We start from the raw sequence: 72,089 nt of genomic DNA, 5'->3' as shown, positions 1-72,089 counted from the left end.
AGATTCAACCAGTAATTTTGAGTAGACTGAAAATAAAAAATAAATACGTTTTAGGATGATGAGCAGCAGCATGGTCAGCAACGTATTTCAGTTAAAAGTGGGTATCGATCGACGGAGACCTTGATGGTGTATCATCCCCGTGTTCTCTTCTGCCATACACTGAAAGAACTTTTACACTCAAAGCACGTACTCGGGGGCAAGGACCGCCGCAAGCTCCTCTCCTTTTCCCCGTGCGTCTTTTGGAGGAGCTTTGCACCAAGTCTCTCATCCAGTTTCCTTCGCTTCCCTTTGAGCTGATCCGCTACTTTGCCCTTATTCTTAAACTTTTATTTCTTCCTTTCTTTCTTATTCTTTCTCTTCTTTCAGTACTCTGCCTATTGTATATTACCAAGCCACTCTGCTATCTATTTCTTCAAAGCTCTTACCTACTAACAAAATTTGTTTTGAAAAAATTTTTTCATTATTATTTCAGAAAAAAAAAGAAAACAACAAAACAACAACCGTCATCATCATCATCATCATAATGCTTGAGTGCATGCGCCAGGAAAATTGCATCCTGCTCAATCACAATTCCAAAGTAACCTACCAGTCAATGCCTGAATAAGTGCGTCGACGTGATTTCATATATAACGTCTAGCATTGTAAGCGTGGTTGAGTCGCGATGGCAGTGTCAAGCGGAAGTTATCGACAGTCAGACAATGAGCCAAATCTATGCAAGGAACAATGCTCATTCTCTTATTGCTTATTGCTTCTCCAACACATCATCAAGGTGAACCGATTATGGCGAACAATTGTCGAGAATCAAGGCCATGTCAAAACACATTTGTCTACCGCATTTGGTTTGTCATGAATTCCAAGGTAAATTTTCGAGACCAAGACATTCAACGTGATCCGTTGTTGTTGATGTTGATTCTACCATTGACTTATCCCGAATTCCGAGTCCTGGAATGTCTTGAAATACCAGAATAATCACTGAAATCCAACAATGGAAACTGAAAATCGAATTAGCCGTTAATCATTGGCCAATAGCCAATAACTGTTCCATAACCAAAATTATTTTCCTTTCTTATTATTTTATTTTTCCTCCTTTTGCGCCTCATAAATTGGTCCCTATTCTCACGGGACAAAGTTAAATCTATCACCAATAAAAATAATAATAGTAGTAGTAATAATAATAATAGGGCAATATCGCGAAGGAAAAAATTACCCGTGCATTAGCTTAAGGGCCACGGGGGTCGCTGGTGTTTCCGGGTGGGTCATAACTATCAGCAGCAAGTAGATTGTAGCTTGTAGGAAATATGATGGCGTATATAGTCCAACTAGTTAGTGTATCTGCGTGTGAGTGTGTGTTTCTGCGTGTGTGGGCTAACCAGCGGTCCCTGTTGGGCAATAATGCCCTTCTTCGTAACATAGTAGCACAATATCGTCGGTTCTTTATGCGAGTACAGGGCAAATAGATCACATTGCCGACTAATAAGCCGTTTGGTGTGTGCCGGCCAACCCCTCTTTCATACGCGCCCCAAAATATATATACTTTGTCTCTCGGTGTTTTCTTCCAAGCCAGTTTTACTGACTTATCTGGACTTTTTTTGCCACCCCTCGCACAAATGTATACAGATATATATGATTTTTTTTATAGGTATGTTGTCGCAGTCACACTCACACTTCGAGCCGCGTCCCGTCGAGTCACGTTTCCCGTTTTCCTACGAAATTCCAGTCGTCCATCAATTGTGTTAGGCATAGCGCGTCGTCGTCGAGGGGCGTCCAGCATTGTCATGGTAATACGTGTAGCAATCGATCCGCCTCATTATGTCACCCAAAGAGACCCCGAAGTCACACGAAACCTCGTGCCGGATTTTTCTTTTTACCATTTTTTCATGGGAAACTATAGGATATAATAAGTAGTATATATACATATATGAAGCACATTGTTGGCTGATCATTCAATCCCGTTCAATGAAAAGAATAAAAATTTAAGTGGATTCATTTTTTGCAAGCCAATTGACTGGATTATTATTGTAACTTGAACCTCTTTGTTACTAACTTGCCAAATAAAAAATTCACTAAAAAGTCGTTGGTAGTTTATTATAAAAAAAAACAAACGGATACATGTTTTCCAGCAGTTCTTGAGTTTCTGTCGGGTAATTTTGGCTGTAACAAAGATAATACCTTGAAAATGTTGAACTAGCTCGATTACCCGTTTAATTATTTAGTGGTACGATAGGCTAACTTCATCTCGTTTAGACAAAGTCTGCGGTTCTCGTCTCATCCGATGTGCCGTCTACTCTTCTCTACTTCGGCAACCCTATAGACGGTCATTGTTACCTCGTTACCGTACCCTTCAACACGATCTTCCGAGTTAAATAGAAAGAGCGATAGAATGAGAGAGAAAGAGAAAGTGGGTGTAAGTGTGAGTATTGCTGGCAAGTGTCTCTGTTGGTATCGTGGATGTCGACCCTCAACTACTTCGATCAATTCAATAAATGTCGAAGAAAGCCAAGATTGCTTTTCTCCTCAAGCTTCAGCAAAATTGGAATAAACTAGGTGTAAGATAAAATCAGTTCTTCGCCAGCCAAATATTATTAGTATCATATATATATCTTGTTATAAATTAAATAAATAACTCCAGTATTTACTGAATCATCAAATTTTTGTTCGAAACATTGTTTTATTATCAGTATTGGCAGTGATTTTTTTATCCAAGCAGATCATTGATCAATAAATGTTTCGTGAAAAATGGGACGAAGAATATTCTCAGTAATAGCATTCGAAATCGGAAGTAGGTGTTTCAAAGATATGTGTGTGAATAAGACAATAGGGTGGAGATGGTCGACAAGCTTAGCTAGGCAGGCTTGCAATCAATACTGTTTCGGTATTACGATGGAAACACTCTCGCTCATGCTCTCTCTCTGTCCCTGTCTCTGGAAATGCCTATGGGTTTCCACACGGGCGTGTAGGTGAGATGAGAGAGGTTCAGCCAAGAGGAAAGGACACAGTAGTGTACGGAGAACCGAGACAGTGTAGAGTATAGAGCATAGAGCTGTGTGTACAGCAGAGAGTAAAGGGAGGACTGAGAACGGAGGACTGAGGAGCAGAGGGTAGGATCGAGCTCCGTGGTCCGCATACTGATGTCGTCGTTCAAGCTGAGAGTTTAACGAAAAAAATAAACCGAAACAAAACTAAAGGGAATGACGCCAGCAAAACTGAAAACAAAACTCGATTCTCGAGATGTCCAAAAATATCTGAAACAAGTTAAATATAATAATAAATAATGCTTTCAGAGCAGAAACCAACAGAATTAAATCAAGTAAAACCTGAGGCTGTTGAAAATGATCCGGACTAATTCTAAAAATCGTCCAAGGCCTTATTCGTAAAAAGTTATTTACAAGTTTGCTTTGAATGTCTACAGAGGTATTATAAATCTTTTCACACGTATGCTGATGATAATCTGTCAAAAATAATTTTTCAATTCTCGGTATAGACGAGTGCAAAGTGGTTTATTCTAGATGGAGTTAACGAGTGAGAGTATACCCTCTGTCTAAGTTAAGTCAGGGTGCGACTCTCGAGGACAAACGATTGGACGCTCAGGGCACTTTTTGGACGATTAGCTCTGGGTAAAAGATTTGCCGGAGCAGAAGGTATCCATCGTGTGTGCATCAGCAGCGGCAGGATGAGGAAGAAAGGAAGGAATATAGAGGACGAATGGAGGAGCTCTAGTCCTAGCGGGTGCCAGTTGTTGTAAACTCATGTATGCGCAGGTAGCCTCGAGCGATATGTGTATACAACGTGTAAGAGGGCGTTGGAGTGTAGGAGAGTAGTAGTAGAGGACGACGAGAAGAGTCTCCTTCATTCTTTCTTTATTATATTCTGCAAAAAACGCAGCAGTTCCAGTAAGTGGGTACTTCTGAATTGGCTCCCCCTCGTTCCACTCAGTGGATCATCATTCGTTCGCCGAAAATTCGATCATTATGATTGCTTATGATGTAAATGATGCCCGGAGGCAGCAATTGTTTCCAGTGGAACGAGCCCGTTGGCTGCTCCCGGCTGCGGGCCCTCCTCGCATACCCCACACGTACCAGTCTAAACCAGCCTTAGTGCCAGGAGGCACTAATCCAGAATAAAACCTGGACGCACTTCTAATCCGCTCGAAATTCGCTGTTTCAAGGCAAAGGTCGATTCCGTCGACTCTTAATCGCCAATGCACGAGTACTTGGGACACCCCCTGGGGCTTTTTCTTCCTCTCCGTTGTGCCTTCTTTGGCTCTTTTTCCTCATTCACCTCCCAAATCCCCCTTCTAATTTGTGCTCACCGTTCCCTTTTTTTACGACCGTAATTTTGAATTCTCCACTAAAAATCCTCGAAACTGTATACGTAGTTGTTTTAGGCCCTCGGACTATTATGAGCAGTAGTAGGAGCCCCGAAGAAATTTATCTAAAATGAGAGAAGTGTAACATTCGTTACACGCGAGTATGTGAGTATCTTAAAAAAGGTGGGTGTTTTTGGTTATTATATATATATAGTATAGAAGCTTGTGCCATGTACGGATATAATTTTATTTTTTATTTTTTTTTTTACATATAAACTTTTTATTTTTATTACGTCGTTTTTTTTGGTCTTTTGGTTGAAGGTTGAGTTTTGTGCGGCCCATCATAACCATTATAGTAATTTCACGGTACGACGTCTATTCCACGCGCTCAGAGAAGCAGGACTAATTTCATTAGGGATAAATATCATCATTACGTCTTGCGACCGTCCCGAAAATTGGCAAGGTTCGTCGGGCTAAGATTTTTTTTTTATTTTATACCGGCATTCACTCATACAAATATGTATGTATATATATATAACCCGTCACTTTTTTCCCTGCCCCGGAAGAACTGACCGCACCCCATCACGTGTATCTATATATATTAAGGCCCACTTTAAATCTACTTTTAAATAATATCAAAAAATTATATACATTTGAGCTGATAAATTAATAGTGTCCCAAAATCCCTAATTTCGTCATTGATGTTATAGTTATAGACAGCCTGATATATTTTTTGACTCTATAGGCTTATTGTTGTTATTATTTATTGCATATTTATCATATCTATTATGTATATATATGTACATTAAACGATGATAGATAAATGTAGTATTTGATTGGACTGGTGATGAAGTAGACGAGGTGTGCGTGTGAAAACAAGATTGATTCAGTGATGTCGCAATCAAGTCACTTTAACGGTATAACTAGTGCACAGTATATATATATATATATATATATATATATATATATATATATATATATATATATATATATATATATATATATATATATATATATATATATATATATATATATATATATAAAGTGTAGTGTATAGAGCTAAATAGTGGAAACTCTCCGCAATTGAGAATTGAGTTATCGATATTCTCGACACGCGAGAGATCGAGTTGAGTCGCGCGAGAGACGAGTAGAGAAAACGCGAGGAAACGATTATCCATTATTCGCACATGTAACACACTGGATTAACGGATCAATATAAAGCTATGCTCTTCTTATCTCAGCATACCGAGGATACCGATTGGTATATCTTGAAATACATCGAGTTTTAAAGAAAAAAACCAAGAAAAATAATAATAATTCAGAGACCAGTTACTTGGAGTATATCTGTCACTTTGGCGCTGCCGCGTAGCGTAACAACCGATTGCTGATACAGCAAGACTAATTGTTGCCGCTAATTGACAAAGTTCTCAGGCTCGAATGCGATTGATTCTCAGTATTAGTTGTTTGTAACAGCTTACATGTTTTCATTTTTTTTTGTGCCTCTATGCATTACTCGGGGACCAAAGTTGCAGACTTGTAATAACGCCAATAACTTAAATCTTGACAATTTTAAATCCGTGAGAGTTCATTACGGATAATTTACGATTACTCGGGTCAATTATGTTTCCTTAAATAATAATAGACCTAGAAATAGTATTTTTAATTAATGGCTTGAACTAAATAGTGGAAAACTTTAATTCTTTAGGCCTTGAACTTGATGACGTGTTTTTCGAATTCAGTGACACCGAGCGAAATAAGGGCGAGTAAGTTTTTTTTTCCCCTGTGGAAAGTCGAAGACAGAGAGTCGACCACCGGGGTAAGTAAACGTGCGTATTGCGGCCGACAGCTGTCAAATAAATGTTAAAAAAAAAAAAAATATAAAAAAAGGAGAGTGAAATAAAATAAAAAAAAAAGAAACGAAAGCGCTAGCCGAGCGAAATTTCAAGTGGGTCGCGCGCGAGCAGGGGTTGCGATCACCCCCGGGGATCGTGAGTAGAGTGCCCTCGGGACCATATCGAGGCCGTGAAATCTTTTCGACTGGGAATATAAAGATCTGAAGATCCTATCGCGCAGTCGTACGGCTTCATAAATCTATAAATTGATATCGCCGAATATTATTTTATAAATTATTATAATTATTATTATGTCTTTTACTTTACACCATTCATTTAACTCTCGATAGGTAATTAATTCATAAATGTTACCAACAGTCATGACATTTATTGAATATAATACCAAAATAAATAATTAAATACATTAGAATTTGTCAGTTAAGTTAAATTTGTCCAGTTTTTACCGTCAATAATTAACAGTCTATTAATTTATAATTTCATTCATGATATGGGATTTCGTATCATTTATTGCTCGACATAATTATTCGAAACTTCAACTGAATACTTTTCATTAAATGAATTTTAAAAATAATCATGCAGTAGAACATTTAACATTTAAATTATTTATATAATTGTCCAACACAAAAGAAAATTTACATCAAAGACCCAAATGCAGAGTAAGATGTATAAAATTTGCTTTGAAAGTTAAATAAAGTAAGTGAGGAGATGCGACTTGAAAGCCTGCGCATATCACACGTTGTCTTTAACATCACCCTTGACTCTTGAACACACTCGACAACTCTACTATTCCGTAGTGTGCAGTACTATACTGTACTCTGTCAGGGGTTGGCTGTGCAGTGGCCGGAGGGCGTCGAGGCGCGTCGGCGAATTTTCGAGGGTGGTTTCGCGCGTCAATGGTTTATCAAGAAGCACTTGTTTAAAAGGCACCCTCTCGTCATGTTGCATCGCATCGCGCTGACATGTCCCAAAAGCCAATTCGTCTGTCCAATTCATACATATATACCACAAACTTGCCCACACACATGCCTAGATATATTAAACTTAAATTTTCAAATGCGGTACGAATGAATGAACAAATGTCTGTGTAAAATAACCTCAATGCTCTCGTCAGAGGGTTAGAATATTGGTTATATATGTATGAAGAATGTGGATAGATACACAGGGAGAGAAAGAGAGTATGGAAGAATATGAGCAGGATAAATGTATTTGCGTTAGCCTCAAGCTTTTCAAGCGTACACGCGTCGTTGACGTCGCCGTCGCCAGTCGTGTCTCGGTAATTGAAGTTATTGCAATATTGTGTCCTGTCAACGAACCCTGTCCATCCACGTTCATTTTCCTAACACTCTACTATGGATATATATACATATATACAAGCTATTATATAGAGTACATAGAGATAGAAACGAGGCCGAAGTGTGATATGGCAGCTTGAATGTATAGCCGAAGAGACATTAGATGAGAGAGTGAAATGTTTGAAGGGAATTGTTGTTGTCACTGGTACTGTAGAGATGTGTAGAGGAGAGTATGGATACACAAACCACGTCAACTTAGTAGTAGACACAAATTATTGTGTAACATTTGTGCAGAGATCGCAACAATGTTGCACATTCTGTTTGAATTCTGTCACGAACTAATACGCATCAAAAACACAGACATCCACGGGTGTCATGACATTCTAGACACAAAACCGATGTGATGACGATGAGAAATTCATGAAATTTACTCCACTTAACTTTTGCGAATCGACTGCTGTTGATACTCAGCTTGAGGGTTTGATTGTTTTGCTGATGGCTGATGCACAGAGATTTTAGGATAGCAGGTGAGTAGGTGACGGTACAAAGTTTTTTTTTCTTTTTTGATCGACAGGATTTTCACACCGTTGAATATTTACGAGCTACCCATCATCCCTATCAACTTCGTACGGGCGTACTTCCGTTTTACTCGCTTTTTGAATATTATTCAAAGCAGAGTACGCCGATCTAAGCGACTGCGATCATGTTTAAAAACCGTAACGCTTGGATTATTTTTATTTCGATAAATAACTTGCGGAAATTTTGTGACATTATTTCGAGTTAACAAAATATTTTTGCGACAGCGATAAATTAAGAATAGTATTGATTTTTGGGAAATAAAGAAAAGGATAAAATGAACCCCTTGATTCGTGCGAAAATGAAAATAACTACAGCCCCAAGTAATCTAGAGACATAATCGTCTTATTCGTTCCATGGCTATCCCTTTGTTCGTATTCGTGTGTCTATCTATCTATCCGCTAATGTATGCACCGTTTTTAGAACGATTCCAGGCGTGTTGGAGTCCACAGCCTTATATTCCCCCGATGAAAACGCCGGCGGGTTTTATAGACGCAAGTACAGGGAAATAAAAGAGACTGTGGTGCAGAGGACCTCGTTTGACTTTATTGAATTTTGGGACCGTGCCGAGTGGGAAGTGAACGAGCACTGAAGTAAAATAAAAAATACATATTACGAAGGGTGTGCGATCTCTGTCCATTTATATGTGTAGATATATCCATACATATATATAAATATATACACGTATTTGTGTGATGGAGTGGGAGGTTAAATTAATTCACATCTCGTTGCAATGCTTTTTATGATGTAACTGCGGTTTGTTAGCCGTTATTCAACGCGTCAATTGGATTTCGTGAGTCGCCTACTCTATTTTTTTTCTCTTACATTATTACAGTACTTTCTCCTTCACTTCTTTTACAAAACTAACAATATGCCGTCATTAAATATGTATGTTTATTTATAGAGTAAAGCTTAAACAAAAATATTTAAAAAAACTTGGCAGTACTACGCGATGTAATTGACGATAAATTTGTTTGCGTGTTTATTTATTCAGGTTCGTTGTTTGTTTTTGTAAGTAGGGAGACAAATGTCGGGAATGAAAATATAAAATACGTGCAAGGTCACGTTAGTTTAAAAATATTATTTATGAGTAAGTGTAAGTATAAGTCTAGAGAAATAAAAATAATGTGGAGTATAAATCTGTGCGTGTGTGGGTGTGTATAGTTACAGAGAACAAGAGAATAAAAACCACCAGTTAATGGACCGTTTTCATTGACACAAAAAAATTTAAAATAAAAAATAAAAATAAAAAAGCTAAATTCCTGCATGCTCTCGTTATAGAGGGAACGATAAAGCACACCGCGTTATCTCGTTGTACAGTCAATTAGCGTCTGTGCCAAAGTCGTCTCGTGAGTGCATTTTAATGCATTACCGGTGAGAAAACCACCGCCTTATATCTATTATTTCGATACATTGCTAAAATATATATATTCAATAAATCATCCACTTTTTAGCTGCCTTTCGATGATAATAATAATTAAATAAAAAAAGTTAATTTTATATTTATTAAAAAAAAAAAAAACTTACCGAGAGCAGAAAAAAAAGTTAAGCGTCTTAATCTCCTTATAGTGTGCGTCCCACCTCCAGCTCTCTGCCCACTCACTCTATCTCCCACGGACTCGTAAGTTTGTTCGAATTGTTGCCGACAGAGCGACACTAAGCCGAAACCCACGTGACTAATATCACACACAAAATAACTTATACTAGCCCGGCACGGTGCGCACTTTGCTTGGGTAAATCTCCATCAGACGTTGGTCAAGCTCATGCTGCCCACTCTTTCAGCATACATGTATTCCAGGTTTTCATCCCTTTTATCTTATCCGTGTACTCAATTCAATGGACTCTTACCCTCAGGCTGCTCACAAAGTTAATTACTATCCCTTTCATTGAAATTATTTTTCCAGATTTACCCTTTGTTTACTTTAATTTTCGTTAATTTTTACTTTTATTTATCCGACTCTCAGCATTAAAACCACAACCTAGTTTTTTCTGCAGATCTCTTTGTTCTCAACTTCTTTCTGCCTCTATATAAATTATTTTTTTCCTTATTATTTTTATATTCTAAGCGTACTTCCACCTTGTCTCCTCTAGATTATCTTCCGTTCAGACTCTTGGGTGATCGTGATCACACAAGTGAGTGCTACTGAACAAAGACAGAAACAAAGATGATACAAAGCTACTGAGGATCGCAAAAGGTATAATAAGTAATACATAGGTAGACAAAGAGAGAATTATATACGTCTCCACGTGTTATAAATTGCTTCTTATTCTATTTCTTCGAGTACAAACCACGTGCAGGAAGATATAACAACAATAATAATAAAAACAATAACCAACCAACAATACAACAGCAGAACAGACGACAGAAGACAATCCAATAGCGTCTCAGTTTCTGTACTCTTTCCTGAGTATATTTTTGCTTTACTTGTTCTGCCGAGAAGCAACGTGCGTTAGCGACTACTATCCAAAGCTCAGAGCAATGCTGCGAGGAGCTGCCACGGGGACTTTAGTGTGTATATACCGGGAGAGTATGGTAAGTAGTTGCACCCCTGCCAGCTCTGCTACCGCCATCACCACCGCCACCGCAGCAACTCAACGCAGAGCTCTCGTCTCTGACCTATGGGTACTTCTACACTCCTATACTCCTCGTAGTTCTGCCACGTTGCTCTCTTCCATTCCATTCTATTCTATTTTATTCCATTCCATTCTGTTCCACTCCACAATCCCCACCCACACCACGTCTACTTTATCCCCGGTCTCCCGTCTCTCCCCTATATCCTGAGGATCGCGCTCGTCGCCGCCCCTCACGTGCCAGCTTTTCATATTCTAATACACATCAGACACTTGAATTATTTTTTTACGACTTTGTACGACCTCATCATATATTTTTTTAATGTATTTTAATTATAATTAATAAGTAACAAAATAATAAAAAATTAATTTTTTTAATAATTTGTGGTAAATAAATTTGTTATATCTAACTATCGAGTATGTATCGAGTTTGGTGATCTCTGGGTACATAACCCGAGGCCAAGAAAAATACGGCATATAGAGTATTTTGCCTTATTAAGCTCTATCTGTAACTTTAATCTTACTGTTTAATAGCAAGAGTACACAGACTTAGCCTTGTATGACCCGTGAGAACCTTACTGAAGAATATTACTGTCGTGTGTTTAAACAGACATTGCACATATAAATAAATTCTGCAAAAATCGTGTGTACTCTTGTTCTTACTCTCTCACTCTCTCTCATTTTCCTGTTCACCAAAGTCCTCATGCCCTGTACTTGTAAAAATTTCAAGTACCAGAGCACCAGCAGTCTGCCAACCCAACGGGTCTTAAGCACACCCTTAACCGTTTTCAGAGTTTTAACGTACATTGAGTATCTAATGACTTTATCCACTGTCAGCTGTCATTTTGAGTAAAGTTGATATTACACATTTGAATGCAATGTATGCATACCAACAACTATTGATAATTATGATAATTATTAACTTAATCATTTTTCTTGATCGACCGGTGAAATGATAGCCCTCAATTATATTTTTTGCATTATTGTTGAATATCATTAGTGTGTGGAAAGAGGGGGCCGTAGAAACCAGCATGACCAGAACGGTAATGAGAATACTCGACCCCCGGTGTCCCATAATCCACATTTACCATTTATATCTTTCTCAGTTGTTGCTTATCTTTCTCTAACGTTTTAGCTTAGCTGTTGGTGTTGCTGTTACTACTGTTACTGCTGTTACTATTGCTACTGCTGCTGTATTACCGCATTGAGTAATAATATATGAGGCACGAGGTTCCGCTAATGTCGTCACGTTAGATAGTTATAGTCATCCGGTTCGGTAATAAAAGGGTTGGCGCATGCGAGCGCAACCCTGCCGGTTTTACTCCGACATAAAGACCAGCCCTCGTTCATTGAGGGTGTACCGTAAACTAGCCAACCACTACTCGAATCCACGATGATATTAGGGTGATTGCGTGACGTACTATCAGGCAGAATGTTTGCTTTATCTTGTAATTTTTAAATATTTTATTGAAAATCAATTTTCAATCATTTCTACCAACGAAAATTTGCTATCATTATTATTAGTATCATATTATTGGATATCAATAGAATGAAATGGATGTTTTTTAAACGGGCATTAAATAATATTGAATTGGCTAATGTGAAATGTATCCCTATACTCAATCCATTGTTTGCTCTCTATAATTTCACCCCCGCTATTCTGTTGGGATGGCAGTATGCAGTTATCCACCCCTTGTCGAATCGACGTTAACACGAGGCGAAGGACTAGCATACAGTCATATAGCACGAACACGAGCCGCAGGGAAGGATTTTAACTTTAACGTTAGCCTACCCTGAGCTTTATCTATTTTGACAGCGCGGTCTGCCATGCGGGAAGTACGTTTGCCTATCATCAAGGCTCGCTGGTAACTGCATTAACTGTACTGAGATAATTGACTTAAAAATAAAAAAAAGTTAAATAAGATTGGGATTATAAAGCTGAGTTGAAACTGATTATCAAGGCAGCAGTTATTGAGAGCAATAAGACAGAAAAGGATACAAAATTGATGGCTGATTTAATACTGTTGCTGAGGCTATTGGCGGATGAAACCGAACGCAATATGGCCAGACGTAATTTCGAGAACAAGCCAAACTCGTCCCCGTGCTCGTCGTCGCAGTTGTCTGCCAATGCAAACAACCGCTATTGGGTTTCCAGTTAATGAACCGAGGCCCAGAACGTCTTCGGAAGCATTTTTTACCAGTGGGCACGGCTTAAATTGAACCTCTTTTCTACCCCTTCATCCGATTCACTTCCTCTATCTTCTATACTCTTTATTAAAATTTTATCCTTATTGATTTTTTATTGATATTAATAATGTTGTTTATCTTTAGCCTCTAAAAATATTTTTTTATATACAGAGCCTAGCTATTTTTGGTGCACGAAAAACATTTAATGCAAAAATACTTTTGAAATTAAAAAGTGGTTGTAACTGAATAAAAATTTTTGATAATGATTGATAGTACTGTTACTTGAGGAAGCGGAAATGGGTTTCTGTAATAAATAAAAAAAATAAATGACAGACTAAAGTATTAGGTGTATGGCTTGGTATCATGGATGGTATCGCTGGCGGACGCAAGTGTCCAGTTCACTAAGCGGATCCCCGATAATCCGGATTACCTATTTGCCCGGTACGTTTCTGCCTGCCATCTCGATTTCTCGTGTACTGTTCTCTCTGGTGAATCCACTGTGGCGTATTTGCCTCGTGGCAACAGCATCGTCTGGTCAGGTAATCTGCCCGTTTAACACTCCGCAAGTGGTTCCTTCCTGAAAAGGTTTTGGTCCTCCACTTTGTTCTCCATTCATCGGCTCAATCACCAATTACTTTCTGTAAATCGAGTTCGTATATATACATTGCACAATAAATTAAACAATTAAATTATTGAACCCTCGAGTGTTATCAATAATCTAACACACACGTGCACACTAACCTATAGATGTTCACAGAAAATGATAGAAAAGAAAGATTGTGTATATAGTCAGTGGTGATTAAATGCATATGACGAAAGAGTGGTAGCATTAGCTGTACGTGCTGTGCATACTGATTCGCGGCTGATTGATTGGCCCTCATTCCACAAACTTTCGCTCTCTTTCTCTGTCAATATAAAATATAATTCTATCTCTATCTGTTGTTTCTTCAACCCTTTGCTGAAATAGTCGGTATACAACTATTGAACCGGTCTCACTTTTCAATCAAACTAACATTCTTGATATCAACTACATGGTTCAATTGATTTAATATTTTTTATCAATCATATGTGGATATCAGAACACTATTGTTAATAGTTGCATAGTAAAGTAAAACAAAAAATGTAAATATGTAAATTAAAAGCCCGCAGACATTTTAAGTCGATTTTCGGCAGATCGAACCATCAATACATCTTAAAATATTTTTTATTTCAATTATTAGTCAGTCTAAAAAACATGTCTTATTTATTTAGAAATATTTTTTCATATAAATATCATTAATTTATTTTTTAAACTCAGAAGCTAATGTTATAAGATGTTTTTTTGCGTTAGTTTGTTAATGCGACAAAATTCAGTAAGCTTAAAAAATTTAAAAGCTGACAAGAGCAAATGTAAGAAAGATGTAGTCAGACATGGAGAGCGGTGTTTCGTCGACTGGTGACAAGGATCGCGCGAAATATACAAAGAGTAAGCACACAAGAAATCGTTGATCCGTAATGTAATTGTTTTTGACGCGGTAATTTTACAGTGTCATGGGTACACGTCTGTGTGGTAGTCGCGAGCTGCTGCATCATCAGATCCCTTGTGTATTTCACTCATGATAAAACAGAGTTGAGCATGTGCATCATTACGTTACACACATATCGTCACAACTTTGGTAGGTGATCTCTAAACCCTCCTTGTTACCCATTGTCCCTTGGCGATACTCTCCAATGAAATCACGAGTTCTGCCAAAAGTTTAGCTTGGTATTTACTCCCCCGAAACAGCTCGCGTTGAGAGGTACAGGCAGTGGAAGAGGCAGATTGACAAAGTAAACTAAATTCGTGCCAATAGTACTTCAAAATTGCTCGTTCGATCTGGTCGTTGTTTACTTTGGTGTCATGGGTCCAGCTCAGGCTTTTTCCATCGGTATCAAATTTGTCCCCTATCCTTTGCACTATTATCTCAAAGCATATATATGATATATATAGCAGAGAACCTCGTGTATATCACTGAACGCTTAAGAAAACGAAAAAGCATCGTCTTATGAGACCAGGTTACAGATTAAAAGAAACAAGTAAAGCTAAGCGCTACGTGAAATGAACAGGAGAAGCTGCACCGCCTCGAGCTACAGACTGCGCTGCTGCTCTTTTCATTCTTTCGTTCGTTCTTAACGTTTTTTTTATTATTTTTTATTTTTAACTCAACCTCATTCGTTCTTTATTTCTCTCTCTTTTCACTTGACTTACGCCGTCAACCACTCCACCACGTACGTCTCTCATACATACGCCCGAAGCTCGACGAGTAGACCCAAGCGACGTTAGAAGAGAGAATTGTTGTGAGAATAAGGTACCGCCGAGGTTTTTAACAGCCAAGGAGTCAAGTACCAGAGGTAGAATACCAACCACCAAGTCTGCCGCATTTTAGCCGGGAGCTAATGTAATATCAGCTTCTTCTGCTCTTCTTTTTCTTCTTCTTCTTCTACTTCTTCTTTCGATGATCGTCCAAGCTTCGTCCAGCATCCCTTGAATCACGTACTCCGAATTGCAATAATTACAAAGCTAAACTTAAATGGGCACCAAATAATAACGTTAAACAGTATTTTCTTGGGTGGATAAAATTTCCAGTTATTAGCAAAAATAAAAGATGATGTGGTATTTTTTCTTGGATCATTTTTTATCTGATATTTGTAGCTGGAAGGGCACTTTGATTGCCAACTGATGGGATATTCCTGTTTACTGGAATAAGACCCGCAGGTGACAAGTGAAATCTCCGATGTACATGGATGTTGTTGATGATTGTAAGACAGCGGTATGCCCACACCTGGCAAAGCGGTCATCCCGGTGCTCGCTCATCGTCGTCAGACTCGTGTATGACTATTATCAGTTTGCAATTCCGGTAAGTGAGTGTGTGTGTATGTGTAAAGACTGATGAAGGGAATGAACGGCAGCATTACAACCATCAACTTTCTCGAGACTATGTACGAGCTATGTACTCTTGACGATCCTCTGCCCCAGGGACTTGTGCTCACTTGATCCACTGATTCTGATCCCAAACGTCATTCTGACTGCACCCCTCCCGGCTAAATTGTGTGATGCTCATTCTAAGATCACGTAGACGTCACTGCAAAATGAAGAGGATGTGGTGGATTGCAAGTTGTTTTTTTTTATTTTCTTTTTATAAAACAATACATAAGGGAAATAAACCAGTTATCTCAAATTTCATATGACCTAGTAATTATCTGGTTATTAAAAAAATTTTCTTTTACTTGATTTTCATTAAGTACTCTAATGAAAAAAAAAAAAAAAGCTAAATCCTTCTTTAATATTTTTAGCAAAATTATTATACGATGGATTGAAATTGTATGTATATATATATATACATATATGCTTTAAAATTTTAGATAAGTACCTTATTTGACCATCACCTTCTATCTGATTAATTTTTTATTAATTTAAATTTAATAAATTTGAATTTTTTTCTTGTAGAATAGACTGAATACTTAAAATACGCAGATAGATAATTCATTAAATTTATTTTATCGTCTAATTAATGTTAATAAAGAATATTGTTATAGTCACATTCTGTCACGATTACGACATCATTAAATGCTTGATAATTAAAATTTATCAGTAAATAATTGGAAACGTTCTCTTACTTGACACAAATAATCTATGTTTCTATGATAATAGTAGACACTGAAATATCATTTGAGTACAATTTGTTACCGTAAAAAAAAAAAAAAATATTGAAAATGAATTTTGTTAATAATTGTTTGTTTGTGTTAATAATCGATACATTATTATCGTGCTCAGTGTCAGGAGAAGTTACATACGTAATTATTCAAATTTTTAACCATATAACAAATATATATTTATTTTGATTACAATATTAATGAATGTGTTAATGCCTTGATATATTTTCAGTCTGACACCAATAAATCGTGCAGTAACCATATTTGTTTCGATCCAAATTCTTACTGTAGTGTAAAAAATAACACAGCTTATTGTGAATGCTACCGATATTATGAAAAAGATGCAAATGATGTGTGTGTTTATTCCGGTAAATTATATGCTCATATTTTTACATATTTATTTTCAGATATTTAAGAGTTTCAAATAATCCATTATTTAAAAAAAAAAATAGGTGCTGTTCTAACTGAGTTATTATATTCAAACAAAGCCAAGGTAAATTTATTTTCTTGTATTGTTACCTAAAAATTACATAAATTTAAAAATTGTTTGTTTCTATACACAGGAAAGCGAAAGAACACGATGTGATGATTTGTGTGGATTTAATAGTAAATGTTATACTTCCGATGGAAATTTTTATTGTGTATTGCAGGTGGGATAATTATTCGCTACAACTAAAAATATCAACAATGCTTACAATTAACAACGTGCACGGAGAGAAATTTACTGTAACAATTAAAATATATTATGGGAATGGTTTCCATACCGTATGGTAACAGGTATTTTTTAAGTATCGATCATAGAAATGGCACCTATGCAAAAAATGGTAACCATTCCTATCATTTCAAATTCGACTCCGCCGTCCATCTTACGGCATTAATTAAATTAATATTTTAAACATGAATAAGAAATTCATATGAGGATAAATGAAGATGAGGTGAAGATGGGTGACATGGGTGGAGATGAATGAGAATAAAACCATGGATTTTTCTCAATACGGGTTTTATTCCTATCAATATCGTAAAAAATTCCTATAAAAGTATGGTAATGATTCCTATGGCATTTTGGTGATCGTTCCTATATTACTATGGCAGTAGTTACCATAATGTTATGTTACCGTTTCGATGATATAGGATTTAGTCCTGTGTGACAATGGTAATCATTTCCATGAGTATAGTGACCATTGCTATTCTATACAGGAACTGTTACCATAATTATTAGGGAATCCATGGAAATTTTTTCTAGAAATTCGGGGCGTAACCCATACATCCCATAAGTACTGTAATTGTTACCATAACTTCATGGGTTAATATTCATAAATGTAGGGACAGTTACCATAATTTTCTCTCCGTAACATATGTTTTTATATCTAATAATTGTCATCGATTTCAGACTAATCATTGTCTTATTAACGAAGACTGTCCCTACGGTATGGTATGCAACTTGCAGTTACTGAGATGCCAAAATATATGTGACGGGTCCTGAAATGTAAAAAAATGTTGGCCCTGAGACAAGTACCATCTGAAATAATGTAACAGGTTTTTATTTTTATGATAATCCATGAAAATGATTTAATGATCTATCCATGAAATTAAAGCCTCTTAACATAAAATTATTTTTTATATTTTTATACTCAGTATTAAAAATTTTTGATTTACGTATTTTTTTTTTAAATAATAATAGTTCTTTACTCTTTAAAATTTTTCCAGAATATTTTTCGTTTCTGCGTATTTAGTTATAGAAACATGAAGAAATAAAATTTATCTTTTATGTCTTAAAATTAATGATTACTGATTTATAGCGGAAAAACCCACATTGTGTCATTACTTATTAGATAAAAAAAAATAACTGTCTTTAACATAAAAATTTATTTATTTCACTGATACATTGATTTTATGAAAAATCGAATTATATTAAATATTAAAGTCAATCATCAAGATAAATATAAAATATATTTAGAAAAATTTCGTCATTTCTATTTCTATTTATAATATTGTTATCAATTACAAATTAACAGAATGGGTTCATCTATCAACGACGGAGTATGTGGCAATAAAATGTAACTCATTAATGACCAATATTTAATGGTTAAATTTCTTACTTTAACCGCCATCGTTAATTGTATATGTGATATAATGCCAACAATAATAAATCGCATTAACCTTTAAAATTTTTTAAAACGCATTTTTTACGTCAGTTTACGTTCGAACTCTGCAATGAAGAATTTTAAGATTCCTTGGGCATCCATACTGCTCTTCGTGATTACAATCTGGACTTTTTCAAAGGCTACTGAGATAAGAGTTGTAAATATATATCTATAAAAATTATAATACAGTAGTTTATGAAAAAATATTTATATTTTTTAAAATTAATTTAACTTTTTTAACTTTTACATTAAGAAAAAAAACGATCCCTGCAATGGAGAGTGTGAACCTACTGAACATTGTCTTATCATAGATAACAACAAAAAATTCTGTAAACCCACGGTATGATTCTTAAAATATTAAGCAATCTATTAAATTCTGATAGTTCAGATACATTGTAAAAAATTTAGAGTAATTAGGGGTTTAATTTAAATCCGAATTCACTCGGAGTTCAGGAGTTTGTAAATAAAATCACTTTGCATACGGAGTAAATGAAAAGTTTGTTTTATTAGCGGGGTGATTTCGGGGTGGTCTGGATTTTATTTCAATTCGTATTCACTCTAATTCAGAGATTTAATATTAAAACAAACTCCCTTTCGGAGTGAATTTCACTCCGAAGGGGTTAAATAAATAAACGGTTGTACGCTTCTCATTCACTCCAGATTCATTCCGTAAATTCCTACTATATATGTGTTGAGTCAACTAAAAAAATCGTCATTATTAATTTTCAAATTTTATACAAAGCTTGATATTCGACAATTTTATAAAATTAAAATAGCAATTACTACACGGAAAAAAAATATTAGTAAACATTACTGAGATTCTTGTCAACAGCGCGCCTAGACCGATTCTTAGAAAATTTTATCGAGTAGAACGTAAGAAATTAATAACAGATGCATTTTTTTGACAAGTGTCGTGTAGTTTTTGAAGGTTTAAGTAGTAATTTTAAATAGTCAAGCAGTATATTTAAACGATTAACTGTTAATTATAGCAGTTTAAACATTAAAATCATAATGTTACTGATAGAAACGACATTAATTATTGAGCATAACATAAATAATTAGAAGTTGAACTACTATTATTATCAATCAATTTTTTCCGTGTATGCTTCAAATCTGAAATAGTGAAAAGTATTGAAAAATAGTGTATATGCACTATTTTTGATTTAGAGAGTAATGATATTATTAAGTACTGATTAATTATTTATATTAAAGGAAATCCAGTGTCTCAAACATTCAGATTGTCCTAGCAATTTGATCTGTAATCGAAGTTCGTTTTCATGTGAAGATCCATGCATTCATGTCAATTTCATGTGTCGGTATAAACAAGGAAGGTGCATTGTAAGACGTCATATTGCTTTTTGTGTACGCTAATAATGACATGAACTTACAACAAAGCCTAATTAATAATTATGTACTTGTCAATTGATATAAAAAATAAAAAATCAATGAATATTATCTGGAGAAAATTTCAATACTTTGCTATGTACTTATTTAAATATTTATTTTACTTAAAAAAATATTGATAAAAATAATCGCATTAAATCATGTTCCAACTTCAAAGAATTAGTGCATCTATAAATAGTGCAGTAAGTATCGAACTGCTTAGTACGTAGTTCTTATAAAAAGTATTTTTGAAACATGTTTCTATGGATAGATATAAGTACAGATAGTAAAAGCCTGGGTAATATATATTTCAAAGACAGTTATATTTATTTACCAATCAGATTCTTCTTGATTGTTTTTTATCATATGTTGAGCTCTAAACTGTAATGGACATTTTTCATTATCACATTAAATGTTTGATGATATAGTATATGAGAACTATATATATATATATCGACGATAACAAAAATTTTTTTTTTAATCTATTGTTTAATCTCTTCTTTTGTATATTAATAAAACCTGAAAAATATGTTCTTTGTATTTATATTTTTAGAATATTTAATGTTGTTTTAAATAGGAATCAATTAAAATATATAATTTTTAATAGACACATCCGTCATTGTCGTCATTGACTTAAGGTTCTTGAACTGTATACTTTTTGACAACAGTACACAAAGAACTTTTAATCTTTAATCTTCAGTTATTATAGCCACTGACACGATATAGTCTATAAATCCAACAACTTTGTACTACGGTTTTTTTAGTTATTTATAATCATGAAGTATTTCGCAATCTATATTTTTTCCTCAATTTCTTTATTATCGACTTCGCTAAAAGCTGATGTAAGTATAATCATTATTTGTAATGTAATTAAAGCTATTTTATAAAAGTATGTGTCATTATAATTGTAAAAATATTGTACTCAGGCATATGCAATTTTCGACCCATGTCGTCATTTTGAATGCGGGGAAAATGAAACGTGTATTATATCTTGGAAAAATTATTTAGGCAAATGTATTTGCATCAAAGGTTTTCATTTGGATAAATTCGACAATTGTGTATCAAATTATTATTACTACGATTTTGACGCTAAGATGAAAAAAAATTTTAGAAACTGAAAACTTATAAGATAATATATTATTTATATATGTAATTTTTAAATAGTAATAAAAAAAATTTCTAAATAAAACTGAGTGAAGTCTATGATATTTAAAAAAAAATCAGAGCAAATGTGAGGGTAAAGTGTCCATCTATATTTATATGCCGTATCATACATACCAACACGCACACATATATATTTGTATATAAAGTAAATACGGCAGCGTGACCAATGGTATTGTGATCGTAAAGAAATTAGAGGGGCAGTAATGGTTTCCGGGTACATTGGCTTCCGTTTGGCATACATCTTTTCCAGCTTGTTCTCTGGATCATGGACACACTTTATATCGGCATGTATGTAGCCGCTACACAAACACAGAAGCATTACAGCCCTCAATAATCTTTAACCGGAAATTCCGTTACTTCCGTTTCACATTATTGATTTTTGATACATAACGGAATTACGGATCATCGATAATACTATTAAGTTTGAATTGAATTACTAATTCAATTATCACTTTCCATCCACTTACATCGACTCTATATTTGAAATAAAGATTTATGTATATATTTTTCTTAGTTTTAAAAATAAATCTAAAACTTTGTCAACATAGATGATACAATAATAAACAGAAGCAGCAAAATTTAGACAATCTAAATTGTACGTTGATGTGGAATAACGTAGTATACAGACTGTCATCGTAGTCAAAATGCACAGCAAACAACGTCGCAATCAGCGCAATACCGCGGCTATCCGGCTGTACCATAAATGCACGTGAATCCGCGCAATATACAACTCTTGTATTTTATGTAAACGTGTTGGGTTGATATATATGTACATATATATATATATACAGCTACACGGGAATAAATGTACGTCTATATGTCTATATGTATAGCTGTAGGTTATATACGATGTGATCACGCAAATATATATCTACGCTTCACTGAACTTGGAGACTCACTCCCTGATCATCACCATGCCATACTGCTCTCACTCAAAATCGTATAATTAATAATTCCACGGATTACGGGTACACTAACTGAATACATTAAATCTTTTACTGCTATCTAAACAAACGTAATAATTTTAATATTTACTATTATCTTAATTTTTAATTAATTTAACCAGATAAGTGACCTAATTTCCGGTTTTCGCATTGCTTGTATTAGAAATCATATTATTTTTTAAATTTGTCGTCGTTTATAAAATGTTTCTTGACTAATTAGTGACAGTTGGGTGACAGATCATTTTCAATAATAAAACATTGAATAAAATTTAGACTGAAAATATTTCTTTTGTTCGAGTTATGATTTAAAAAGAGAGAGAAAACATCAATAAATAATTAAAAGAGACCGATGAGTTTGTGAGCTGATTGATCAACATTGTTGGTGAATTAGACTCTAGCGAGATGGGCATATTGATTGGCAATCAGTGTCGCCCAAACTCAACGAAACAGCCGGTCCGGGAAATCCCAACAAACTATATAAACTCTCTATCCTCTCTCTCTTTCTCTCTTGCGCTCTTTTGCTCTTGTCTCCGAATGACGTGCAGCAGCTGCAATGACAGGGATATGCAGTCACGCGGAATGCTGTTGTGTGTTGAACTCTGGAAAATTACTCCGAAAGAATTCAAAAAAATATAACCAATTTTAAAAAAATAATAATAACAATATACAATATATACTACGTATATATTTTTGAATAAAAAATTCCCAAGACTCATGTCAATTTTCGGATTCAGTCTAGCAAATATTATTGTCTGCTTTCCATTTATTAAATAACTCGAGATGGGTATTTTTGAATCCCAACGAAAAATAACATAGCAATAAGTGAGTGTAATAAAGTGTAGAATGTCTTCTGTACTTGTACTGTGCGTTACTCTGAAAAATAATAGAAAACTTTTGAAAAATATTATGAGCCAATTTGTTTCGAAAAATGCTTCTGCAACATCATAAGCGGCGCGGATGAATCAATCGGTTAAATTCTTTAAAATTTACGCGAACCAATAATCAGTAGGCCGGAAAATCGATGGTTCCAATCAGTGAGTTTAAGAACCAGAAAATAATAGCAAAATATTTTCTCGCGAATCCAAACGAGAGAAAGAGTATATAAATTCATTTTTCTATATATATATATTTATTGTATATAAAAAACAGAGTATATGGGTATTAGTCTTGGAGTAACAAAGTAGAGTTTAAACGACGTGCGAATGCCTCGTGACCTACGAGCGTAACGTGGAATGCTCTTGGCTTCTCATCCTTATGCATCACAATATGACGTTCACTACACTGCATTTTCAGCTGCTTTACTTCTACGGCTCCCGACATTTTGTTTTATGGTTTTATCTATTTGGCTTTTGAACCCGCGAAAATCAACTATTACACCTTTTTGGTCTAGAAATATGGAGGTATAAAAACATATATTTTTTTTTGGTAAAAAAAAAAATTTATTTTGAAATAGATATCAATGCCAGTGTAAAAAAATGCCAGTGTAATTTTTTCTGTAAGTTTGATCAGCAGAATTATAAAAAGTAAATTAGGCCTATGCCTTTATGATAGGAAAAAACAGTAAGATTTGTATTTAAGTCTTTAAAAATGTTTTTAAATGAGCATGGAAATTTTATAAATGAAATAAAAAAATAAAGTCAAGTACAAAGAAAGTTTATCTTTTAATGAATAATGTTAAGTGGTACATAGAGTCTATTGACATGGTTCGTTTCACGATTCGAGAAAAGCCGTGAAGATTCGAACGAGGAAGTATTAATCCCTCGCGAGCCCTGAGGATATACAGCGGGGTAACAAAGTACCCCATTAACTCGAATACTCACAGAGCCCGAATAAGGTCGTTTCCACCCTGGAAAACTCGCACTCATTTACTCTCACTTATATAAATACTTTCTACCTCTATCTTGCTTTTCTCTACCAAGTATTTTTGAATCAACTACTTTTGGTGGTCTGAGTCCTTTATATCCGCACACAAAACTTTCTCTCTTTCGTTTTCTAGTTTTCCAACTTTAATAATCCCTATCCTAATCACCTTCTCAGCAATCATTGCTAGGAAAAAACTTCGTTTGCAGTCTAATTAACCAAATAAGTTAATGATTATTTTTAAAAATATTTGAATTGTAACGTTATTGAAAAACTTGTCACAAAAAACAGACTCATGGCTAAAAATAGCGACTGAATTTGACGGCAATCGAGTTGATTTTACGAGACAATTTGGACCCTCTGGATCTGTCCGGATGAGTCAAAATAAGAGTACGAGGGTTTAAGTAACAGAGGGTCAAGACTTTACTTTTATTCTCGATAAGCCGAATTCTCGACCCCGTGTCCGATTTTACCGATAACCTGACCTTCCGATATATACGTCAATGAGGATCCTTTATTCTTAAGCAAACCTTTTTGTACAGAGTGGTATTCTTCAGTAAGAAGACTATCGAAAATCCTCAATTGCTTTTCTGCCTTCAGATCCTCATCCCTTTTTCTTAGTTGACTTTGTTTCCCACGGTCGAGCACTTTTGGCTTCACCAAACAGACATTTCGGTTGCTCTTTATGGCCTGCTAAATAGAGTTTTCCGCTTTTATCACTTGCCCAAGGTCACTAAGTCTTTCATCTACTCTTAACTTTCTCTTTCTCACGGGGAAATTCTAATCTACAGTTGGGCAAAATTATTTTCCCATAAACAAATGATAAAAAATAAAATAAAATCAAATGAAAAAGGAGTGGAAGAAAATAATATTTTAAATTGTTTACTCGGTAGTTTATATTAATGATTAATTTGAGTGTTGGGTATTAATGAGTTATTGCGTATATAGAAGTAAGCGGTGCAATATAAAATAACGCCTGGAAAGCATTTGTATAACTGAGAAGGTGATTAACCCGGGCGCGGCGAAGAGATCGTCCGGAGCCGGTAATTAAAGCAGCACTCGCTTAGGATCGCCGTTGGTGAAGCCGCGGGGTAAGGAGAGCTAAACTAACGACAAGCGGAATGCAGTTTTACCAAGCGAAAAAGAGACACGAGAAGGCCGCGAGGAGCTGAGAAGAGACCGAGCTCCAGAGCTGAGCTCTAAGAACGGGGGCTACTTCTTTGGACCATAAAAAAAAGTTGAGTCAAGCAAAAGCAAAAACAAAAAGAAATGAAGTTAAAATAAAAAATATAAAGTCAGACCCGACGGTGGATGCGAACCAGCCACCGATGAGCAAACCAGCAACCGGCGCGTATATATAGCATCACGAGAAAAAGACGATAAAGAAAGAAAAAAAAATGATTGAGTGGTAACGGGGATCGAGAGGAGGCAAAGGGGTTGCTCTGCCCGGTAGCACTTTCCCAAACGTTCGCCATTAATAACCACCGAGATTATACGCTGTTACTCCTGCTTCTGCTCCTGCTGCTGTTGGGCTTGAGTTGCCCTCAATGCCGATACAAGTAGATCCATGCATCGTTCTTTTGTGGCCACAAAGATTAAAGAGTATTGAGTTTGTTTATTTTCTTTTCGTTTAAGCGGATACTTTATTAAATGTTTGAATTTAAAATTTATTTGTTATTTGAATGTAAATTTTGGCTAGTGATTCGATTTAGCTGTTTGCGAAAAACTCTTCAATCGACCGTGTTATAGCGACAGATCAGTCAGAAAGTGTCATATCTTGGAAACTCGATTTGCAAAACGTTCAATGCAGTAGATCAACTCCATTCTCTATTTTCTATAAACTCAAACTCAAAAGCTTTTTCTCTTTTAGTGTATATATAATATATATATATATATATATATATATATATATATATCTATACATTTATAGATCCTATCTCATATAGATTTAGCAGTGCACTATAGCAAGAGCTCTTTCAATCTCTCGTGAGAGTAACAGCAACTCCTAGGAATAACGATAGCGTTGATGTCCTTGGCACGGATTTCATGCATCCAAGTTCTTCGACACGTACGGGGTTACTCGTTTATCAATCGCACGTTCACGTGACATTTTGGCTGAGTTATCTTTCGTTTGTGGTACGAACGGCAGACTCGGTCAGAATACTAAGCTCTACGATCCGCGTGCATCATTTCTCGCCGGCGCATCATCTCATTTTATCTGTACACACATTTATGCGGCCATTCACGTTTTATTCGTCAATTCACTGTGTTATTATGTTTTGTGTCCTTTTTCATTTATTTGAAGCATCAGCTACCGGTAACCAGTTACACAGAATTAGCCTGCTTTGAAAATTGATTTTTTGGAAAAAAATGCAATGGAAAAAAATGAAGACAGCAAATTGGTAATTACAGCGCTCGATGATCAATGCATTCAATCACCAGAATTTCCATTACAAACAACAAATTGAATGACGGTCAACTTAAAAACGGAAGCACATATAACAAACATTGATTTATCCGAATGACTCTCTGCCAAAACTGTCACGTCAATTTTGTCCATTTTACATTTGTCATTTTATATTGGTGATGCTAGAATAATTCTATTTTTTTTTTTTTTTGTTTTTATTCGCTCTCATATATTTTTTGTACACTGGGAGGCCTACAGAGCGGACAATCGTTGAGCAATGACTGGCCTCTACTCTCTGGCACGTCATCTATATATCCCAGTGGTTGTGTCATGTCCAGAGTACCGATGAATCCCCGGGAGCTATATGAGTACACGGGAGATCGGTATGCATGCGTATGGTTCGTGCAACAACTATAGGCTTTACTGGATGTTGTGATGGCCAGTGGCGATATTTGGACAGCCTGTCAAACACTGACCAGACAAGCTTTCTGTCTCTCTTAAATAATAAAATAACCATGTGCATTACATCAATACTAATACTAATGAAAAAAAAAAAAAATAAAATTAGTTTTCAATTGAAACTCTCGTAATAAATAACACGATGATATGATTAATCTTATTGACAATTTTTCTCAAGTTGATTGCAAGATAAAAATAAATTTCGAGTCCTTTTTTTATGTCCTGCCGGACAGTCAATCAACGTGATTCAGTTTGCTGAGTTTACGGAGGGGGATTGGTGTAAGGAGTATCCAGGCACGGTAGTCTGATGATCAAGGAAGGTGCAGGCAAGTCCACAAGAACGTGGTGGACGGTGGTTTCAGATAAGGATGTGAAAAGAAATGTCCACTAGTCTGTAAGAACAAATTGAAGGGACAAATCGATTCAGTAAAAGAATAAAACGAGGATGAATTTACTGATAGATGCTGAGTAACATACGACTACGACCCATCACCTAACCCTGATGAAGACTATCGACGACCCGATGACCCACCATCGACACTCGACCCTTGGGCTCACGAGGGACACCTCTAATAGCCAGATTATCTATCCTACACTTTACCAACTCGGGTGTTTTTTCTTGCCGTTTCGCCGTATAATAAGGATAACAAGGAGTCATTTACGATAAAGAATTTTTTTTATTCTTTAAACTTACTGGCTTGGATTCCTTCTCGAGAGAATATTTCAGTCGTTACTTTTATCCATAATTACGTCTTTTAAAAAATAAAATAAAATTGTTACATTCCGTGGGATCATTATCTTAGCATCGATCACAACTACCGGGATCTCTTTTACCTTGGATTTAATCCGGCATAAGATGTCTATCAAACGCTATTATCAGTCCCGGATACTCTGTTAAGCTTTCTACCGGTGCTCTGCCACTGCCACTACTGCAGATGACCTCTAACTTCAGTCATCCAATCATCATGAGCACACACCAGTCTGTTTCATGTTGCATTTATTCATCTGGCAATTATCTTTTTCATGTGTGTATTGTATAGATGTATATATACATATATCAGTGTGGTCTTCCTTGAAAAGACATTTTAAATTTAAAAGCGCGCGCAATAAGTGCCGTGAACACATAAACGATTGATTGCTCTCGCAATCGGATGAGAAACTGGAGCGTCTAAGCTACTGGTGGAATGAGTAGTTCGAATAATGTATTGTCTTATACCTCGAACAGCGCAGTAGCATCGAAACATTACCTACAACAGTAGCAAAGGTGGCATTAAAGTGTAATATGAAGAAGAATAATGATGATTAAGAACTACTGGTTGCAGGAACGAATCGCAACTTATGACTTTACAAAACTCTTTTAAAAGCTTCACACTTTAATCACACACTGTCACTGCAATACGCATTTTACATTTAACAACAGAAGCGCCGTACTCTTTTGCAGCAGCAATTTCTTCACGCTTTACGGGTGGCTCTAAATTCATTAACGCATCGACACATTTCAGATAATTTATTTTATTGATACATTTGTCCCATAACAAAATTACATCACGGATATCATTTCACCATTTAAAGTAAAATGTTTTTAATTAAAACAAATCTGTCATATGTTCACAGAGATCTTAGTTAATGCGAAATTGGAAATAGTCGAAAAACTAAATCAGTATTAAAAAATACATGAATGATTATGTGCTCTAGTCTGGATCTTTGCCGTGGACTAACATTCCAGAAGTCTGGTGCGCGTATGAGATTTAAAAAATGAGCAAAAACGACGGGCCACTAAATTGATGATAATTTGATAAACATTTTGATCGAGCCAGACAGTCTGCGTGGAGGTAGGGAGGACATAACCGTGCCATTAACTGAGACTGCTACCGAGCGACGAATTACTTGTATAGTGAGAGGTGAGAGATTCCTGGTCGCCGTTTGCTGGTTCTTAAAGTCTTATTATTCTTTTATGTAGTATAGTATATTATCTACAGAGTCGGTACGTCTGCTGGCCAAGCATCTGAGAGTCTGGAGGTATAGGGGGAGACGTACGGATACCCTCAGCTTCCTCGTATGATATTAAACACTATAATTATTATTTAAATTCCAGTAGGATGGCTCCCGGTGTTGCTTCGTCCCCCTCATGTTTCTCCTTTCCTCTTTGCTTTTATTCTTACATATATATATATATATATATATATATATATATATATATATATATATATATATATATATATATATATATATATATATATATATATATATATATATATATAAATATACTCAAGAGAGTGGGCTACGAGACACTTTTCCACTTTTTTTGTTCACTGACTCTTATATCGTTCTTGGGATTTTAAATTAGCTTTGGTTTAGCGTAGGCGCGTCGTCCTCCAGCTCTGGGAAGGCTAGCAGCCGATCATCCTGCTCTTCTCAAGAGGATGCTGCTGCTTCTGATGCTGATGCTGATGCACACAAATAAAGAACGGGGAGGGAGAGCGGGAGACCAAGAGAAGTGGCCGCAGCACCATCACCAAGAGTGGTACGGCCACCGTGGCATGGTTTATTGCTGGGACCTGACCCCATGTAATCACTATAAACTATACCTTTTTCTTTTTACTCTTCTTCTTCTCTTTCCTCTTATTCTTACTCTTATTTTACTCTTTCTACTTCTTCTACTTGTTCTTATTTTCATTTTTATTCCTCAACTTATTCTTTTTCTTATTCGTCTTCGCGGTGTCGTATATACCAACGTGCCCGTATTAGGTGCCATTACCAGCGTACGGAAGGCTGCGCTTCTTCACCATCAGCATCTTCCTCCTTTTCATCTTCTTCCTGTCGACGTTACACTTAACTTTCTTGTTTTGCTCCACTCGATTTCTTCAGTACTGCGTCTAGCCATTGTATTCTCGCTCCACATTTTTTTTACTTCATTTTTAAAATCTTTAAATCACTGGAATAAATGATGAAACTATTTGAAGAAGCATATATATGTATGTATATATATATATCAAGTTATTTTATCCGGGACTATATAATCGCGACAGTAGCTACAGCTCGCATATCCCGAGGCATTATATATGAATGTATGTATATATAAATGTATGTATGTATATATGGACAAGTCGGTGGCTCGAGATGCAAATAATCCTTTCCGTATACTCATGACCGGGGCAAAAACAATGCGCTGGATTCAATACCGGTAGCAAAAGCGCTCGCGGAGAGATCGTGCGTTGTGGGTGGGCCTGGTCCGACCGGCAATGACGGTAGTACTGTTTCTCGGTGGTTGCATTGCACGGTCTCGTGGCCAGCGGCTTGCTGACTTGCTTCTGCAACTCCTGCTGCTGAAGAAGTTAAACCTTTGAGTCTGAGCATTGGACTCCGTAGCAGCCTCTATGGGAATATGCAATACATTTATGGAAGACGAACGCACGCCAGCTATTGCTTCAAGCGGCCTCCACAATCGTCCTCAAGTTAGAACTCATCTCCAACCATCTCAACTTCGACTCCTTGCTCTGTGAATTCTCCAAAAGAGGCTGTGTTAAATAATATTCTGCTAAAATTACAAAGCACACAAAAACCATTAAATTATAGCTCAATTTTAGGTTAAATTTACGAGGAACCAAATCGTACTTATAATAATTGAATGCTTTAGGGATGGATGCCAGCTATTGTGGGAAGATTCGTTGTGAAGTGAGCTTAAGCACGTAGCGTGGTAGCTACCGCTTTAAAAGAAATGCCTCTCATTTCTTCCTCTTTGCCCCGACATATCCGAGCAGGGCGAACGGCAGACTACTCGGGCTTGTTATTATTTGTACTATTGTTGGCTCGTGACTTGCAGCTCGGGGCTGGTGATCTCTCGCGAGGCCTTAACCGAGAGGACCCGCTCTTCGGTCACGGGACCGAGACCCGCCCACCAGAAAACAAACACACCGCTAACTCTCTCAACGATCTTCACCAGTCAACTACTTTTCTCCATAGTAGTTATGATTTGTGGCGATCAGCCCAGAGGTGACTTTATGCTGTGGATTCCGTGTCAAGGTGCCCAGACTTTTTGCAGACAATCTGCATAACTCTCAACGATCCTCGCTGAATTTTTAAATCCTCCTATGATGATTATCATCATTATTAATATTATTATTATGATTCTTGTCGAATGCTGTTGGTAAACATTACTGAGACTATGTTTTTCAAGTGGTAGCCAGTAAAAATATCCAGATAAGTGGATGAAAATACTTGACTCAATGACGGCAACAGTGACGGCGATGGAGATCGTGATTGAAGAGATGAAATAGCAAAAATTTTATTACGCTGTTTAGTTTCTACAACCGGTTTTAGGGATGCTCATGATTATTATTATGATAAAGGTGGTTTGGAAACCATTCTATTAGTCAGTACCACGCCTAGCCATCGAGCACGGTGAGATGTAATTGATTTTACACAGTTATTTCTTTCGGATTTAAATGCCTGGTACACACCCACGCAATCTTTATAATATTATATAAAAGACTGTGACTTCACTTAATTCTGGTGTCTCATCAAGATTGCCTTGACTCATGTCACCTTTTTATACTACACTTTTATAAATATTATTTGTATTATTTATTGACTGCACAGTAATGTCACAGAAAACTCGGCTGCAGGTTGAAAATCAAGTGAAAGTATTATGTGTAACAAGTGACATGCGTTTCCTGGTTGGATATAATATACTTTTTGACAAGCTCGTAAGCTACTTCAGATAGCCATGCACTACTTGTTTGTAATCAAATCTGATGACATATTAAATATAAATATGATCTAATACAGATACAGATCCCACGCAATTTCTTTTCGCACTTACGTCTAGTCCTTGCTTTTAATGGAGTGTTATCGGTTAAAACTCAGCTCTGCCTTGGGTTGTATCGATAAATCCTATCACGTTTGTATCTTGTCCGCGTATGAGTTGTTACACTCAGGAAATATATATATGTATATAAAAACTTTCTCTGGTAAAAAGCATGCGGAAAGAAATTGTTTATTTTCTTAGTACGTACACTTGTGACAATTTTATAATTACCAACCTGTTGAACAAAAAATTTAATTTTACAAAAATTATTAACAGGAATCAATTATTTTAAAATATAATAATAATTTTGTTTTTATTCCTTTAAGACGATAGCAATCATTCATACGCGACCCGAGATGCCTTATCTCCAGCACAATATAATACCGCCCTATACACCACAGCAAAATGATTAGGGCGTGATTTAAGCGATAAACTATAGTCCTCAGTACATAACTACAGTCATATAGAAGGCGTTCACTGGGACACCTAAAAAGATCAATAATATTAAACTCCTCTTATTCTTCCTTTTTATTCATCTTCGCCTATTTTTAACTTTCGCCTTCACTTCCATTCCTCAAAACGTCCCAATGCTCTCTGTCATTGTGCACCCGTCAGTCAAAAGCGCTGCCGGGGTTCCAGCCCTCGGTACCGACCACCAAGACGCATCACACACTTTCTTCTACCGAACGTCAATAATCATTTATAACCTTAGATATAGCATTGAGTGCAGTGTCACAGCAACAACGATCGCGAGATCAATTGCCGATAAATGCTCATCCAAAGAAAACTTTCACGGTGGTTTTATTTATATTTTCTCATCAAAAATCACTCGAGCCTCAAAAACTTGGATACAATGGACCCGGTACTTAAATTTTTATTGTCACCACTATCTCTCTTTCATTCTTACTCTAATCTTTTACTCTCCAGCAACAAATAGCGTAAAAACATTTATTACAAACACACGCACCAGATAATAATCTGTCTTAATATCGACATACTATTTTTATATTTAATATAATAGAAAAATGTCAATCTTTGATCACTCAATCATTTATTATCATATTTCACATTATATATAAAGTAACATTTGTGTCATCTTCATCATCATCATCATCTTCTTCTTCTTCTTCATCCTTCACTATAAATATACATCTACATAATATTATTGTCAGTCTAAATATATTTATATACAGACGAATACAAATAGCAACACATTCTCATAGTGGTCCCATAATAATCTCAACTATCACGACGACAAATCACAGATCCCACATGTGATGATCCTGGGCCACCTTTGTTGACGAAAAAGTACCCACTTGGAAATAAAATAATAATTATACAATTGAGTTATTTTTATTCCGAGAATCTCTTAACGTGCTGCATTGAACGAGCGGCCGATTTACGAAATAAAAAATAAACTAATGTAAAAATACATAAGAATTAAAAAAAATAAAAACAGCAACAACAGGTTGCTAATAATAAAGTACAAAGGAGTGGAACTCGAAGTTTTTGACGCGTAGGCGAACGGAGTTAAGACTCTCGCCTCGCCCTTTTTCTCTTCTTCGTTTCCTCCCTAGTCACCTACTCACTGGCCATTTCTTACACACCATCCACTAACATATCTACATACTTTTCTCCCGTATCTGTATGTGCCACTAACCCATAATTAGAGGCTTTTGCAAATTATATGCGCGAACATGTGTCCCCTCGGTAAAATATCGGCTTAATAATAACAGTTGGAGAGCACTGGTAATTATGAGGACCCATGAGGTGCATCGAGGGGACGCGCTTACTACTCCCTTCTTTTTTCATTCATTTATTTTATTTATTTTTTTCATCTTTATTTCGTCTTCTTTCGGGTTATCGCGCAGCGACTGAGATCCATACACGCTCACACTCCCCTAAGATGATACTCTTTCTTGCCAGGAAGAGGAGGAGACCGGAAACGACGTGGGTGTCGAACTAAAGTCGTATCATAAGGTGAGTCAAACAAAAAAAAAAATAAATAGTTTATCTCGATGTCATGAAGTCTCTCAAAGTCTTGAATTAACCTTTGCCCTTTCACTTTATCTTTTTAAAAAAAAAAATTTTCCAAATCACTGTCTGATTTTTTTTTAATTAACAAAAAAACTCAAACCTCCAGAATTATTTTGATTGTGGACTTGTTTTGCGAAAAAAAAAAAATCACAACAATTCCTGTCGCCCTCTTAAAGCAGCATTACGAGTGATGTTTTGCCGCTGGTAATTATACAGGCTCGTTTTTCTCACCCAAGCGCTTCTGTGGGCACATGCACATATATCTCTTGTACTGTGATATGTGTAAAGTGCAAGTAGAGACAAGAATACCTGGATAAAAAAATATAAGAAGCTGAAGGGTTTTGCATGGTAAAAAAAGCGCAGAGGCATAAACGCGAGAACGCAGGGCCATAACGCGCGACTGCAGTTGCTCTGCTGACTGGTGGGTTTTTATTGGCTAATTGGTAATTAAGCCGGGTTAAGCAGCGGTCAGCAAACGCTTTCTTGCGCTACTCACAGCACGTCGCTGGTCGTTCCGCCAGACGCTAATTTAATTTGCGGTTTCGTCGCGTTCATCCGATCTTTAAACGCACCTCGACACTCCCTATCTTCACTCTCTCAGAGACTTCGTTCAACTATATAGATATGGCTCTTATCTGTTCTTCAAAGCCATCTAACCACCAGTCATTTATTTTTTGCTCATTCTTCTTCCGTCTTTATTACCCGACCGAGATTTTTATTACATCAGTGAGCTTTTTAATAAACCATTAATTATTATTTATCTTTTAAATAAATAAAAATATTAGTTAATTAAAATGCTTCTCAAAGATCTCATAATTATTGAGTTTCAAAGTGTCGACCAAAAATGACAAATGGTTTTTTAAATAAAACAATTAAAACCTTAAAATTGTCGAATCATTATTAATACAAACGAGTATCCTGTAAGCCTGTCGACCAATCGCTCCTCACTCAAACGGAGATCCCGCGGCGCGTGTTTAAATTCAAATATATTCACCCGTCCATTCATGAACCAAAACCATCAAGTTCATTCACAATTATTAAATCTACAACTGTACACAGTTCTTCACTTCCTCAGATCCTGTATTAGTTTTTATATCATCAGAGAAGGCTGACAATGTGCACACGCCCTTTTGATATTTTGCAATAAAATGACTTCGCGAAATCTCTCAGAGACTTACGTGATGATCGTTATCTATCATTTTTTACACTGACACGGTTACATAGGCATGGATATTTGATGGGCGTACGTTACATGCGTGGCAAATTTGATGGTAAATTATATAATTTGACGTGAGGGTAAAAAGAGGTCTAATGAAGACGAGGAGGTTGTGGAGGTCACAGAAGATGGAAGAGCTCGTGGACCTGAGAGACCGGGATTTATTTGTGTCGCCACACCTCCAACGGCATGACAAAAAAAATAATTGTCGAGTTTACAAAGTGGGGTACACTTTTCTTCTCTTGATTCCTTCACTTATTATGTGTGTCTCTTAACTTTGCGGTTCTTTATATCCGTAGGAGTAGGGCGTACACATTGTAAATATACTGGTAGAGAACTAGGAATGAGTAAAAGATGTTTATGTGAGCTTGTGAGTGTGCTTGTATTTTAAAACGGAACTACACGTCAAGATGTAGGTAGTTGGTATTGTATATACAAATATATAACCGGTCGCGGTTGATCGTCGTCGGTAGACGTCGTGGTGTATAAAATAAACTCCAAGAGTTGCCGGTGTAACTCTTATAATCTGTTGGCGAGGGGAGAGACACGTCGCCCACGTGTAAAAAAATTAAATAAGAAAATGATAAATAAAAAATAGCTATGGAACCCTTTGTTCACCGATCGCTTTGTCGTTAAACAATGAAACGACCGAGAGAAACTCTAATAACCTCGCCTCGGCAACGTACCTACGAAGAATCGTAATCAAGTCACCCTCTTATGTCTACTACACGACGTATATATGTCTTCAGCACTTGGTACACTGTTGAGACTATTGCTTTTACACTATTCCTATTTATATTTTTAACGGTTAATTGACTTGTTATACTTGGATTCGTCTTCATCTCTAAATTTATAGATTTCATACAAAAATTATTTGTAAGTAAAAATTTATGACGAAAAATTGGCAGTAAAAAAAAATTGAATGCAATAAAAATAAAATAAAAAAATGTAATTTATGATTAAAAGTAAAAAAATATTTACATCGCATAAAAAATAAAAGTAAAATTAGAATTAAGTAAATCGGTGTGAGAACATCCCTCGGATTTAAGGTTCACCCCACTGGACGATAAATAACCCCGAGAAAATGAATAATGTATTAATGCAAAAGGTGTGCTCGCGATTTAGGAATTTAGCCATGTGGTATCTGTCGATCCGTAATGACGGGTAATTACTCAAGAGACGATCAAAGAAAGCCTTCACTCTAACTACCAGCAAGTTGTTTTTTTCTTGTTCATCATCTCCATCTTCATCATCTTTTGCATCTTCTTAATTTTCTTATTATTATTTTTCTTTGTCTTCTTTTGTTGTTGGTTGTTCGCAACTACAACTACAACTACTAGCTTTCTCGGAGCATCTGGGTTATATTATCAAACTCGAGACATAACGATCCTCGGTTCTTCGGAGTTAATAAGCAGTAAGAGAGAAGACTGTTTAGCCAATGTTACCTAAACGACTGCTTCCCCAAACTATTTTAAGACACTGCTACCGTTCTTTACTCTCATCGCCATTTTCATCTACATTTCCATCTCCACTTTTACCATCTTACGCTCTTATTAGTCTCATTCTGATAAAAATTCCTCAGAATCTTTATCATTTACGCACACACTCCGACCACCACCTCAACTCACTCACTCACATTTTCTATCTCAACAACTGGCGAATTTTTTCACCCTCAAACGAGCACTACATTGAGTATTACACTTATATAAAACGAGTCTAATACTAAAGGCATTGCGGAGCTTAGCTATAAAATTGAGATAGAGAACAAGTTTACAATAAGAAATAGGGTGGTATGCACGAGTGCGCCGTTCCCGATGGAAAAATTAATAGAATCATTTTCTCAACTCGGTTGCTTCGCTCGTAGGGAAAATAATATAAATATATATGTTACAAATAAAATTGAATAAATAACTTACATACAATTTCTAAATAAATTTTGATTTTATTATTATTATTATAAGAGTTGAAAATTCTAAGACACTTATGAGAAAAGTCATCAATATTAAATGTACTTAAGATCATAATAAAAATTGAATTTTTAATTTTGCGAGTATCGATTGCCAATGAATTGAGCTCTGGTGTCAGTGTAAACTAAAATTCAAATTTCATTATACATAAGTATCTCCTAATTACTTCTCTGGTCGCTTTCCACCCCTGGTTATTATTCAAAAAATTTTCGCTGTCATCTTCCCTTTAAATTAAAATTTTTTTATGAAAATTTATCAAGTGAGGTGCGAACCAATCATGGAGGAGACTTTTAAAAGTAAGAGGAGTTATAAGCCTTTAAAACGAGTTCCGAAAAAAAACAGCCTCATATTAGTAACTACTTGTTATACCCTACATAACCTAAAAAAATAGGACGAAAAATATTTGAAAAGAGTGATCGACTAGTTTAATTTAAAAAGTAATAAAAGATGTGTTTAAGTAGTGGTTAAGTCAAAAATTAAATTTAATTACTATTGTCGATAAAAGGTATTAACTCTCGTCTTTATGACGTAAAATAAAATATCAAAATTAATGAACTACGAGAACTCTTTCATCGCTTTCATCAGGAAAAACATAATCTCTGAGTCCATTAATCAACGTGTTTACAAAATCACTTTGCATACACAAACAATTATTTTCCCACCGCTAAGTACACACTTTTACTTAAAATCATATTTTTTAAATAGTCGTCTCTAATTTTCATTATCGTATAGTAGTATGAGAAAGCAGTGTGCGATTTAGTCGCCATAAGTGAGAGCACTGAAACAATACTTAGGTTGACGGGAGTGCAGCGTAAAAGCTCTCAAGAGGATTTATTTTCGATAAAGCCTAGCAGAAAATAGTGTTATGCAGTAATACATGAGTACTTATCCTTATGAGCGAAGGAAGCTGCGTAGGTAGCCCACTCTCTCTTGTCGATGCCGAATGGTTTAGTCTCGTCCATACTATGACTTGTGACTAGTGTCTAGTCGTATACATATGTATATATATACAGACCATAAAGTAACGTTGAAACGATAGAATGATGATTCGAGCGCCTCGACGAACGTTCGTCGCGTCTTATTCCGAGGCATGACCCCGGAAACAACAAGTTATTTCTATAGATATATATCCTCGACTATCGTGGCTTCAACTACACTGCAGATGTCTGTCTTACTGTCTTTCTGTCTGTCTGTTGTCTGATGTCTGATGCCTGTACAGTAGCTGCTAGATCTTTCAAGTAACGACGACGTCGGATGCACCAACACATTTTATTCCATCCTTTTTCTTTCGTCTCTCATTTCTTGTGATTTTTTTTTTATTTATTATTTTTGCTGCTTTTGCGCATTTATATATCTATATCTATATATATTTCGTTTTGCTGCTGTGAGCATCATGCTATTATCCTTGCACTATTACGCCGGCGTCAGCGGTAAAGAAAAGACGCTCAAGGCGTTACAACTAAAGAGAGTTCATATACAGAGACTTCTAAATATATATATATATATATATATATATATATATGCTCATTGCGGTTGAAACATCAAGTTGCCTTTTGTTTCTCGAATTTTTTTTTTTCTTTTTATCCAGCATTTTTTATTTTTGTTTTCATCTTTACTATTTTTTACTTTTTTTAACTTTATTTTATTTAACATTTTGTTCGTTCTGCCGCGAGATGAGAGAAAGAACACACCAAGTGACCGCCCTATTGTTTCTTATCTACACCATTCATCTTAAAATTCAGTTAAAATAAAAAAAAAATATATACTCTCCCCTGTAGCATTCGACGGGACTTTTAAATAAATGTTTTTCTTTCTTTGAGTCATATAAATGCCAAACTAAAGTGAAAAATTTTTTTACACGACAATTATTTATGGATCACTTGACACCCATCTATATTACTATTTAGAGTTATAAATTATTTCATAGTCGTGGCATAATTGATTTTTTTTTTATTGATAATAAACTGTTAACAATTTCCGTTATTTTCAGAATAATCAATTTCTCAATTATGATTTTTATGCTAACCACAGCATGAGTTAGAAAAAAACTTTGTGCTTTTTTAAAATTGACGTATAAAAATAAAGACTCTTTGTTAATAATTATCATAGAATATTCTACTTAACGTGAGTGTTACTAAGTAATATACAACCTCTCAGCATGCATTAACGTAGGTTTTATACACAACACCACACCAGACGTACAACATACAGCCGCGTGCATTGTCCACCGTATTTTTTGTTTAACTTGTCACCATTCATTTGTCCCACCTTTCTCTCTTTCTCTTTTCGTTTTAACGCCTCGAGTTGGCTCATCTTTTTTTATTATTTTTTTGTCGCCTCTCCATTACACTCACTCACTCACTCTTGTCCTAATGTCCATCTCGCGGCATACACTCGCTCACAAACACACAAACAATTCATACGGGGGTCGTTATGTTTTATGGCTAATTGTTTTATTATCTTTGACATATTTCCAGTTTACAGCCGCGTGCTTCGCCGTTTTGTTTCATGGCTGTCTATTGTGTATGATGAACGTGGCTTTATGTTCCACGCCATCATCCTCGCTTTCCTCATCCTTCATCCTTCATCTTTCTCTGCACACCGTCTACTCTCAGTACATACACGTGTACTATATACATTAGAGAGCTTCTGAAATCGAACACTCATTCACGAGCTACTATAAAAACAAAACGTACTTTTCTCGGCGGTTAAAATTCAAATAAGCAAAAAAATTTTACTTTTATACTCAATAATACTTTTTACAATCACTTTTTACATTCCTCAGTAAATTTATGACCTTTAACAATCGCCCGAAATTAATTTCTAGTAGACAAAAAAAAAACTGTCCCTTTAAGAAGAAATAATTGAAAAAAAAACGTATCATTATTTGAGGATTTCCTACTTGACATTAGACGTTAGGTTAAAGTAAAACAAGTGAAGCCTAAATTGATGTTGTCACCTAGATTAGGGTTCGCATATCCAGGGGATGTGTGCTGGACCATCTTGGAATGAATGCCGATGCCAAGTGTACAAGAACACATCGATGAGATTCCATCACGAGCGCGCGCGGGAGTCTCGGAACTTCCGCAAGCATTCCAACTCCAAAAGGACATCTATCACCGTCCGGATAGTTTGCCGAGCAATTGAGAGCCAAACTCTTTGACTTCCTTAACTTCTTCCTTGCGCATCTGTCCGCACGCTTACTCGTATATCAGTACTATACATAACACGTAAGTCGGAAAATAATCCCGCGCCCTTCATTGCACGGATAGACGCACGCAAGCCCTCTAAATTCTTTTCCTCGGTATGCCAATATTCTCTCGTCTCCTCTTATCTAACTTGTTTTCACTCTCTCTCCTCAAAACTTTAAGAAGATTCCGGTCAACATCTTACACTCATACGTGACACGTTTCCTGCAAGAATGCCTTCTATATAACTTATACTTCCCCTCATCCTATTGCCCTATTTTAAAACCTATCTTAAAATAATATCCATCACACATGTCCATTTACTTTTTTAATCAAAATTCTTTACTAATACAAGTGATAATTTTAATTTAATTTATAAATCATTAAAAGTAAGTGGGTTACTTTTTTTTTTATTAACTTCTGAACCAATTGGAGTTGTTTATTTAGGAAGCGTTCGAAGCTTGAGAGGAATTTTATTGATTTACTTTCGAGGAAGTAAAGTAACCTTCGTGGTAATGACTACCGTGAATGTGAACGCCGTCAGGACGAGAGGCGATCCACGACGGAATAAAGATCAGTATAAATCCTGGAATTCTTAGTAACTAGCTCGTAGTCACTATTGCGCCCTTTCCTTATTTTGTTAGACCACAAGCTTACGATGTATATATTGGCTTTCCTGAGGTATAAATCAATGTCATTGGTTTGCAGGGCGCTCATATAACATCTACTGTGCAATCAAGGAATCTGAACAATGATTAGGTTGCACATCCATAATTTTCTTCAACACCACGAGGTCAATTAGTTCTGGTACTTAGTATTAGTCAATTAATAGTAGGCCACCCTTGTCCTTGACTCAAGCAGTCTGAGGAATGTTTTAGCAATATGAGCAGGTTGCACGGCAGGAAAACTACGGAAACATTGAACTTACTCGGTATCGGTAGGAAGATAGAAAAATAAAGAAAATCAATGGCTCGGTATAGATGAGAGAGAATGTGGAGTAAAAGCGACGAGGGCGTAGTAACGCAACCGATGTTCACTTATTGGTGGCATGTCTGCCGGCATGGTGCACGACTACGGGTATCCCGAGAACGCAAACCCGAACACGCGACTCTGCTTCAAAATCCACCGTCGTTGTAGAATATAATACTATTACAACCGCAATAGCTATTCTGTTCTTCTCACTCTCGTCTCGTGGAAGCTATTTTACTGCGAGAGATTTGTCGGAGAGGGTCGTTGATGGAATACGTGGTGGTTGCTAGTGTGTAAGGAAGAAAGAAAACTCAAGAGTTGCCCTCAGAGCATAGGAAACAGGTGGCGTTGAAACCGTGCACTTGTGGGTTTTTGGTCCATGTTGCCTGTCAAATATTGTGGGTTGTTTTTTTTTTGTTTTATAATCGATTGCTGTCGATTTTTTAACATTACTTTCGAAAGTTGGATTCGTGTGTAGCTTTTTTTTGCAGCAGTGTGATAAAAAAATTGTCCGTTGCTTGAAGAAAATTAAAAAAAAATAATTTTATCGAAGAATCCGCTTTCTTTTGAATGATTAATGAGAAATATAAAATATGTTAGTTATTTACACTAAATTTATTTAGTTTTCAGTATGGGTCATACAGAATATATTTTTTAAAATTTTAGTGTATGCATGAAATATTTAACCGAATAGATTAATTGAAATTATATTCGAATAGCGATAAGTAATTCCTCCATTTTTGTAAAAGACGTTAATATGTGGCTTGGTGCACTTCAATTCCCGATATGAAGAGAAAAAATTTGATGATGGCACAAACCTACATCCCGCATACTCAAAAGCTGAAAATAATTAAAACGTTACAAAATTAATGCTAAATTTTATATTTGAATAATTTCATATTAAAGAGAATAGCTTATACTTGAGCACTTCCATCCATTCCATCCTTCAATAGTACATACTTAATCGACCGTACACTTGTCACATAGAACATCAGGAGTTAAAAACCATGATAGTATTGTATTCCAACAGTCCCAATCAAAAGCCTTAAATTTAAAATTAATTATTGTTTTGTGATATTTATACAGAGAAAAAAATGTGTGAGCTTTTAGCATTAATTGGGTCTATTTAATTTTTTACATCAAAAATTGAAAAATAATCATAAATTCTTTGGTGCATATTTTTCAATAATAGACAAAAAATTAAATCACCAGAAAATTTAATTCTCTATTGATTCTAAATTAAAAAAAAAATTACAAAAGTTTATCTTGTCCTCATATTCTTCGAGTTTTTTTTATGTATAATTCAAGAAAATAATTATTAAGTGTCAATAATTAACAAGTACTTACATTAACTTTTCCGGAAGGTGAAAATGAGAATAGCATAATGGCTACTACTGTAAATACAAAGAGCTTCATGATGTTTTATGTTGAAATTCTTCAGGTGTAATACTCTTAATGACACTGGAGTTTACTGCAATTAGCTATTTATACTCGCTTTATATATTATCGGTGCATTATCAGGATCGTGAATGCGTGTCAAAAATAAAATTAAATTTGTACAATAACATTCTTTCGGATAATGAAATATTTTGATAACCAAATAATCGTGAAGTTTCACGAAAAAATGACAAACAAGATAATTCATTTAAGCAATTATCAATATGTCCTATCACACAGCTACACAGAGAATTAAAAAAAAATTTGGAAAATCCAAAAGTTCATGCCTTGAGCATTTATGTGAATGATACTCAAGTGAGTTAAAAGTTTATCACACATACAACAATGTTTCATTGAAAACCGTTATATTATTTTGAATTTTAACATATTTTTTGGTATCGACTGTTAATTAAAAACAATTAGATTATAAGTTTTTAAATAGCCCGCCATTTTACCTAAGAAACGCCAGCTGCTGATATATATACTTTAATATAGGTATATTCCGTGCCATTTATCGATACTATCGAAAAATAATCGATACATAGAAATCGATAGGTAAACAAAAAATACAAAAAAATAATCTTGGCTATGTTCACTCTTGAAATAAATGTATATTTAAAAAAATAAGTAATATGGCTGCTCAAAGGGTAGAAATTGTCGTGTGATGCCTATCTAAAAATATTAATTATAATTAAACCATACGATATTTAGCTGCCATTTTCAAAAGGGGTCTTCGCATCAACTATACGAAGATATTAAAAAAAAAATTAAGTAGAAAAATTGTATTTTTTGGAAGTTATAGTGTTTACTAGCCCATGATTTTTGAGTAATTTAATGCTATAAGTCACTAAAAACAGAAAATTTATAGAAAAATCGTAATAAGTCGACGTAAAAATGTATAAAATCTATTGTTTAATCATTTTTCTTTATAACAATACATTTTTTTTGTATTATTTAAGTGTATTTATAAATTTAGAAACAATTTTATATGACAATCGAATTTTCATTTTTAGGCGAGTATAGAGCGTAGCCTCAGCGCTTCGCGCTCAAGGCATGCAATAAATGTAATATTTATTTATTATATAAATTAATTGATAATTACTAAAATAAATTATCTAGTTTATCATTTTTTTCGTTAAATTTCACAACACAATTATTTGGTTATCAAAATATTTCATTATCCGAAAGAATGTTATTGTACAAATTTAATTTTATTTTTGACACGCATTCACAATCCTGATAATGCACCGATAATATATAAAGCGAGTATAAATAGCTAATTGCAGTAAACTCCAGTGTCATTAAGAGTATTACACCTGAAGAATTTCAACATAAAACATCATGAAGCTCTTTGTATTTACAGTAGTAGCCATTATGCTATTCTCATTTCCACCTTCAGTAAAAACTAATGTAAGTACTTGTTAATTATTGACATTTAATAATTATTTTCTTGAATTATACATAAAAAAAAACTCGAAGAATATGAGGACAAGATAAACTTTTGTAATTTTTTTTTTAATTTAGAATTAATAGAGAATTAAATTTTTTGGCCATTTATCTTTTTGTCTAATATCGAAAAATATGTGCCAAAGAGTTCATAATTATTTTTCAATTTTTGATTTTAACAATTAAATAGGCCCAATTTATGATAAAAACTTTCGTACATTTTTTTTCTCTGTTTAAATATCACAAATTCAAAATTAATTTACAATTCAAGGCTTGGGGAAATACAATACTATCATGGCTTATAATGTTTGGTGGTGAATGTAACAAGTGTACAGACAATCAAGTATGTCTTTCTGAAGGAGGGAATGGATGGAAGTGCACAAGTATAAGCTATTCTCTTTAATATGAAATTATTTAAATATAATATTTATCATTAATTTTGTGACATTTTAACTATTCCCAGCTTTAGAGGATGCGCAATGTAAGTTAGAGAAACCAAATTCTACTGATTGGTTTAGTTCATCGCTGTCTTTAAAGTGCAGTAAGCCAAATACTAAAGCCGTTTACAAACATGAAGGAACTACTTATTGCAATTGGAATCCTGGAAATGGATTATGGGGTTAAAGTTTTTATTCAAAGCAACACGAAAAAAAAATATTAGTAAATATTACTGAGATTCTCGTCAACAGCGCGCCTAGACTGAATGTCAGTAAATTTTATTGAGTAGAATGTAAGAAATTAATAACAGATGCATTTTTTTGACAAGTGTCGTATAGTTTTTTAAGATTTGAGTAGTAATTTTAAATAGTCAAGCAGTATATTTTAAATAATTAGAAGTTGAACTACAATTATTGTCAATCATTTTTTTCCGTGAAAATTTAACTTACAAAGCTATTCACGTAATAACGTCAATAGATTTTCTTAAATATGCTTTTATATATTTTAACTCAAAAAATTTGTATGAATTATAAACTCACTTCTCAGTAAAAATATTACATGTATGCACTAAAATTTATAAAAATATATTCTGTATGATCTAAACTGAAAAATAAATAAATTTAGTATGATTTAACAATTTGCTAGTAATTGATTTAAAATCATTATAATAACTTTGCTATTCCAATTTCTGACAGGTGGCCAACATGGTCTGGCGCTACTTCTAGCTATGACACCATAGAATTCCAAACAAGAATAATTTCTTCATGTATTTATTACACTATTCAAAAAACACAAATGCCTCTTTGATATTTATAAATAATAACTTTATAAATATTTTTTATCAAATTTAAATATTCATTAAAAGTAATTGTAATTAATATTGCTTTATTTATAAGACATTTAAAAAAAATATATATATATATACATATAATCTACCATCAACTACAATTTGATCGGAATTTTTTATTTTAAAACATGTAATTATAAAAAGTGTACAACTCGTTCATGCTATTATATACTTTATATTTTTATTTGCTTATTAAAATTCATAAAAACTTCAATTTTTCTACAATGAGTTACATGCAAACAATAATTTTTTAAGAAAATGCTTAAAAATGAACATTATAAAATGTCTACTAGAGTTATTCTATTGTTATGTTATTAAAATTAAAGGAGGTTAGTAACTGATGAGACAATTTGATGAAAAGTATAATTAAATAGAAACTTATATTTTATATGCCTGTGACTTCACTATCCTATGCCAATTAAAGTTGTTTCCACATGGTATTTTTACAGCATGTGGTACAATAAAAGTATCATAAATTGAATCAATCTAATATAATGTTTTTAAATAATTTCGCATTCAAAAGGTTACCATCCTAAATAGCAACAAAGATCCCATCCGCAAGTAGATGTATCTAAAAAAAATGAATAGCTCATGTAACATTCTTAATTTTATAAATAAGCAAATGTATATTGTAGTTTTTTCTTACTTTTCACTGAACAAGTACCGATATGATTTTTTGCAACACATGTCTCATTAGCTCCGCATTTTAGTGAACCACATGGATTTACGCAGATTAGTGCACCTTTTGAACATGACAACACATCAGTACAATCTATGTCAGAAGCGCAGGATATTGGAAGCCATGATCGCATCCATCTCCAACAGTCTTCAGTAAAAGCCTTCAATATTTATAAACATTAATTTTTGAAAATATATATTAAATAAAGTATGATTAATATTTACGCAAGCTTTTCCTGAAGATGATGACGAAAATAGTGCAATAGCTACTACTGCGAAGATAAACAAGTTGCTTAGCTTCATAGCGATCTCCTTAATTCGGAATTACTACTGAATGTACACTCGAAATAAGTTTAAGATTTAATGAAATTAATTATTGTCGCTGCCGTTTTATATGCGCCCGAGTTATCAAAAACGTGCTTACCGAAATAAAGTGTATCAACAACATGCCGTTGAACAGTAAAATTTCTTTGATTAATCACTTTATCACCAAATGGTATTTAACAAAAGCATATCAATTATTTGTGAACACAAAAATTTTCATTTCTTTGGCATTCACTTACTTTGTTGTAAAAATGATACACATAAATTACAATTCTTGATTAATATTCTTATTATTAATAAAAATAATCTCATATTGTGTTAATTAAATTTTTATTGTACTTGTACTGCTAAATAACCTTTCAAATAAATGCCAGCGAAATTTATGAAAATGCGTTTTCAGTATAATATAGGGTAGAGGTACCGTTTTTAGCCACTTCATAGCCAGTTTTAGATACCAGAAATTTGAATAAAATTATTTGTAAAATAGCAATGACATAATTATTTTTCCAAATGTTTTTAAAGAGACTTTTATCACACTTTTACAATAGAAATTTTTCTTATATTTTTTCAATAATCATAATAAAGTATCAAATGTCCAAAAATGGAGGTGACCGCAAATGCTACTTCTACCCTATTTGTTACATAATAAACTACCAAATATAACAATAGCAATTAAGATGACAAAAAATATCTCAACTACATTGACGGTTCCAAAATTTTGAAAAAATAAAAAGCTTTAATATTGTCATTTTTATCTAAGTGTGCGCGGAAATTTATAAAAGAACATCAATTAACCTTTTCTTTGGTCGTAAGTTTCTCTTTTCGTTTTTTTTTCTTCTTCAAGCGAGCAGTAATATGATTTTCAACATGAGCATTCGACTGTCCAGTTTCAAAACACAGTAACTGACAAAAATAAAATTTTTGAAATATATGTATTGAATCATGTTCACAAGACTCCACTCGGACTAAAATATAGATTTTGAAAAATTTGTCCCTTACTGTGTTTTGAAATTGAGCAGCTGCATTCTTCACCTGCATGGCATGTGTTTAAAAAAAACCATGGATTGCAGTAATAGCAATGACTTTTTTTCGCGGATAGTTAATATTTAACGGGTTTGATATGATTATAAAAAAGATGATTAAACACCAAAGTATTATTTAGTTTTTTGGCTTCACTACGCTTTTAATCTCAAACAGAGCAGACGACATGGCTCTCTTATAAGCCGCATATCCCGCGAAACGGAAGGATTTGCAGAAGCCCACTGTGAACAAGATAAGAGGACTTCTCTGGTGCTACTCACGAAGTAAGTAAGGACAAAAAATGGTAAGTGGGACAGGTAACCGAGCGATAAAGCGTACGACACCTGAAAATTATGCACGAGCACGCACCAACTTTACTCAAGGGGGCTCTTATTCGCGAAAAAAAAAAAAAAATAAAGAAATAGCCATAGCCGCGAAATAATGCCACAACCATGCACACAAGCCTTACTATTGTCCTCTCGCGAGAATTGAATTCGCTCTTTGTATGAGTAAAGAAGACTACTTCTGCTGAATAAGTGTCTTTATTTAATTTATCGTTCGTTTTATAAAAATTTTCCTTTATTCTTACTTTGGTTCGCCTGGAAATGAAAGGCTGGAAATAGCTTACAAGTAAATAGGTTTTTTTTTTATAAAAACGGTTAAATTTTCTCTGAATAAATCTATCGAGAAATTCATTATTATTATATTTTTTATATACGACAATGTCTCAATTACATTTTAAGCAAGAAAAATTTTTAAATTACTATAAAACTTACGGAATGAAAGAAGATAAAAATGTATATTGTACGATATAAGGCTAAAAAGCGAGTCCCCAAGTTGATATTAGACATTACGCGAAAAAAATCTTATTTATGACCAACCGGTGGACCCGAGTCTCCTCATTCTAATATATTTAACCACAAGATTATTATACCTATACAACCAGAAAAATTCATATTCATGGATGTATATCTTTTGTAAATCTTTTTACACCAAAAGTTGAAAGCTACAAGTTTCAAAAACTCGCTCAGAAATTGTCAATAAAAAAAAACCTAATGAAAAATATTAAAAATACCATAAAAGAAGGATGAAAATAAAGTCAACCGTAAAAAACGATCAAAGTTGGTCGCTGAATCATTTCCAAAATCCAAAAAGCCGCATGCCGTTTCCGGCTCGGTTTGTATGTTACGTCTGTTGATGCTGTTATACGAAATAATCCCACCTATAACTGTTCAGAAAAACTGTACGTTAAAGAACGTTATAAAAAAAAAAAAAAAAAATGAAATGAAATAAAAAACGTTGTAGTTTAGAGAAGAAGTGAATGAGCCAGCAGGCCACCCGTGGGCTTATGACTCTGTCTATAGGGCCGCTTAAGCGTCTTGCACTTTTGTGCGAACACGTACCAGCAATTATTATTATTTATTACGTATTTCTCAGCCACAGCCACTGACTTTTCTTATGCTGCCATCGCACACATAACCCAACACTCATTTTTTTTTCTATTCATATATTTCCCTGTATCCTTCAGTATCAAGAGCATTTGTCATCTTCTAAGAGAGGAGTAATAAGTTGGCTGTTGTTAATTTTCATACTCTTAGAATTTGAGTCCTTGAAAGAAGCTCCGCCAACTGTCGCTCTATACCGGTTACTTAATTGTAAATCGTTCCTACATGTTATAAAACGTTAGATCCCATCATGTCATCCTTTCTAACGAGTCCAGAAAAAAAATAAAGGACAAAACAATTGGTAGAAAGACTGGGAAAAATTAGACACCTTCCAGAATGAAAAAAAAATTTTTTTTTTACGAAATTGTTTATTTATAGTTTTTTGAGAAAGAGTGGGATGAACATTTAATAAAACAAAACTTTTTTTCTCCTAAATTGGTTTATTTTTCTTCAGTGTCTCATTTTGCCCGAGTTCCTTTACACAGAAAAACCAATTCTCTTGAGTCAAAAAAATATTTTTGAAGACAAACGCTTTTGGGAATCAAGTCAAGATTTTCTTGAGACAAGAGAGTTTGTCTTGGTCAGATGAGATTTTTACTTTATTCGAAAAACTGAGGTTATCAGTTAAGAATTTTTTTCTTCTGTGTATAATAACAAATTCAATTTTTTGAATAGAATTTTTCAAAGGTTCATCATACCTGCGCGTATGGAGTCATTCTGATGATTTTTTCTTGACCATACATGTCCAGTAAATTTAATGGACCCGCTCTATCTATCAGAGTTTGTCCCAATTATCAATGAAAGGTTTCCGAGATTATTTTTAAATTTATTGTTACAAATAGTCGTGACTGTATATGTAGACACAGTTAATTGGTAGAATGTGGTCCAAGGCGGACAACCTTGGTACACTACAATGAATAGAATCGGAAATCATGACATCTGACCCCAGTTGTCCATCAGCAACCATGAACTCGGTTCGTCACCTCGACGCCGCCTCTAACTACTTTTTTCTCATTATTATATATTTAGTTGTGTGTGTATATACAATAATAATGTTCACACACGTGTGTCTCGTGACGAGCGTCATTGTTTTACGATGCATTTATTCCTCGCTCGCCTGGACACCTTTTCCCGTCGAGCTTATACACGCTTCCGTCCTCGGGGTCAACTCGGGACAGGATATCGCTCGTACGAATAATGTTTCCCATTTATTGTTTCCATGCTAATTTTTTTTATATCGAGCCTTAGATTAATTTTTTTGTTTCAAATACTCAAATATTTTATACTTTATTGGCTAATGATTTTTTATCGTATTCAAAATTTTACTTTTTCAACAAATGTATGCTTATTAGAGGAAAGAAATATATGGTGAATATTGTACATTGATACTTTTCGTAGAGTACTTGTGAGCGTAACAGGTTTAGGCGTTTTCAGGCAAATTAAACTTTCAGTTGAATTCGATTAAACTTTCCCTATACTGGTTTTTTGTGGTAGAAAAGGTTCTTAGTAACTTTGACCGGTCACAGATTCGATCCCGTCGCTGGGCAAATGAACTACCGGATTTGATTTTCAAATTAAATTAAAACTATGAATTTTTACAGTTTGATAATTTGCCATTTTCTTAGCTCTGGTTTCCATAAAAATCAGAATTAATTTTTTTTAGTCAATAAAAAATCAAAACATCTATAAAATAATTTTTTTTTTGTATAGGGTGTCAATAATTTATGTTTAAGTGCACTGTTATATCTAAATAAATATAAAAAAAAAATTGCATCAGTTTCAAAGAGACTGAGAGACTGACGATCTACTATGCACATATAGCTACATCGAAAAGTTTTCCCCGTGAGGTCTTTTTCGCTCGAGATTTTCTGTACTACATGTACAAGTAGACTCCTCTCTTCTGCTCTCATTGGTCTTAACTTTTCGTCCATCTTATCCAGGTTCTCTTGCACGGTTTCACCTCTTCCCCAAGGCAACAGCTTAATAAACCTAGGGACTTTCTTCCACGCTGCATTAACTCGAAACGTGACCCACCGACCAGTTGTTCATTCTCTCCTGCATTTTATTTGCGATTCCTCTGCTTCTTTACCCTCTCTTTCGTATCCTCGAAAAGCGCCGGAGATTTTTCCTATATGCATACTCGATTTATCATATTATAAAAAAATATGAAATTAAATTGAGTTTAATCAGGAGGTAAATTATTGCCATACTTTGCATTTCTTTACAATTGAGTCATAACGATGGTAAGAACAAGGCGTCTAACCCTTTTTATTGTTAATATACATTTAGAACCATAAAAAGGGGTGATAAAAAGCTCAAAGCAAATTCCATCAAGTCACACCTCGTTAATTCGTTAGTGGTTAAATTGAAATAAATATCAGTAGTTATTTTAAATTTAAGTAAAGTTTGAATATTATTTTATAAAATTTTTATTTTCTTAATAATGCTGAATTTTTTTGATAAATATACCGTTAAGAGAAATTTAAAAAATGTCTCTTTCAATGAATATAAGACTGCTTTCTTTATAGGAAAAACTAAAGTAGTAAAATGTGTTAGATGTAAAGAGAGGGGATGTAAAAAATAAAAAAATTTTCGATAGAATAGAAGACGAGAGAGAGTATTGATCTCACCCTACGGAGTAGTGACTCCCTAGCTGGCCTAACTCACCCCTTGTCCTCGTAGAAGTCTCTCCCGCCCCCGCTCGTAGCTTCTTGTGTGTACTGCATACCAATTTGCTTGATTTTTTTCCCTCTTGCCTCCCTTATAGCTTTCTTTCTTTATTTAATACACACAAATACACAAAAACTGTAAACATCTACACATATACATATAAATATATACATCTATGAAGTATTTCCTGGCTATCCTTATACATCAGGCCACACAGATCCTGCCAGGCTCAAGACATGATCGATAAAACTAATAAATCGATACATATCGTCTTCGTCTAGCCACGATCCTCGACGTTACTAGTCACTTAGACGTCGCGACGTTACCACCAGCATACTAGGACAAGTGACTCAAACAACAGTAGCAAAAAATTCTTTGTGTAACTTGCCGACATTAATGTTTAGTATAGATTTTCTTCTTCATGAAAACTTGTTTAACGCACGAGAGAAATTCATTCGCGGAATTAATTTTTTTAATTTTTATTATTTTTTGTCGCTGCTAAAAAATGAATTACAAGTGACTTTATGTTTTCTCCATTAAATATTTATTGATACCATGTACTAATAAATATTTTTTTTTTTTTTTTAATATCATAAATATTTATATGTAAGTACATACAAAAATTTTCTCTATTGCATATTTATAAATATAAAGTAAAAACATAAATGCCGATCTCAATGACCAAGTGCATATTTGTCAGCAAAGTTATTGTTAATTCTCGCGCGATTTAATTAAAGTCGGCAAAAGTTATCAACTGAGTGTAGAAAAATACGGCTTTAATCAGCAAGTGTTGATACTTACGACAAGTGAGAAAATTTAAAAACAGCTGATAATACGGCCAGCTGTGTACGTACAAATATATAAAAGTAAAATATATAAACGAGTATATAAAACAAACAAAACTGTTTATAAAGAAAAAATTAGCCTGTACCGAGGAGATCAGAAGGACGTGTATGTATAGTGGTAAGGAAGTATACAAAAAAACATGAGCAATACAGCTAACAAGACGGCAGCATCAGAGGAAATGTGTCAGGTAAGAGTGTAAGTTGAGAGAGACAGAAGATAGACAAGATAAAATTCAGAACAAGAAGACGAGGAGGATGCTGTGCTGGTTGGGTTCAAACCGAGATAAACCTGGCCTCGCCTGGAATCTTCTATTAGCAATTACACTTGTAATTGTTTCCTGCAATATGCATGGAAATAGTAGAATTATTTAAAAACCACCCTGGAAAAAGCCTCGGTGAGCTAGAGGTGACTCTTCCGAAAGAACTCTCTCCCTTACACACTTTTTTTATCTCACTCTTTTCTTTATTTCCCTTCTCGTCGAACTCGCGTTTTTTCTAACCTACAAATACAATTCCCTTTTCGACCCGTTCGTTCTTAGCGTATTCTATCTTCCTTTCTTATTCACCGCGCGGGGTTTTAACGACGGAAATCTGCGAGAGAAAAGATTACTAAAATCAAAACCAATCGAGCCAATGATGCATTTAATCGTCCGGATATTATTGAGTTTGTTTTTATTGTGTCATGGCAAATTATTAACATTTATCCGTTTTAATTTAGCTCTTAAAGCTCTCTTGGTATTTTTTATCTTCGATTATTGCCGTTAATTCATTCATGTACAATTAACCATTCAATTTTTCTTTGTCCTCAATAGCTTGTAAGTAATAATGGAGAAAAAAAAATTTTATTAAAAGTTATTGCATTAAAGACTTTTACAGAAGCTTTAGTGCTAAATTTTACCATCAATTATTATTATTCAATAGTTATGCAGAAAAGATTATTTAATGTAACTGTCATCACTGCAAATGAATAATAAATAAATAAAGGAATTAATGGATACAAGTTGCCTCACAACAATAAAAAAAACCAACAGTAAAACAGAGATTTTTAAAAATAAACTAAAAAAGTAATTATGAATTCAAAAGAGTTAACGAATGTTGCGTAGTTCAGTAGCTATTGCATTATCATAACCGCATTCTTGGACCGCAGATCGACCGCAAACACCCTCAACCCCCTCTTACTGAATACCCATTCCAAGCCTATAAGATTTCTTACGTCACATCCTTTTTATAATAACAATCTTCTTTACTTCCTTACTTTCATCCTTCCCTACATTTTAACAACCGTTTCATTCAAATATATATATATAGAGATATATTTGTGCCTCTACTTTACAAACGGAAAAACGAAAAGCTTTCGATACGTTACGACTTATGTAAACTTTACAAGAACATTTTCTTTCGAGTCGAAAAAAAAAGTTTTCTCTTCGTTTATCTTAGAAGATTCTGGATATCGGGCTTTTACTCTAGAATATGTGCGGTGCGCGAATATTATTCATGTATGCAAAATTATTTCCGACAGCCTTTGAATATAATACTACGACGCAAGTACTCTGAGGGTCCGTGACATAAAGATCGTATTCTCAAAACGATTCAATTGTTGCCGATCACGCTGATATTTATAAAACCACTTAAACATACATGTAGTATATTTTATAAAAATAAATCGATGTCTCGTTGGTAAATATATAACCGTCATATATTTGATAAATGAATAAATATGGTAAAAAAATAAATAGAGTCATCAACATTTTCTAATAAGTGAATTGAAAGAGTGAACAGCGACGAGAAACCGTGAGTCCACGGTGCTCGTTAACGGGAATAGACGTCAATCGGTATGTGGGGTACAATGCGAGCAATACTTGAGGGACGTGAGGTGTATATGTGCTTATATACCCGTACTAACTTGGTGTACAACATGTCACCATTCCAACCAAGTGAAATCAACCTTTTTCTAAGTTGGGTCGGATAAAAAACTCTTGAGACTGTACTCGAACACCACCAGTTTTATAACTGCATCAGTATTTTTTTTTTGTTCATAAATTTATACTTTGGATTTATATTTTTTTTTACTCTCCTGATCATAACTCACTAGATTCTAGGGATTGAAAGTTTTGCTTTAGTATTTGTGGTCCTCTGGTTTTCGATTTCGCTAAATTTCTATACCGATCTAGTGGATCGAATTGTTTGTGGTTACAGTCTTGCAGTGACTGTTTAATGTAATACACAGTATCGAAAACAAAAACGAACAAATATATAGAATGAGAATTGGAGGAGACCCCAGTTAGATGATAAAAATACTGTACAATCGAACATCGAACCGTGCACGGTTTTAGGTCAAATCGTGCTGCGAAAGCCAATTACCCACCTCCACTTTGTATTTCACTCGGTACATACAGTACACTTACTCTTGATACTCGAAAAAAAATATCTAAAACATTTTTCTATCGATTTTTTCATTAAATCGATCAACCAATAGCTCAGATAGCTGTTAGTTTTTTGCTGCGCTTTTAATTGATGCATATTACAAAGATTTTTTTTTCAGGTATCTATAGATTTTTTAATTTTATGGAAAAATAGTTGACATAAATATCTCACGATCGCGAATTATTGTCTAGTCGTAAATTATTGTATAAGTCAAACAACATAACTAAAAAAAGTTTATTTGCACACGATAAATTATGACATATCTTTACCGCCATCAAATGAATCGTTAATGAATTTTTTTCTTGTAATAATAACAATAATTAATTTATATGTGTATATATATATACATATCAGTTTTCAGTGGTAGTGTCGATGGGAATGATTCAGACTGAATATTATTGCTGGTTACAACGCGATGCCTCTATTAACGCAGTCAACAAAAAAAAATCACTGGATTATTATGTCTATATACTATTGATGGTTATCATTTACCGTATGCAAAAAGTAAACATCAATTAACTTGTGTCAAGTGGGAAAATCATAGAAGCACTTTTTTATCCAAGGTTTCGCCATACGAGTTATTTATAATAATAAAAATAATAATATTATTAATAGTAGTACTGTAATAAAACTAATAATGAGAATATTTAAAATTGAGTCAGAATAAAGTAGAGATTAAAAAGTATAAAAAAAGTTAATCCTACAAAATAAAATTTTTATATATCAGGTTTAACAAAGCACACACATTTATCGACATAAAACGCTTTAAGTTGCGATGGTTGGTTACGCAACAAAGTGACCGGTGTTGTGTGTGTTATGAGCAAAGCGAAGGACGTATATGACAGGATCGGCTTCGGAAATTCTCTGGCCTTTGCTACATGTATTTATACATGTGTGATATTCTGGTCTGATGTTTTATATTTATCCATCTCTGTCTTACATTAGTTGCGTCTCAGTCTCATACCTGTATACATCATCGGTGTGTTTAATACGTCTCAAAGTCTTTCAATCCAATCGGATCACTCGCGTGGAATGCGCGCTCGACAGTGTGTCGCTCAGCCGATCGAGAGTTTCGAGATCGATCAGCCTAATGGGCTCTGCTCTCCCGACAGAGACGAGAGTAAAAGATTTTTGTCGTGTGTCAAACCATGACGATAATGCCACTAGCTATAATGGAGACCACCATCATGTTAAAGTCATCTCTCGTTCCTATTTACAGACTTATTGCCAACGAGTTAATTTCTATTACTTTTATTGCTCATGCGCATGCTCATTAATACATTCAATTTAAAAAAAAAAATATTTACTTTATTCGTCTATCATATCACCGACAATCGTTTATTTGTTTTTGTTTTTTATCTCAAATCTAGATATCAAAACAAATTTAATCATAAATTTCATAACCAATTCTGAAAAATTGATGCCATTTTTAATCCATTCAGATTTGAAAAAAAAAAAAAAAGAAAGAAAACAAATTCATAATAAATGATGACGTAAAAAGTAATCAAGACGAATATAAATAAAAATAAAAACAATAAAAAACAAGCGTGACTTTTACGAAGACCCAAGTTGACATCTAGTGAACTGGATGCAGGTATACGGGCGCGATCGACAAGCTATAGATCCTGATATAGTATCGTACGTGATTGGTTATATTTTCATGTTCATCGCCAAACAAAATTGTGTGGTGAGTATAATACCACGTCTGCAGAAAACGTTTAAGTCTACTCACATATAAGTATATGTATATACACATACATATAAATATCTGCAGCTAACTAGATATCTATAAATTGCAATTAAACGTTATTATTGCAATTAAATTTACACGACTAGTGTAATGGGAAATAATATACGGGTTGAACACGCAAGATCCTTTTATCCTTGCTCTGGATCCTTTTATTCGTGTGTGTAAAAAATTATATAATATTAAGTATTAAAAAATATGTTGTTTTTTATGAATGTGACAAGAACGAAGACATGAGACGTCAGCGACGGTGTTGGTGAAACTATCCGGTAGAAAGTTCAAGGAACAACTCTTTAGCAGGTCACTCATAGTCTTGACTGTTCGACGTCGATCGTGCAATCGATAAAAACAACTTCCCAAGACAACACACTTGTCACAAATGTCTCCGACAGTCTAAGAGCGGTTTTAAAATATATATTTACTTTAAATAAACCCATTTCGTATTTTTATACTCAAAGTACAAGGTCTTAATAATAATAATACTATTTATTACAAGTGTGGTGAGTAAAAAATTTTAAAAATAATAAATGATATAAAACTGTGGAGTGATCGAATGCTGAGAGAATTTATCCGAGACCTTCGCCGACTTCCAAGTTGGTCCATCGATAGTCGATCGGTTTCTGTAAGATACTTCTGCGTTGTCGTCACTAACAGCAATACAACAGTCAGTAACAGTGAGAAGCAGTATAGCTCTCGATAACGTACAGCGGACGTAACGATCCGAGACCAAGACCAAGACCAAGATGATGGGACGAATACCGGTTTCCTCTAACAACGTCTAACGACAACCGCATCAATCAAGAGGCATCGGATGCTTCCACTTTACCTTGCCCGTAGATCGGCAGATCGACGGATCAAAAAAAAAAAACTTAATAATGATAATTGTTTTAATGCGCAACAGACTCCAGATTTGCAACTAAATGATCGTAATTTAAAATCTTTTTTCATTTGACAAATATATTTGTTGCACTTTTTTTTTTTTTTGTAATTTTGTCTAATTTTATCGATACACTATAAAAAAGAGCGGTGTTAAAAATACCGGTGTTAAAGCGGGGTAAACTTCCTCCGCTTGAAGAATGAACTCTAAAGATTATAAAACGCAAAAATGTCAGTTCTTTATGAAAATTAATAAAAAATATCATTTATTAACAAATATAGTGATCGAGTAAGTAAAAATATTCACAAAATAAAATATTTTAACACCAGTCTAAAATATTTACACCGGTGGTGGCGTTATTTTTACACCGCTTTCGGTGTTGAAATTTAACACCGCTGATTTTAACACCTACACCGCTTGGAATTACCCCGGTGATTTTTTACAGTGTAGCAATGACGCTACCACGATACTTTAGAGGCATAAAATTTCTGATTGAATTTTGTTATTGACCGAGACTACAGTGGTTGTGGTGTGTTAAATTAAAAGCTGACACCACATGTTAAAAATTGATGATAAAAAATTTTTTTTTTTTTTTTATTACAGAGAATTGTTTTTTTCTAATACCATGAAAGTATTTAAAAAAAAAATTGTAAAATTCTAAAGATTTTGGATAAAGGTCAAGATACAATTGATAAATGGATTTAAGATATATATTACAAAATAATAATTACGTGATTTAAATATCGAGATTCTTTAGTTGATTTATTTATTATTCTCGTTTGCTCAATACCACATTCTGGCACCAAGTAAAATTGAGTATACATCTGCTGGGAATAACGGACTCTGCATCTAGTCGATTAATTAATTCGGTATAAATCTATATGAACACAATAACGGAGATATCCATTAATTTCTGCTTTTATTTTTTATTTTGACGGAGTTTATTATAAATCTTTATATTTTATTTCAACTTACGTTAATGAGCCTCACTTACAAGTCACCAATAAACAAAAAAAAACTTATCGACTTTATTTTAAGTTTGAATAAAATTTATCTCATCGAAAATTAATAATTTGACAAAATGTTTATTTTTTAATGATTTATGAATGCCTTGAATTAGTAGAAAATTATTATATAGTTACAGTTATGATTATAATTATAAAATATTATAAAATTACCATATGAATAATAAAAAAATAATAAATAATGCTAAAAATTAGTCCACGTATATTATAATTAATTGTTAGCATTAATCTTATCAATAAACTCAATCAAGTTAATGAGACAAACGACATTAAATTTAAAACACTTGTCAAAAAAATATACAGTTGCAAAAGACCCAGTACTTTTATAAATATAATAAATAAATTATAATGATTAATCGTCATGTAAACTCAGTAGCGCAGTAATATTTAATCGTTTTTTATTTATATTATTCGAGTTTATTCGCGGCGCAACAGGTACAACGTGTTTCGAACTTGCGAGTACTCAGTTACTCAAAAAAATAAATAAGTAAATTTTAAATAATAAAAAAAAAAATACAATAATAATAAATAAAGTGACATATAATCTGAGTTGGTGTATTTGTCGAGCTCGCATGATTTCAAGTCCAGAGCTGTAGCCAACATCTTGAATTAACATCATGCTTCATATATATATATATATATATATATATATATATATATATATATATATAGTCTTCATATATATATATAGTCTTACTATACAGTAATCGTTATATTTGCAAGCCTTTACTTTTGCTTCTGCCTTTACCTTGTGCTGTTTGAGTCAAAGTCCGAGTTGTCGTTGGTATATCGTATCAACTCTTTATGTCAGGGAATATCTTTTAACCAAACTTAAAGGTAAACACAGAATTGAATTAAATAAAACGGTAGGTAGGTAGGTAGGAAAAAATTAAATAAAAGATATACTGTATACTGTATATGGATTATATACACTCTCTTTCTATATATATATATGTATAATACGCGAATGAGAACAAACTCTTTACCGGCATCGAGCTGTCGAGTATTCGAACCGACTCGAACATAAACTTTGCCCGGTACAAGACACCATACCAATATCATGTAGATACTTATATGCTTATGCGCACCCACACATGCTCATCATTTTGTTCATTTTAAGTTTTTACACTCTATATATATATGTGTATATTTAACTAGATTCTTGTTACTGATATGTGTGTATAGCTTGTGAATAAAATGAAATAAAAGTGGCTGATCAGAAGTTAAATATAAAATTATTGACTGTTTTATTTTATGATCTAAAACAACAAAATATTTTAAAAACTGGTTTATGATAAAGGAAAAAATAGATTCGTTAACCGGAAGTTCGTGAGTATTGAGTTAGACATTGAGCAATGTAATTGTCCATTAGTGTTGAATTACGTGAGTGCATTATGCTGCACATATTTTTTTACTTTATCTATCTATCTATATATATTTCTTCTTTTTTTTTATGAATATTATTATTGCGCGGGACTTCATCATCTTTTATTGTCAACAGTGACTTAACGCATTTTATATATTAACTTTTAGTTCATGAAAAAAAAAAATATGTGACTGTCATTGAGTAGCAAATTTTTTCTTAAAGTCACTGGGTAATATTCTCGAAAAATGCTTTCCTCTAATCATAGTATCTAATTAAAGTTTTCAAGGGCAATATTTTAGAGAATTACATGACCTACAAAAAAAATTTTTTATAGAGTAAATTGATAAATTCAAAATTTTGAAAAAAAATAACACAAATATCTTTCAAAACTTAGGGAAAAATTCAAAATATTTAAACGACTTTTCAAAATTTAAATCGATTGCTGAATATTTAAAAAAATTTTTCATTGTTTATGTAAGGATGCATTTAAAGACAGAGAGAAAGAGGAAGATAAAATGAATAGTACTTTGTATTTTAAATTATTCGCGGTAAATGTGCACGGAAAGTACTTACCAAGACGAATGATCTACACAATCCCAGTGTAATTACCAAGTTACTGATACACAAACGCTAGTGCAAGTGTGCTAAGTACTTTCCCTTATTCGTAGTAAATAACTTGGTGTTAAACGTGTTTAACTTATGTTTTTTGTCCAAACAAACATCTGTTTATTTTATTGTTATTCCCATTATTTAATTAGCCATAGTATCCAATCGATAATATTAAAATACAAAAAAAATTTACAGTTTAAAAGCAACTACCAAAATTATTTCTCAATCGGAAAAAGTTTATCATGTAATCAATTAATATATTTGTTTGGTCATAAATTATGTTTATATTTATAAATAATAAATATTTATAAATATAAAATGTCCAAAAATAAAAGTTACTATTTTATTATAATAATTAAAAAAAAAATTAATCATGTACTTAAAGTCGAAAAATATTTGTCGGTGTCTATTAAAAAAATCATAAAAAATTTTTGATAGCTGTTTAATATTCAAGAGTATGACATTTAAATATAAATAAAAAAAAATATCTATAAATAAAAAAATTGATTCTCCGTAATCGGGGAATTTTTTCCATCATGTAAAGAAAAAGATCAATGGAATTAATATAAAAATGAGTTTATTACTTATTTGTCAATTGTAAATATAAATTGAGATGCATTAATTCAATTAAACACAATGTGCCGTAATAAAGATATCATGTAGGGAACGAGAAAAAAAAATTTCATTGAATGCCGAAAGAAATGGGAAGTAAGCCAAGTATATCGAGAAGTAAGTTTGCAGAAATGTATCGAGTAATTGTAGAATCTACTGGTAGGATACGAGTTGTCGGTGAGTTTAACGTGACGGGCGTCTTCACGTTCGTGGTTTGGGTTTCTCTTGGGTTCTTGTGTCCTCGGTTTATGTGTGCGGTGCAATGGGACATGGGATACACTAGTGCAGATAAGTTGTAACGAGAAACAGAAAATCGTGTGAAGGCAGATGAGAGCATGAGAAGGGTAGTCACAGATCGGAATTGCCCAGAAGCTGGCAATGCAAATAAATGCTGTGTATATGTATGTAGTATATATATGTCCAGATAACACAATAAGAGAAAACAGCGAGCTGTACGCCAGCTGGACAGAAGTAAAAGCGTCCGCACCCTTTGTAGCATCCTCTTGAATCATAGCTTCTGATCTTTTGAATCTTTTGCATGCGCCATAACCATCCCGTTGTTGTATGGCCTTATCCGTGTATTTCAGCGGTCTTCTGCGGCATTTATATACTTTTATCTTTTTTTTTTTTTTTTTTTTTTCATTTTTTTTATTATTTATTTCACTGAATGCTCTTTTACGTATATGTTCTCTTACTCTTGCTTTAAGAGTACATGCGCGAGTCCTGTCAGCCGCGCACGGCAAGCGACAATGCCCGATGTGAGATAAAACGTACTGGAACTTATACTTACTGATCGAGGGACAACGAACAGAAGCCCAAACGCCGTAAGAGAATGGCAAATAAAATGTGTATAAGATTAAACACACAACGAAAATAAATAAAAAGTAACTTTGATATTTTATTTTTCATCTCTACTCCATGTAATTTTGCTAAAATTTTAAATAGTGATATAACAATAATGATGTTGGTTAAAATTAAAAAAAAAAAAAAAAAAAAAATACAACAACAAACGGTGAATTTAATACAATTCGATGAGACCGCCAGGAGAATTAGTGGTGGGAGAAAGCACCTTTTTTCGGTGTCACCAAAACTCGTTTTCGCCACAAAGTTCGATGTCTTGAAATCCAGGGTGTTTTTTTTTCTACTAAATTCAACACAAATATTTTTATATACATTTGTGTATGTTATTACATAAAAAGCGATAAATATTTTCATAATATATAATATATATTATAGTTTAATATATTTTTTATCTATAAGCCATAGAGTAATATCCTAATATTTCATGTGTCGACGGTCATAGCTCCTCGTGACCTCTCGCGACCCCGATGAAGGACTCTCATTTTAATTCAACAGTGTTGCGATAAATAAAACCATTTCGTCTGGCGCAAAATTATTATATATATATATATATATATATATATATATATATATATATATATATATATATATATATATATATATATATATGGATGTATCTACAGTATTATATACTAGACGGTTTTATATACTAGTGAGCATATTTACATGGAATTTAGCAAGAAAAATTAAAAACCGATGTCTGGCCGATTAAATACTTACGCGACAGTTTTATCTTTTATTGATTGGACTAGTGAAAGAGAGAAGTTACTCCATCGCGACCTTTCCATAATATCTCACCGTTAAATAATGATAATTTTATGCGCCAAATTCATCTAATTAGTTTTACGACCGGGCATTAAAAAATTCAAGATAAAAACTAAAAAAAAATAACAAACAATTTACCGCTTATTAATAAAACAAACGTGTAATAATCCGTAATGACAAATCATTAATAAATGCAAGAAAAATCATCAGGTTAATAATAAAAAGGCTGTTCAAAAAACAACAGTCAGATGAATCGAGGTAATTATCATCTCATTTTAATGTTTTACTCCGAGTTCGATGCCTCTACATATATTCTCATATATATATAAATATAAATAATAATATATACACAATATAACGTGTGGCAGCACGCGAGTATGTTATATACGAATATAACAGGCTGACTAGAATGAGCGTGAACAATCATTTATATCTGTGTATACATAATTAACAAGCCCCTGAGTGTTCATGACTCGAGTTTAAATATTTCCTCATTTTACACTTGGCCTCATAACTTTATGTATACCACTGATACATAAACATACATATACTAGCTACTTTATTGCTATGTATACCTTCAGTATATGTTTGTATAAATCCTTTCCTAATATAAACTAATACTTTCTATTTTATAATTCCATTTATATCTTATACTTATATACAGATATAATACTAGTTTAGTGTCCCCTTGATTCTCAGAACATTTATAAACTTGTACGGCTCTAAGCTCTAATAGTCTTGATTCTTGAACGTTGGGCTCATTACACCTGGGGGTTAACATTTTCATTAGCATTTTCTGACCTAAGACAACGGTCAAGTGTACCAGCAGCCACGTAATACACTAGTGGGTATAGACATCAAAATTTCATTTAAATAATTCAAAGCATCATTTTGGCATATTATCTTTATCACGAATCTTACATGTCCACATATTTTTGCCAATATTTATATATACATGTTATATAATTCAGAGCGAGGGTTGATGAAGAAAAATAAGTACTAAGTCTCTGATGATGATGCTGGATGATAGTTAATTGTTTATTGTTCGCTGTGCAGAGATAGAGATAGATAATGGAGAGAAATGAAGAGAAGGAAGAGATTTTAATGTCCCTTTTACGAGCCTCTAAAATACCGGCGGTTGATCGCAGCAGCGGCATGCTGTTGTCTTGGCGTATCACCGGCCGGCGCTCGGTCTGTGCTTTCTCTTAATTATTTTACGAGAATTCCGACGACAATGCTCCTCTGAGGCAAAAACAAGCGGAAACAGCGATGCAACTGAGAATGAGACGACACTGGGTGTAGTTTATTGGTGGTAGCTGCGGTGGTGTAGGAACACACTCTTGGGAATTAAGCTCAAGTAAATCGGAGGTGAAGAAAGACATCGGATTTTACGTTGTCGTTTGTCGGTTCTGTTTTATATACACATTAAAGCCGATTGTTTTATTTTATTAGTATATAATTATCATTTCATTACTTTTTATTGTCGATTAAAAAATTTTTACGCTCTGTGCAATTTAATTATTAAGCGGCAAAATATTTTTTCAAATCAAACTACTAGAATTATATCAAAACGTTTAATAGAAATATTAAATTTCTAAGATTTTTTTAACAAAATTTGTGCCAAAATAAAATTTAAATGCAAAAAATTTGTTCATGTTAACGAGATTGACGGCTAAATAAACCTGACGTACAATTTCACCAGACAAACGTAAGTAAATGATTTCTTTGATTCAACAGAACTACTGGAGGCAGTTATACAGACAGAGATCTTGAAGCTTTTGAGTAATCCACGCACACCAGTTCCGCACAACTTTGTTATATGCCACAGCACATAGATATCGCAGAGCGCACAGTAAACTAATATATGTGTAATATAACTGCAAGCGTGAAAGAGAGACGGTACAAAGCAGTAGGAACAGCATCAGTAGAATCTAGTCTGTCTGTTGGACCGACATTTCCGCATCGGCTATCAATATCGAAACGAGCGATGGATTTACGAGGAAATTCCATATTCGTGCTTGGATGAATGACGAGGGATTCGCGCATGAATAATGCATTGACCCCGAGACGAAATAAATAATAGCAACTCTCTCGATCCTATGTTCTGCAACCGGTACCCCGCAAGTATTTACTACCAGCTATGAGACTTATTTTTTAACAGCTCCCTCTGTTCTCTCGAGGTCGTTTTTGAGCTTAAGCTCAATTAATTTCTCTCCGCATCAAATAGTAAGATTTTTTAACTTCAAGTTCTCTCATATCGCGGACAGTACTCTGATTAAAAAAATATATCACGACAAATAACGACCGCTTTTGATACAGTCACGCCCATAGAAATCGTGTCCCTTTTCTCAGTCGACCTTCAAGTTCCCCTTGTCAAATGAAATGAAAAAAAAAATATATATATATATAATATAATATATATGTATGTATACATATAGATGTATACATTGGACCAAAACTGAAACCCTTTCTCCTGACCTAGTGAGGCACTGAAAAACACCAACGCTTATAAAACTAAAATACACTAGCAAGTAACCAGAGATGGATTCACACGCTCCTAGAAATATCCAATAGCATATGTATATAAAAATGAAAGATAAAAAAATATTAAAAAAATTCTTAAAAAGACACACTTGCGCAACTAAATATGTAGACCTACCTACGATATGTTTAGAGTTTTTTTTTCTCTTTATTTAACTTTTTTTCGTCATTCAGTGATGGAACTAGTCACACGAGCTGTGGCTAGAGTCGACGACGACCGAGAGATTGTAGATGTTATTTACAAGTGTCTGGTTGAAGTGAATAAGCAAACGATCGAGCAAGCGGCGCATCAGCTTATTGACTCGATAAAAAAAATTTAAAAAAAAAACAACACAAATCAGAAGGTAAAAAAAATTCCGCTGGCCCAATTAAGGATTTTTTCATGCATTGCATCGAGATATTAAACTGTTTAAAATATCGCGACAAATAAAAAGTGTCCACATGTCAGCGAAATTCCAAATAAGACCACCTCAAGTCTGCGAGTAATACAAAAAGTAAAAGTATTTTTAAAATTCATAATTGAGGTAAAAATAAACAGCAAGTTTATTTAAATATTTTTATTATAATTTAACGAACTTTAGACTCTAGACTCTAGACAAAATAAAATAAAGGGTTTGGAGTGAATGAAAAAAGTATAACAAGTAAAAGAAATAAAAAAGAATAAGAGACAAGCAAGCAGGACGAACAGACAGACAATCTCGCCTCGTTTATCAGAGTGGCATTGTCGAGGCATCGTTGCGCCGCGACACCCTCTTTGTTGTTAGTAACATCCAGGGCTCCTCCGGACTACTCAATCCTTTCTTTCATTCACTCACTTATTCTTTTCATTTTTCTTTCCGACACTCGTTCCTACATATACACGCACACATGAACAAATCTTCATCACGGACCATCACCAACTCGTATTATATCTTTATACTTGCCTTTATTATTTAACCATACGTAGATAAATAATAATAATAGTGATAAAAACACTTATACCTTTAGGTTGTAAATAAAAATAAAAAGTAAAACCTCCGTCAAGGCTCTGACGAAATGATAACTTTATTTGTCACCAATGACTTTTCGATTAGTCTCGGAAATAATTAAAGAGTCATCTGGCATAAATCATTTGGACACATACACAATAGACGAATGTTTTATATATTTTATTAAATGTATCCAGCTCATCTCATTTCGTGTGTGATGTGTGTATGTGGGTGACTGCTCACTATCTATTTAAAAAGCAATTCTACTACCCATATAGTTACAATGCCTATATGGATGACACTGAGAAGAAAAAAATGGATGTCGCTATCTGAAGCGAGTATCTATCGCCCAGGGACCGTGAAGGAGGCTAAAGGTTCCGAAGGCTCGACTTATAGTGGGTACTACGGGAGGAAGGAAGAAATGGAGGAATGATAGGTGGTGCACGAGGGAAAATATGTCGGAGTATAGCTAGGGTATGGTATAGTCGAGCTCGTGTAGTAGAAGAAAAACGAGGGTGAAGAGTGAAGGTAGAGGGCAAACCTGGCGCCGGAAGTTGAGAGTACGGAGATGTCCTCCGCTGGAATAAGATGAGCGGGTTCGTGCGTGCAGGGTGAATCTGCGATGAAGAAAAGTACGTGATACACCCGAGTGAGATCTGAGAGTAGACTTAGATATGTCGTTTTATTTGTACGGTATCTTCTTCTTCTCTGTATTTTTTTTTTTTTTAGTAAAATTCAAAAATTCAAATTCTTGCAATAACATTTTATTAATAAAATGTTTTTGAAAATGATAATCTACGCAAAGTAAAATTTATTGATAAATAATTCTGAAAAGGCATTGGTTGTCGTCTGATTACTGAAAAGAATATATAATTTGCTTAACAAAATGATTCCCAGGATTAAAACTCCGGGTGCCTTATTTTTGGCCCTTGCTGTAAGATGTTCGACAAGAGTGTGAGACCTATTGTGCGTAGGAGAAAAGCAGCGCTCGTAAAATATACTCTATAGCATACGTTATATTTCAGACCGAGAACTACATATATATGTATTTGACTGTCATTGTGTCGCATAACGTAACAGCCGGTGTCATAGGGTCACAGTATCGATGCCTCATGTTTATTTAATGCTTCAACCTACCGGTTATATATCCAAGTTACGTTTTGTTATTGCCACGATCGATAATAACTAGATGTATATTCTCAGATCGTCATCATCATCATCATCATCTACATAAAATCCTATAGAACACGTGAGCTCTAACCCAATCGCTTCTTCACCTGCTCCCTTTTCTCCTTCTCGATATCCGTAAGATCGTGGGATCTTATTCTCATTTTCGACTGATACATTTCTCACATCGCAACACTGTTTCTTTTCAAGTCTATATCGATATCTACATACGACTCACTACTTGGAAATCTTCCACTTAAAATTATAAAATATTCAACTGAATGTTTAGAAATGAATTGATGTGCCTTCAATTATTATTTTATATTTCATATTCAATATATATTATTGGAGGGTTGATTTCGTTAATTTTCATTCAATAATATGTGGGAAAAATTTATGTCCATAAATTCACTTCTGAGAACTCTTTTTGATATTCAACAGACAAAATGCTAACAAGTGAATTTGGCTCTTAATAATAAAAATTAATTTTTACGAATTCAAATTTAATATAAAATAAAATCAATAGATTGTAAATAATTTTTGAAAATGTAAAGCTATTGGTCGTACACAAGTAAACATCCTGTTACAAGTGAACGTAAAAGCTATTTACGTAGGTGTTATATAATTCATGAGAGTTTACTTGTCACACATAAATATAAAAAGAGTTTAAACTTGGTAATGTTCAAAATAGTAAAACACCCAAGTGCTTTTAAGAGAACACCATCGACATGGTCATTATTTTTCTTAGTATAGAGCAGAGGTTTAAGATTTTCTCTTTTATATTTGCCTAATCGATGGTATTGAAAAGTTGTTTTATACTAACAATTCAAAAATAACATTCTACATATATAGTACATGCCTATAGAGTAGAGGTGTATATATTTATATGTATATACATGAAAGATAATAGATAATATTACGTTGTACATAAAGTCCACCGGAGATTGATGATCTTTTATGTTAAAATTTCTCGGAATATAAGTCTGCTATATTTTTTTCTTTTATTTTTTCAGTACATATATGTGTGACACTCTTTTCCAGAGCACGCTGACTCATAGGTATCGAGGTGCATCTTTTAAATGTCAAGATGAAACGACTGAAGACGCACTTTCTGACGTCAATAAGTTGACTTGTTGTTCTGACTTGTTTTCAAAGCATATATAGATTTTATTTTTTATTATTTTTATCAGCTCTTTGTAGCTTTAATATTTTTAGCTCTGCACTACATAGGGTCGAAGTACCATTTGCGGCCACTGCTCCATTTTTGGACATTTAATACTTTATTTTAATTAATGAATAAGTATTAAAAAAAAAATTCCATTGATATAGTGTGATAAAAGTATCTTCGAAAACATTTAAAAAATCAATTCTGTCGTTGCGTATTTTACAAATTATTTTATTTGAAATGTTTACGTGACCAAAAGTGGCCAAAAACGGTACTTCTACCCTATATCTAAAACTAAATTTACATTTTGCGATTACATTTGAGTCTGATAATAAACGATAAGAAAAAAACATTATGTATTGAATTTGTTTTTAAAATTAAAAAATATTCAATTTTTTTTCAGAGTTCTACAACTTTATTTTGTCCATTTGATCCAATTCCAAAACTATAAAACAATTATGTCTGCATCAGTCATTGAAAATTTCACGTCTCATTTAGGACAGTAAGAACCAATAATTTGCTCAACTCCATTATTATTTTATCAGTTGAATATTGTAGTATTTCAACTTATAATTAATATTAATTATACACTACAATGATAACACACTTATAAATAATAGCACCACAATTAACAGCAGTAAAAGAAAGCAAAGAGAGATATAGTTTATTGATATACAGATGTTTGCTGTTAAGATGTCAATATAAGACTAACTGACTCTAGTCGCGCATCTATAAAAACAAGAGAAGAAGGCATTTGTTTTTTAGTTATTCAAATATTTTAAAACATCAGTTTCACATTCGTTACAATATATTTTTAATTGTCTAGAATGCGCTTGAAGAAAATTTAAGTTTTACTGGTAATTTATGACTGTCACAGCCGGTCTTCATACGGCACGTTGTCAAAAATAAGGCTGCCAAAAAATCAAATAAATTTACATCAACATACTAATGGACAAAGAAATTTTGTTTCATTGAAAACTATTAGCAAATGTAATTCAACAATGAAAATTCTAAATTATTTGTAGTTATTATAATAAGTAGTGATGCAACAATTGACTGCTAACATGATAACGAATTCACTATCTCGATAATAAATATTTAATCCACTTCACTATTCATTAAATGAATCACTGACTGAATTACATAATTAATAATTTATTCTCAGTATAAATTTCATTATAACTGTCTGCATTATTTCAAAAACATTAGAATATTCATAATAAATTAAGTCCTTCCTGTTTTTAATCTATTAAAATATAAATGAACAGACGCAAAAGTACAGGATTTTCGGTAAATGTATGTTGGTACATATATATATATATAGAAGGGATGGAAAAGTCTCATTGGTTAAATCAAACAGTTTAGATTTTTTCAGGCCAGTTGATTGTTGACGCGGGCTGATGTCCATTCGCTGGGTGGATTGAAAGAGAGCGACAGGTTGGTATGCGTACAAGACTCCACCTGAGGGGCCCTTATTTATTCTTATTTTACACACACATGTTGCAAGTAGCCAGCCAGCTAGCTGTTATAGTCTGTCTGAGATGGCGGACGGCTCGCGCCTCGAGGATTACTATCTCAGGATCTCGGGATCTTCCTCGCCGGCGGCGTTATAACGTAATAATTTAAGCCGACGAACACACTGGAATCGTAAAGCCGTCCGTCGGGGGCGTTTAACTCGGTTTTAATGAATCCGAGAGGCGCGGACATGCCAGCAAATTCAAACTCTCCTCGGCCGACCGGTCCACTCGATTTCATTTAGACGCCGTCCGAATAAGAAAATTGCTTTCATGTCTTACAGCCTCTGTGACTCTTCTTTCATTAGTTAACACTCAACACAGATCACCAGAAAAGAACAAAAAAAAACTTTTAAAAAACAGTTACTCGAAATTTTTGATAAATTACCGAAATTTTGTTTTTTTCTCAATACGTACCGTAAAAATTTTTTTACTAATGTCCAACAAATTTTTTTTTTCTAGTCACAGCTTAAGAATTTTCTCGAAAAAATTTTTCAAATAAAAGTTTTTTTTTTTAAATTTAACATATAAATGTGTATATATGTACGTCATTGGAAAGTGTAGGCAATAATTTAAAACCTTGACAAATGTTTAAAGAATATTAAGCGCTAGATAAAAAAAGAATTTTTAAAAATTCATGAGCCTGCACTTGCAGCGTAGCGGTACATCAGAAGGGTAGTGTATGTGTACAAAAGAATACGTTTAAAATAAAAAAAAAATTCCATACTGGACCATTGCACAACCTCTCAGTTGTCATGTCCAACAGCTAGAGCTCTGACACACGCGTTAAAATTTCCCACGCGATCTTAAACCGAGCATAAATAACACACCTGAAAATATATTTCGCACGTTCGAGAAAAAATTATACAGCATTCGGAGAACCCACCTGTGTGCAATAAACGAAATTCTTAAAATTACGAATCGGTACCTGCAGAATACGATGCTACCTGTCACTTTATGATCTTCACTCTCGAGCGTAAATTTGAAGACGCGAGAGTAGTAAATGGAAGATGGGAGATGCACACATCTGGTCGACACGTGGTCCCTCAGGTGCGTAAACTAATTCTCAGTGTCAACTAAAGATTGCTAAGGGTAAGTTTGTGTATTAGACCTTGAGAAAATATTCGGCTATTAACCACCGCCTACAAGTATTTTTAGATGACTGGATGGTCAGGTGACTCAAGCAAGTGTATCTTAAGGGTACGACAGTTTCTCTTGATGCATGCGTACATATTTTACTGCATTGTACCGGTATACAACTATGCTGGTAAAATTAATGCAACTATTGAGGTACACTTGCTTTCAAATTTCACAGAGACCTGTACTGCATATATAACTATGGGAAACACTTGCTTTTCGTTTCGGGTGGGGTCTAAAAACGTGGGAAAGTCCACGGGGAAAAATTTACTAGCTTCTACATTATTTTATTGACCAGCAGGTTCATTTAGTCTTTTCAATGCAAATGTGTCCAATACTGAGCACGACGGGGATATTTATTTTTAATGTGGCAAAAAATATTTCGGTACTTTTTTGAAATAATCATTTTCTCATAAAGTATTTTTTTTTTTTAATGATAAATTTTTCTGAACAAGTAAATCTTTTTTACAATAAATACACTTGAAGAAAACTTGTATGAAAAAAAAATGTATATATGACTAGCAGCTCTATTAAAAAATTACGAAATTTTATAATTTAAAAAAAAAAAAAAAATTATTATAGTAAATTAAAAAAAAAAAAAAAAGCGGCTAAAACAGAATAAAATTCAAATAAATCTAGGTAATAATATTTTTTCCCACAATAATACAAAATAAAAACAAAAATCTCAACAATTAAAATCTACAATGGACTATTGACTATTGTCGTTACAAAACCAAAAATTACTGAGGGATTTTCCCACGTACCTAAACTATGGCGTCCGAATAACTTGTAGGTTCGTCCGAAGAATCTGGGGTATTCCCCAACTATGATTTACAATCTGAGAATCAGTGAAAGTAATGACACTAATGCCCATAACATCTTCTTCAAGTACCGAAGCAAAGTGTATATAATAAAAGAGTACCTTGTCAAAAACAAGTTACAAGCATTTATAAATACGAGAAAGGTGAAGGCGATTGTCTTTTTCGCTCTGGGTCTCTCCTTCTCCGTCTAGGGTCAAGCGTGGGTCAGTGGTGCTGAGTAAGCGTCAGACTACCTGCTGATACAAGTAAATGTACCACCAGTAGTTGCAAGTAACCAACAAACCGACCATGCCAGCAGGTCTTGTCGACATATTCATCAATACTCACAACGGGCCATG

At 34.0% G+C, this 72,089-nt stretch overlaps 3 protein-coding genes and 1 long non-coding RNA gene across 6 annotated transcripts; 2 read left to right on the top strand and 2 right to left on the bottom strand.

Annotated features, from left to right (window-relative positions):
• The first annotated feature begins 16,455 nt into the window (after positions 1 to 16,455).
• LOC103574571 (uncharacterized) lies at positions 16,456 to 20,436 on the top strand. Of its 3 annotated transcripts, none has more exons than XR_008403399.1 (8): positions 16,456 to 16,598; positions 16,690 to 16,825; positions 16,910 to 16,950; positions 17,021 to 17,234; positions 17,848 to 17,993; positions 18,473 to 18,758; positions 18,855 to 18,941; positions 19,814 to 20,436. XR_008403399.1 is itself a non-coding variant. In XM_053737348.1 (5 exons), the coding sequence occupies exons 1-5, from the start codon at positions 16,518 to 16,520 to the stop codon at positions 17,938 to 17,940; spliced, it is 438 nt and encodes a 145-aa protein (XP_053593323.1). In that variant the 5' UTR covers positions 16,470 to 16,517; the 3' UTR covers positions 17,941 to 18,157. The 3 variants fall into 3 exon arrangements, 1 of the variants encoding a protein (XP_053593323.1); XR_008403398.1 differs by having other exon boundaries at positions 16,469 to 16,598; positions 17,021 to 17,107; XM_053737348.1 differs by lacking the exons at positions 18,473 to 18,758; positions 18,855 to 18,941; positions 19,814 to 20,436 and having other exon boundaries at positions 16,470 to 16,598; positions 17,021 to 17,107; positions 17,848 to 18,157.
• A 21,162-nt stretch (positions 20,437 to 41,598) lies between these two features.
• LOC103574573 (uncharacterized) lies at positions 41,599 to 42,463 on the bottom strand. Its single transcript, XR_549253.2, has 3 exons — positions 42,350 to 42,463; positions 41,923 to 42,046; positions 41,599 to 41,842 (listed from the first exon to the last, which is right to left on the bottom strand). It is a non-coding gene; the product is annotated as an uncharacterized LOC103574573 (long non-coding RNA).
• A 1,263-nt stretch (positions 42,464 to 43,726) lies between these two features.
• On the top strand, positions 43,727 to 44,900 carry LOC103574575 (uncharacterized). The gene is made up of 3 exons (XM_008554050.3): positions 43,727 to 43,849; positions 44,157 to 44,268; positions 44,349 to 44,900. Exons 1-3 carry the CDS (start codon positions 43,781 to 43,783, stop codon positions 44,507 to 44,509), a joined length of 342 nt encoding a protein of 113 aa, XP_008552272.1. The 5' UTR covers positions 43,727 to 43,780; the 3' UTR covers positions 44,510 to 44,900.
• Positions 44,901 to 45,273: 373 nt separating this feature from the next.
• Positions 45,274 to 46,207, bottom strand: LOC103574576 (uncharacterized). The gene is made up of 3 exons (XM_008554052.3): positions 46,074 to 46,207; positions 45,817 to 46,009; positions 45,274 to 45,741 (listed from the first exon to the last, which is right to left on the bottom strand). The coding sequence occupies exons 1-3, from the start codon at positions 46,149 to 46,151 to the stop codon at positions 45,695 to 45,697; spliced, it is 318 nt and encodes a 105-aa protein (XP_008552274.1). The 5' UTR covers positions 46,152 to 46,207; the 3' UTR covers positions 45,274 to 45,694.
• Between the last annotated feature and the right edge of the window lie 25,882 nt (positions 46,208 to 72,089).

The sequence above is a fragment of the Microplitis demolitor genome, chromosome 3 (genome assembly GCF_026212275.2).
Source record: "Microplitis demolitor isolate Queensland-Clemson2020A chromosome 3, iyMicDemo2.1a, whole genome shotgun sequence".
Lineage (NCBI taxonomy): Eukaryota > Metazoa > Arthropoda > Insecta > Hymenoptera > Braconidae > Microplitis > Microplitis demolitor.
The sequence above is the reverse complement of the archived record's forward strand: the minus strand, read 5'-3'. Positions and strand labels throughout refer to the sequence as shown.

Coding starts and splice junctions, on each gene's coding strand:
- LOC103574575 (XM_008554050.3), top strand. CDS start 43,781: ATGAAGCTCTTTGTATTTACAGTAGTAGCCATTATGCTATTCTCATTT. Junction 43,850..44,156: donor CACCTTCAGTAAAAACTAAT/GTAAGTACTTGT, acceptor TTACAATTCAAG/GCTTGGGGAAATACAATACT. Junction 44,269..44,348: donor GAATGGATGGAAGTGCACAA/GTATAAGCTATT, acceptor AACTATTCCCAG/CTTTAGAGGATGCGCAATGT.
- LOC103574571 (XM_053737348.1), top strand. CDS start 16,518: ATGAATTTTGTTAATAATTGTTTGTTTGTGTTAATAATCGATACATTA. Junction 16,951..17,020: donor TATATTCAAACAAAGCCAAG/GTAAATTTATTT, acceptor TTCTATACACAG/GAAAGCGAAAGAACACGATG. Junction 17,108..17,847: donor ATTTTTATTGTGTATTGCAG/GTGGGATAATTA, acceptor CATCGATTTCAG/ACTAATCATTGTCTTATTAA.
- LOC103574576 (XM_008554052.3), bottom strand. CDS start 46,151: ATGAAGCTAAGCAACTTGTTTATCTTCGCAGTAGTAGCTATTGCACTA. Junction 46,010..46,073: donor CATCTTCAGGAAAAGCTTGC/GTAAATATTAAT, acceptor TAAATATTGAAG/GCTTTTACTGAAGACTGTTG. Junction 45,742..45,816: donor CGGTACTTGTTCAGTGAAAA/GTAAGAAAAAAC, acceptor CATTTTTTTTAG/ATACATCTACTTGCGGATGG.